The sequence below is a fragment of the Anabrus simplex genome, chromosome 1 (genome assembly GCF_040414725.1).
Source record: "Anabrus simplex isolate iqAnaSimp1 chromosome 1, ASM4041472v1, whole genome shotgun sequence".
Taxonomy (NCBI): domain Eukaryota; kingdom Metazoa; phylum Arthropoda; class Insecta; order Orthoptera; family Tettigoniidae; genus Anabrus; species Anabrus simplex.
Window position 1 is genome coordinate 836,337,575 of NC_090265.1, and position 72,089 is coordinate 836,409,663.

The window sequence follows — 72,089 nt, forward strand, 5'->3', positions numbered from 1 at the left end:
ATGTAGGGTAAAATTGGGTTCTTCATTGAGGGAATTATTAATATCTAAACTAACACTTCCGGGGACGGGTAATATAGAAGATAAGGAGTTAGTCATGGTGTAAGTGTCTTATCTAGTTTGTATTCTGGAGATGGGAGATGAGAATTATACTGCCGGCCACCATGAATGTGGTTTCCCGTGGTTTCCCAGTTTCACACCGAGATAAATTTTGGGACTTTACCTTAATTGATCCCGTACCCGATTTCTTTCGATTCTTTCCCATCCCCTGCCATTTACCATCCTAGTGTCTACGGAAACTCGTGACATTAATCCAATAGAAAATAAATTTAAGTCTAAGTTTAAAAAATGTAGCCTACGTTTAAACGGTAAAGGCGAAAAAGTCAAGAAAATAAATAATTGAATTTCTAAATCACTGCATATGACATGATATTATACATTTTAATCGTTTATTTATGTCATCATCATCATCATCATCATCATCATCATCATCATCATTATCGTACTGATTCTGATTTGTTTTGTCTCCGACCGATGGCAATTATATCAATACGACGGTTACTTCAACCTTCTGCTACACTGTGGACTTCTTCATGAACCTCAAGGCGTATTTCTTTGAGACTGCTCGCTAATAAAGATCTTACGGTGTTATGACACTTAATGCGACTTAACTCTCCCTGAGGTCAGCTCCCGAGCACATGAGGGTAGGGTTATATACTCACTGCAGTGCCTGCGCTCGTAGAACGCCCAGGTAGAGTGCGCACTGGGTTGACCATTGCCGTCTTATCATAAAGAACTAAGGTGGTGTTAAATACGGTGTTTCTCACAAATTTCTAATGGTCCTATTTTGTAGAACTTCCAGTGGTTTGAAAACGTTTTACACCTGTGACCCCAAATGAAAATCATATAAATGATGTGATGTATGAAAGAATAATACAATAATTTCTGTTCAGAAACTGATAGGACTCCTTTAAGTCGCCTGAACTCACCAATAATTAGAACAATCCTATCACACAAACTATAAATACTTAAGTTATTATCTACCGTCAAGCTCAGAAATTTACTTTGTTCTGGGCTGAGTGGCTCAGGCGGTTGAGGCGCTGGCCATTGACCTCAACTTGGCAGGTTTCATCCTGGCTCAGTCTGGTGGGGTATTTGAAGGTGCTCAAATACGTCAGCCTCGTGTTGGTAGGTTTAGTGGCACGTAAAAGAACTCCTGCGGGACTAAATTCCGGCACCTTGGCTTCTCCTTAAACCCTAAAATAGTTAGTGGGACGTAAATCTAATAACATTATTATTGATTTACTTTGTTTACTTGGTTTGTGTTGTTACAGCACGGGACCGTACGGTCTAGCAATCCTACACAGAACATGAGAAACAGGTGATGAGGTCTACTATCGTGTAGTGTTATCATTCACATGCGCTACGCTGCTCATTTCAAGGAACTGTGATAACTGGTGACCACATATACCAGAGAGGTCGCAGGGTTATCGTGGCCTGCCGAGGCTCGCCGCCGACTCGTTCACACACAGCCGAGCTGCCTGACATTTGCAACACTGACTTGGTCGAGAGGTCGATCGATAAGCTTCATGAATGTGTGGGCCGCCAGCCGCGGATGACTTAACTCCACAGCTTTTCCAGCTACGGATGCAGAAATCCCATCTTCTTTTCCTCTTCTTTTCCTGCCGCTTTTCCCACACCTGTGGGGTCGCGGGTGCGAACTGCGTCGCACATGTGGATTTGGCCCTGTGTTTACGGCCGGATGCCCTTCCTGACGCCAACCCTCTATGGAAGGATGTAAGCACTATTGCGTGTTTCTGTGGTGGTTGGTAGTGTAGTGTGTTGTCTGAATATGATGAGGAGAGTGTTGGGACGGACATATACACCCAGTCCCCGAGCCAGAAGAATTAATCAGAAGCGATTAAAATCCCCGACCCGGCCGGGAATCGAACCCGGGACCCTCTGAACCGAAGGCCAGTACGCTGACCATTCAGCCAACGAGTCGGACGGATGCAGAAATCCCATGGTGAAGCAAAATCGAAAAAGTAATAGTACTTTTTTTTATATTTTGTAATAAGTCCCGATCAGTAGCCTGAGTCATCTACTTTTAAGCAATTATACTGATTTATTGAAATTGTTGTTGTTTATGTCATCATTCTATACCTACACTTCCATCATAAACCAACTCAATGACTAAAGATACATCTCATGCATTTCATCTCCTACCGGGCGAGTTGGTCGTGCGGTTATGGGCGCACAGCTGTGAGCTTGCATTCTGGAGATAGTCCCGTTGTCCATAGCCCTGAAAATGGCTTTCCGTGGTTTCCAATTTTCACACGATGCCACAAATACGACCGCTTCCTTTTTTATCTCATCGTCGCCATAAGACCAACCCGTGTCAGTGCGATGTAATGCAAATTGTAAAAAAACGTCATCTCGTTAAATTTCGTAAAATATTTCCCCTACACTAAGTTTACTGTCCGCCTCTGCTGTGCCGTAGTTAGTGTGATTTGCTGCCAACCCCGGAGTCCCGGGTTCGATTCCCAGCTCTGCTACGAAATTTTAAACGTGGTACGAAGACTAGAACGTGGTCGACTCAGCCTCGGGAGGTCAACTGAGTAGACGGGTTCTATTCCCACCTCAGCCATCCTCGAAGTAGTTTCTCGTGGTTTACCACTTCTCCTCCCGGCAGATGCCATATGGTATCCAAATTAAGTCCACGATCGCTTTTCCTATTACCGAGCTCGATAGCTGCAGTTGCTTAAGTGCGGCCAGTATCCAGTAATCGGGAGATAGTGGGTTCTAGCCCCATTGTCGGCAGCCCTGAAGATGGTTTTCCGTGGTTTCCCATTTTTACACCAGGCAAATGCCGGGGCTGTACCTTAATTAAGGCCACGGCCGCTTCCTTCCAATTCCTAGGCCTTTCCTATCACATCGTCGCCGTAAGACATATCTGTGTCGGTGCGACGTAAAGCAAATAGCAAAAAAAAAAAAAAGAAAATTAGCTTTCCCTATTCCTTGTCTATCCCTTCAATTCTTCCCATACCCCCACAAGACCTCTGTTCAGCACAGGAGATGAGGCCGCTTGGGTGAGTTACTGTTCCTTGTCCCCAGTCGTATCCCTAACCCAGTGTCTCACACTCCAAGATACTGCCCTTGAGGCGGTAGAGGTGGATTTCTTGCTGAGACCGAAGGAAAATCCAACCGTGGAGGGTAAACGGATTAAGAAAGAAAGGCTTATTTTATTCAGTATTTCATTACACATTTATTAGCCAAAAAATACAACTAGGAAAGAACAATTTAATATAAGAAAACCCACGATGAATTGGGCAACGTTTAGAAAAACTTTATTTATCCCAACTAGCAAGTATTCATACGCCCGTTAGTTTCATAAATTTTGGGGGGAATCCTTGCTGCATGTTGATTGTTTTCACTTGTGCTTGTGATCTCCTTCCAAACAGTGAAAACGTCTCTCTTTTTTTTCAGTGTGATAGAAAGCAGGAAGTATGGACAAAACCTTATGAAGGCATCAAAAAGAAAAATCTTATTCCAATAGTGAAACGTGGAAGTGGGAAAATTCTTGTTCGGGGTTGAATGTCAGGTGCTGGGGTGGACAATCTAGTGTTTTTTGAAAATAACATGGATGAATGGGAGCATCTGTACAAGTCATATTAGAGGAAAATCTTTGTTGAAAAAGTGGGACTGAATGGTGTTCAACAAGGCAACGATCCCAAATATACCGTTATAATAAATTAGTGAAAAATGGGCTGCTTTAAAAATGTTCCCAAGTAATTACATTCAGCTTCCGACTCCTTACGTTAACCCTTGTTGAAAACCTTTGGGAAGAACTCCATAGGTGGATTAGAAAATATTCCATCAAGAAGGCGGACGATTTGAAATTTGCCATAAGAACAGAATGGGACAAAATTTCACCAGAAGTCACCAACAAGCCTTTAGAATCGATGCTCCTGCGTTTGTAAACTGTGGTAAATGCTAAAGGCGGAAACAAAATATAGTGAACCTAATATGAGAGTGAAAAATTCTGAGTGTACTGTTGGAAGATCAAAAGAATGCATATGCCCGGTGAGGCACCGGGAGAAGGAGTTTTCACTAGCCAGACCTGTGATGTAATCGTTGCCACGGCAATCTCGCTACTATCCAGGTGACTTAATTTTACCCTAAAGTAGCAGCCCTTGACACTGTATTACTGAGAATGCATTGACACGCGATTCTACGCTTGCCCCCTTATATGTTTGAAATCAATACCTTCGAGATGGCCTGGGCCAAAATCAAAAGATCTGTACGAGAGCAATACATTACGGTTAACACTTCAGCAACGAAACTGCAGGAAGGGATGGTAAATGCCATTGCACCTGTGACACCCCCCCGACAGGGAACAATGCGATCAATATGTCATCAAACTGGAAAACGAGTTCTGCAAGAAGGAGGGGGTGTTGGTAGATGCAGTATGGACAGTTTTGTTATACGCTTAGTAGCAGTATATGAATCACCTTAGAGAAAAAATCAGACATATTCGTCCACAATTCATCTTAGTGTTCACATGTTTGATCAGGCGAGACACTGAACTCTGAGTAGTGCGAGTCAATGTTTTTATGTATAAGATAGGAGTTGATAGGTCTGGGTAGAACGTGAAATTCCTGCTTACATCTACTTTCCTCATTCTGGCATTCTTCTGATCTCCCAACAGTACGTTCACGTTTACTTTCGAACATTTGCTTCGTTTCCAAAATGAACGATATATGGCTTTTAGTTCTAAACATAGTAATTACTGCCATGAACATTATCTAGAAGTCTATTATTTCATTTTGTATGTAAAAATAAGTAAAATGATCTGTTTTGGTTGCACTTACATAATATTCTGAGGTGTATGTAGACTTTTGTTTCCGACTGTATTCCAATTGACCTGATGATCAAATCGTAAAATGCAGTCATTTTACCAGTTAAAAACATATGTCCTAGAAACTGTGGCTCTAAAAAAGGCAAGCGCTTTAAAGCTACAATGCAGACAACACTCTATTTATTATTTTATTTAATGTATGTTTTTTAGAACTGTAAGTGCCCGAGGACATGATCGGCTCGCCCAGTGCATCACTTGTAAGGCAGACCCTTCAACGGCGATGGGTGGTATTTCCGGTGTATGGGATGAACTGCGTGTGTTTGTAGTGGAGGATAGTGTTGTGTGTGGTGTGCGAGTTTCAGGAATGTTGGGGATAGTAACAACACCCAGTCCCCGAGCAGGGGAGATAACCATTTAGACCGGGAATCGAACAAGGGACCATTTCATCCAAGGAATCGGAAGTAAGGAGGCTGAGCTGAGGAGTCTTAGGGACAACATTTTAGTGGAGAAACTACGAAAAACACGGGTAATTAATGTTGTAGGTAAAATTGCTATACTAGAATGGCAATGCGTGAGACATGTGCCTAGACAAGATCCCAACAGATGGACTCCTAGGATTGTTCATTGGGGATAGAGTAAATAGAGTGGAGGACCATAAAACAGAAGGCAGCAAGAAGACAATGGTACCAGGTGGCTGAACAGAGTCCTAGATTCGAGAGTAGATGAAGGATTAAATAGTAGTAGTAGTAGTAATAGTAGTAGTAGTAGTAGTAGTAGTAATCGTACACCTGTTATACTCCATACATCCTCTCATCCCACACTTTAACCTATTACAGACTAAACATTCGGGATCTAATTAATGTATTATTATTATTATTATTATTATTATTATTATTATTATTATTATTATTATTATTATTATTATTATTATTATTATTATTATTATTGGTGGCTTTGACAATATGAAAGTGACTGAGGTTCGAGCAGTGCTAATAACACTATTCCTTATATACAACATGTCCCCGTGTTGAATGGTGTAAAAGTCTCACTCGTAGGGCTTGTGTTTCAGTGGACTTGCGCGGACTGATATATTTATAGTAACCCCTTCTGGCTCGATGAGGAAAGCAAAGGCTAACTACCACGTTCATCATTTCTCTAGAAAGCCTCCTCAATTTGACCTAGTCTATCGATGACAGCATATCTATTGAGGATCCAACCACCCTTTGAGCTGAGTACTAACCGTACAGTGAAGACGTAGTCTTAGTTTAAGTTGCAGCCTGTTATGAAATGGGAAACCATCTTCAGGGTTGCCGCCGGTGTGATTCGAACCCACCGACTCCCGAATACAAGCTTAGTGCTACGTGAAGCTAACTTACTGGAGAAGAACTGTAAAAGGATCGGCGTACTAATTTCAGGTAAAATCTGTGAAGAAAGGGTACTTCCAATTTTTGAAATTCTTACCTCAATACTGGATTATAGAGGGAGGTGATTTATTATTACAAACAACAACCTTCAGTGTCCCGAATGTTTGGGTTGCGAGCAGTGGACAAACAGTTTGTTTTTAACGAAAGCTGTTGCATAACTCAAAAAATGTAGCGAGAGATTTGATAAACTTCACACGAGATGTTTTGACGTCGTACCTGCACAGATAGGTCGTATAGCGACGACGGAAGAGGAAATGGCTAGGAGTGGGTAGGAAGTAATCATGGCCTTAATTAAGGTACAGCCCCAGCATTTGCCTGGTGTGGAAATTAGAAAGTATGGAGGGTTGCAGATAGTACTATCTCCCGAATTCAAGCTGACAGCTACGTGACGCACTTCGCGCATCCACTAGCTCGGTAACAGATATCTCATCTAGTTTCCGAATATAACTATTAGATACACATCAGTGCAAGGTTCACTGGGAGTACAGGTGCGCCCTTTTGTGTATGACATCTACCACGATATCTGAGATGTTCTTCTTTGCTAAACTATTTTTTTTCTAGAACTGCACGAAGAAGGACCACTGTACCACGTGCCCCTAGCTATAGTTCAGTAACCTCTATATCCTCCAGAGTGCATTTATTCTGGTAGAAATGCACAGTAGGAGTATTTCCCATTCTCTCTGTTAATTTCTTCAGACTAGCTTCTTCTTCGGATGCTGGGGATAATTCGTATCCTTTCATGTTGTTAAAAGCTATTATACCAATATGCTTTATGCTGCCAGCGGGTGACATACCGTGGACCTCTTCGTACACATTGAAACCCTTCCTCACGGTAGAAGCACTTTCGAACTATCTTAGCGAGCTTTTCTTTCCCTACAGTAGCTCGTATTGGCACCCTAGGATTCTCTATTTACGTATTTATTTATTCATTTATTAATGTGTTAATTAATATATTTAATTATTTTTTTCATTTATTTATATTCTTATTTATTTATTTATTTATTTAATTTATTTTTAGACATCGTTACGGTCTGATTGGACCACGTTTATTTAGGTTCCCAACCCTGTTTACGAATCATTTCCCATATTACCTTCAGTCTCTTAATGCGAGCGTTTCTTCTGTCCTCTGAGCACGGAAGTCGTTTCGCTGATTTGACCTCATCTTCAGGTACCTTCCAATCCTGGAAATTTTGTTTAATTATGCGTCTATATAGGACATATTGTTCCGTTATCCCACTCAGCTTCAAATCATCAGCCACTCCTTGGTACGATCTAAGTTTACCCTTGAGATTTTAAACTTGTGTTAGGATCTGTTTCGTCAGCTTGCTGTCAGACATACGGAACACATGACCGAAGAAAGTCAGCCTCCTTTTCCTGATGACGTCCGTTACTTTGCCCACCTTGTTATGCACTTATTCATTTCTTTACTGAGCGTCCATTTTCTTCCTTTTTCATGAGTCCTAATATCTTTCTCCCTACCATCCATTCTAATTTCTCCACGTCTCATTTTGAGGTTTAATTTCTCAAGCTCAGTGTTTCTGACGCATATAAAATTTATTTATTTATTTATTTATTTATTTATTTATTTATTTGTTTATTTATGTATGTATTTATTTATTTATTTATTTCTATTTATTTATTTATTTATTTAATTTATTTTTTATTTTTTTTATTTATTTATTTATTCTCTACAATTTGCTTTACAACGCACCGAATATAGATAGGTCTTATGGCCACGATAGGGAGGAAAGGGCTAGTATTGGAAAGGAAGAGGTCGTGGCCTTAATTAAGGTACTGCCCTTACCTGGTGTAAAAATGGAAAACCAGATAAAATCATCTTCAGGGGTGCCGATAGAGGGTTTCGAACCCATACCTACGTGACCCAAAGCGCGCAGCCACTTGCAGGGCCACCCGAGAGGATTACCATGGTGGCTGACCATAACCACAAGAACTAATCAACGATAACAACCATAGGAAACGAGCAGTGCAGATGGAATTAAATTCATTTAATTGCATTAAGCTGCTCCAGTTCGTGAACTTTAATAGGAGTTGGATGTCTTATGAGGTCAAGAACTAATCTCTCACAGTCTGGTATTTGAAGCGGTAATATGGTACATGGTAGATGGTGATTGTTTTATCATGTCCAATCACTGGAAATGAGAAGCTACAGCAAAAAGCACTTTAGGAATTATCGGTCGGAAGGCCACCGTCTTAGTGGTTGACCCAGCACTCTGTGGAAATCAATTTCATTAAATGTATTAGAGTTGTTGATGGGTATGTCTTCATTAGACAAGGATTATATTCTAGCATTGAAGCCACTGATATAGACCATCAACTTCACTACAAATGGTACTTTCGTGGAGAATGAAGGAGATGTAATTAAATAAATCCGCCTACTTTTTTATTGTTACAACAATATTTGGGAGACGATAGTCCCATCTCCCATAAGGCCCTTGTTCAGCATAGAAGGTAAGACCGCCTGGATGAGTTACTGGTCCCCCTCCCCATGTACCCACGACCCAAGGTCTCACGTCCACGACACTGCCCTTGAGGCGGTAGAGGTGGTATCCGTCGCTGAGTCCAGGGAAAGCAATCCCAGACAGAAAAATGATTAAATAACAACAGCAACAATAGTAGTTATTTATTCTTTCTTTCTTTCTTTCTTTCTTTCTTTCTTTCTTTCTTTCTTTCTTTCTTTCTCTTTCTCTTTCTTAATCCTTTTACCTTTCAGGGTTGGTTTTCTCTCGGACTCAGCGAGGGTCCCCACCTCTACCACCTCACGGGCAGTGTCCCGGTGCGTGAGACTTTGAGTCGGGGATACAACTGGGAAGGACGACCAGTACCTCACCCAGGCGGCCTTACCTGCTATGCTGAACAGGGGCCTTGTGGAGGAATGGGAATATTGGAAAGGATAGACAAGGAAGAGGGAAAGAAGCGGCCGTGGCCTGAAGTTTGGTACCACCCCGGCATTTGCCTGGAGGAGAAGTGGGAAACCACGGAAAACCACTTCGAGGATAGCTGATGTAGGAATCGAACCTCCTCTACTCAGTTGAGCACCCGTAGCCGAGTGGACCCCGTTCCAGCCCCCGTACCACTTCTAAAATTTCGTGGCAGAACCGGGAATCGAACCTGGGCCTCCGGGGTGGCAGCTAATCACGCTAACCACCACACCACAGAGGCGGACAATAATAATAATAATAATAATAATAATAATAATAATAATAATAATAATCGTACGACCTCAGCTATCGTGTGCAGACATTTCAATTTGACGCCATCCTCTCGGACGTTATTCTTGGCTTCCTAGACCGGGGCCGCCATACCACCGTCAGACAGCTCCTCAATTGTAATCACGTAGGCTGAGGGGACTTCTAACCAGCCCTCAGATCAAGGTAAAAATCCCTGACCTGGCCGGGAATCGAAACCGGGGCCTCTTGGTAACTGACACGCACACTACCACTATACCGTAGGGTCGGCGTCAACAGAGAGTACTGAAGAAATTTCCCGCTCTTCAAAGAATCCACTTCGTCTTCCATGTTTGAAGAAACGATGTCTGGAGGCCGACACTCTCCTACTGACCCACAGGGGGTGCTAATAATTTAATTGAACATGTGATTTGCAATAACTGTGTCAATGTAATAATAATATATTTTCTCATCAGAATGCCCTTTAAACTAGAATTTGAGTTCCCATTAGATCTCCAAGACGACTGCTGCCCAACCAGATTCATCATCCAATTTGCTGGGCTCTATTGATCGAATCCACTGCCTCTAAAATCAGACAATTCCTCAGTGACCTTATGAGACTGTGGGAACCCCGTTTTGACTCCCAGACAAAACAAATTAGGGTTCAAAATCGCGGCCTCCAGTCTAAAGTTGATTGGCTGTCCATATACAACACCACTGGAAAAGAAGTATCCTATTTCTTATGTGTTTTAAATATTGTTACCTTGTGCTCAGACATCGTTGTAGTCACCTAGTTCGTTTCAAACATAGGCGAGTATGGTCTTAATAACAATATTAGTCCTAATTCATTAACAGTAAGACCTACTATTTTAATACAATGCAAACCACTAGGGCGTGACATTTCCATTTTGAAAATCTTGCTTGTATTTGATAAACATTTCAAATTTAGGCGTCTTGGTGAGACACAAGCGGTTGTCAGTTATCATCGCCCCTTCCTCTTATTACAAGTCGATTCACCCCACTGTCGGCAGCCCTGAAGATGGTTTTCCGTAGTTTCCCATTTTCACACCAGGCAATTGCCGGGGCTGTACCTTACTTAAGGCCACGGCCGCTTCCTTCAAATTCCTAGGCCTTTCCTATCCTATCGTCGCCGTAAGACATATCTGTGTCGGTGCGACGTAAAGCAAATAGCAAGTCGATTCACACCCATTTTCTGTCCTATTCTTATCTATGTTGCACCATCACATCTCTGTTACGAAGGTGCTCGCCTACGACAGTACAATAAAGTAATGGGTGTCATTAAATTGTCAATCCATACAGACCAGTAGAACATAGAACATCTCTTTATTGCCCACCCTAGTATACACCATCGGCTTACAGGCAATACAGACAGAAAAATCCAAACAAACAATATATACTACACATACAGACCAGTAGGCAATGCTTTGGGCATTGATCTCTTAGGTCAAACAGAAATATAGCGGTCAAAATACTTCAGCCTGATCCAGGTCCGAAAATTAGTGTGGGTCTCCACCACACCACCAGAATGCTTCAACTGACAATGGATCAGGGGTAAACTAGCAGGTTTTGATCTAACTCGAAAGAACTTGACAGCCATCAGAATTATTCGGTTTCGCCGTGGCAGATTCGCCGACCTAATGCGTTAGTGGGGAATATATTCGTCTGCCAAATGTGAAAGCAAACAGTACAACGCATGTACACGGGGATGGCAGGACATTCACGGTACACCGTGCCTAAGATAAGAGGTTACTAGAGGGGTAAACCCCAAGATTTTCCAAACTAGGAGCCTGAGTATGCAGCCACGAGGCCCCTGCCTAAGGCTAATATTTCTCCCACTTACTTGTGTCAGAGTCCGCATGTTCATCTTTCTAATACACCTCCTTTGGTCAATCCTTGTCCTCTTCTGACCCTGACGGTATTATGTTTGCGAGGCTTGTAGAATCCTTCATTTTCATGCCCTACACGGCCTTTCCTTTTCAGAAAATTTTCTTTTAAAAGATGTTTTACGTCACACCGACACAGACGGATCTTATGGTAACGACGGGATTCCGAAAAGCTAGGAGTGGAAAGTAAGCAGCCATAACCTTAATTAAGGTACATCCCCAGCATTTTCTGGTGTGAAAATGGGAAACCACGGAAAACCATCTTCAGAGCTGCCGACAGAGTTATTCGAACCCACTATCTCCCGAATTCAAGCTCACAGCTGCACGCCCCTAACCGCACGGTCAACTCTCTCGGTCAGATTCGCCGATGTATTGCCCTACCACTTTCTTTTTTCCTCAGATCAGTTTTAAAGGGAGGATGGTTGCCTTATTGTTCTTCCTCTCAAAATGTTAATCACCACCGAGCGAAATGGCCGTGCGCGTAGAGGCGTGCGGCTGTGAGCTTGCATCTGGGAGATCATGGGTTCGAATCCCACTGTCGGCAGCCCTGAAGATGGTTTCCCATTTTCACACCAAGAAAATGCTTGGGCTGTACCTTAATTAAGGCCATGACCACTTCCTTCCAACTCCTAGGCCTTTCCTATTCCATAGTCGCCATATGATCTATCTGTGTCGGTGCGAAGTAAATCCCGTAGCAAAAAATGTTAACCGCCACTATCATCACCAATACAAAGCTTCGTGGGAGAGCTTCCTCTCACAGCTTATCAAGGAAGACTCTGAGATTTTTCGCAGCTAACGGCATCAAGTGTAGAATATATAAATATTTTGTCTTTGCATTTATATATGGTATTAATAGCTCTGCCGGCCCCGCGGTGTAGGGATAGCGTGCCTGCCTCTTATCCGGAGGCATGGATTCGAATTTCGGCCAGGTCAGGAATTTTTATCCTGGATCTGAGGGATGGTTCGAGGTCCACTCAGCTTAGTGATTACAACTGAGGAGTTATCTGACGGTGAGATAACGGCTTCGGTCTAGGAAGCCAAGAATAACACCCGAGAGGATTCGTCGTGCTGACCATACGGCACCTCATAATATGCAGGCCTTCGGGCTGAGCAGCGATCACTTGAGAGGCCATGACCCTTCGGGGCTGTTGTGCCATGGAATTTAGTTTGGTTTTTAAATAGTTCATTAGAGTATAATTCTGCTTAACTTCTCCTTTTTCTTTCACTATACGCTAAATGAACAAACAATAACCCCATAAAAAGTTTCCTTGAGTTTCTGTGAAGTATATTCTGACGCGAATTTAAATTAAGAATGAAGTGTTGTCAGACCAAGGCTCGTAGTGGTCTGTATGTGCCTGGAATTTCTTATTAAAGACGGTGACTTTGCTCAAAAAGAGATGTTTGTACCGAACTTACACCTTTTCGGCCTTAATTACTGTGGTCATGGTGTCTGTGTTACGTCCCTGTATAAATGGGGAAAGATACAATCCTCCGAGTGTGATTGTGGTGCTCCTTTTCAAACAACCGAACACATTGTAAAGGAGTGTAGCAGAAGAGCCCACCCTGGAGATTGGTCTGATTTTCTAGAGGCCAACACAGGGGCTCTACAATGGATAACAACTTTGGACATTATATTTGAATGTACGCTTTCTTGTTTCTGTATATATGTGTGTGTATAAGCCATACGATAAATAAATAAATGACTGTGGCAGAATTTACCTCAATTATACAATTATTACTACTTTTTGTAATATTCGAAGCCATCTCTTTTCAGTTTCTATTTTTAACTGTTAGGTTTTTCAGTCTGCCGTAAAATATTTTCAAAAATAAAGTTATAAACCACCTAAAAATTAAAGATTTTTGGAACCGTATTATAATTGAAATAAAAACTTAATTAAGGGGACAGTCTGGAGATAAAAATCGATATTTTTGTCATTTTGGCGAAAAAAATTATGGGTAAAATTGGAAGATTTAATTTATTATTTCTTATTACGAAGTTATTCCGTTGAATTCAAATGATTTGCCACTTTAATAATACTTTGTTTGCGAGTCTGCACTCAGCAGAAATGGGCGTGGCGTGTGCTTTACTTTCATTTTCCCACCAATTATAATTTTACATATTATTCCCATATTTCTCCCATAATATTCTGCCAAATGTAACAACATTTGTATGGTGTACGTATCACAGCTGTATTAGGAAACCTGTGTATGGAATTTCTGGTTGCAGAATTTCTTCAAGTGGTAGGGATCTTTAAATCCAAAATTTTAGAACATAAAAATTACACAAATTATAGTACTATATATATCCATATTTAAAATTATGTACAGAAAAATCAGTATAAAGTGCTTTTTAAAGAAGCATAATATACCTAATTCCAAATTTTCATTAAAATCTCAATTATATTTCATGAAAAAATTGAGTTAACATTTTTTAAAATGTTTTCCAGAAAACGTTCAGTGTATATGAAATAAATTTTCGTTATATCCCTACTTTTATTTAGGTGAAATTCCCACATCGTTTCGTGAAAATCTATACATTAGGTAAAAATATCTGTTTATCTCCAGACTGTGCCCCTTAAAGTAGAATAAATATTTATGTGTATTCTTTGAACGTTTGTGTATTTCTAAGTATTTGAGTGTGATATGATAGAATCTGATAATGTTCTTTCATGAATGAAACATTTATTTCCAGCCAATTTTAATTTGTTTCTTTTACAAGTATATCACTGTTACCACATGTTTTCTTTTTCATGTACTTTATAAATGTATTACTGGAAATTAGTTTCGGCAGACTAACGAACAGTTTAAGAAGAAACGTAACTATTTCCTTTCCTGTGCAGTCATTTTCCACCGAATTACACCGCTTTAGAAGTACTCAGAGCCATTTCTTAACATTGCACCTGACATCATCGTGAAGGTGCAGTTTCATTTGTAGCTATTTTCCGTCTACTGAAAAGGCCGTTGGCATGCATTCTAATTAAAACTAGCCTTCACGTCTTGTTGACATAGAAATATTTCATTTGCACATTCCCTTTGCAGTGAAGATCGTTTTAAAAGGTACAAAGTACTTACACCTACGTTATATTCTTTGATATTAAACAGTGCACCGTATATAACTGTTACCAGTGCGAAGTCATTTGAACAAATTCCGTTTAATGTCGTTTCCTCAACTATTCAGACTCAATCCAGAAGAAACCGTGATACTTAACTTATTCATTTATTTAGCGAACGGTTTTTAGTGCCTGGATTGTCCTTGTTGAGCACTACGTTGGTTAGCATTTAAATTTTACGTGTGGTAGATCGGTAAAAAAGTAGAATTGCTCGAAAATGGTAGAACTTATTTTTTTTTTACCCTTGACATTTTGGAGTCTTTCAAGATTGATAAATTTGATATTTTGTTTCATTTTCTCGCTCTCCTCAAGTCTAACTTCAACAGAGCAGCAATGTCCACTGAGTGAACCAAACACGTTATTTACAAGGCTATCATTAAGGCAACTCTAAATTAAAACTTTAAATAGCGAAATAATATATTTTACTCAGAACGCTTTACGTATTCCCTCAGAGAAGAAGCTGAGTATCTTAGTTTATTTTCTTTCCCTCCTCCTCGGTCAATGATATATCGGTTGCCATTCAAATGTTACGTGTGATAGATCCATATAACAGAAGTTTTGCTATAACATGGTAGAATTTATTGACAGGGTAGAATTTTGACATTTGAGAGTTTTTCATTGATAACTTTCTTATTTTAGAGCAGTACCAACTCCAAACTCCGGGTGGTTTTGGAGACATTCTGTTGATGAATCTTACTCAGTAAGTCGCTTCAACATTTTGAACGATTCCCTTGCCAGTTGTTTCAGACTCTCAAACCAAAAATCAATTCCTGGACGATCCAGGATTGAGCTTAAGTTGATTAAATCCTACAATAAAACTAGAACTTTGCCCTGGATACCTGATTGTTGTAAAACTCAACCTTAATCATTATCTCTGAATGATCACTTACATACTAACTATTTATTATTCTCTTCCACATATAATAATAATTAATCCTATCAATCATTATAGGTTTGTAACTGTCATAATCAGTGCTTGTAGTTATTTACTGATTGAGTATTAGTTCCATTCATTTTTAAATTTTCTAGTGCTTAATGTATTATTGCATTGCGTAACAGTATTAAAGATTTTTTAAATATTACAGATATTCTAAACTATATATTTCATTATTTGTTTCAGGTAAGAAGTATGTCCAGCATGCGTATTGGATATATCAGTCAATTGTAAGTACCTACTTATTTAAAGCTTATCACGATATGATGTCGGAGAGTAGTATATGTCGGAGGGGTATATTCTGTGACCGCAGAGTTTGCTAGATAAATATGTTTTACCAGCGCGGCCTACGTAAAGTAATTTAATGTCACCTGCTATGAACATATCTCAGATGAAGAAATTCTCCATCTAAGTGGATGCAAGAAGTTAGAGATCATTGTGAGAGACTGATGCATGCATCATTCTGGATACATACTACGATTGACAACAAATAGATGTGCGAAGAATGAACTCGAATGGACACCCTTGTGAGGCAAGAGAAAACATGGGAGACCATGAAGAATGTGGCGTCGAATGCTTCAAGAAGAACTTCGAATCGCTGGCAACATCCAAGTTGCTGCATCAGGCAGGACTCACTGTAGAACTCTTGCTGCTGCGTGAACCCATAGGCGTGAAAGAATTTGATGATGATGATGGTGATGATGATTTTTTATAAAGCGTTCCTATACTAACAATCAAATTTTACATTTTAACATATTATTGTTAAATAAAGTTAACGTTTTACCTTTTAATGAAGGATAATGAAGTATATTACGGTCATATGTTCAGAAATTATACAATTTATAAATTTATTTGTATTTAATACAGCCTAGTTAAACTTAGCTGTAGGGATAACATAGCAGTGAGTGTGTATTCGGAAGACGGTACGTTCTTAGGCCACTTTCAGCTGCTCTGGATATGATTTTCAGTGGTTTCCCATTTCTATGCCATCCAAATGTTATTGCTGTACCTAAATTATGGCCAACAATTAATATAAGAGTTTATCTTCACGCTAGCCGAGCTTCTCACCAAATTGGATGCCGTTAGAATTCTGGTTGAAAGGCGTAAGATTTTGAAATCAGAACTCATGTTCCTGTGATTCAGGTTCGGTATAAAATTGGAAGTTATGTGGCTACCATCGCGATATCAGCACGCATGTAAGACTTCAATCTTCCCTCTTGTAATATAGTTGTCTAAATGTAAAAGACTGCCATAAATGGTGGAATTTATGAAACAAAAACTTCTTCTCTGACAATTTATTTAAAACACAAGATTGACAGCAAGAGATAACGCGTGGAACAACCTCAGTGCACTGCAAACAAATAATGAAATGTAAATAGTAAACAGAAATTGCAGATCTAAGAAAATAATTTAAAAAATTAAGGAATAATTTAAGTTTGTCCGACTCATTGGCTGAATGTTCATTGTTGAAGCCTTCGGTTTAGAGGGTCTCGGGTTCGATTCCCGGCCGGGTCGGTGATTTTAATCAGGTCTGATTAATTTTTGTGACCTGGGGACTGGATGTTGGTGTTTTTCCGAACACTTTCCTCTTCGTATTCAGACAACATACTACACTACCATCCACCACAGAAACACGCAATAGTGATTACATTCCTGCATATTGGGTTGGCGTCAGGAAGAGCATCCGGCCATAAAACTGGTCCAAATACACACACGCGCACGCGCGCGTGCGTGTGTGTGTGTGTGTGTGTGTGTGTGACACAGTACTTACCTACGTCCCCACAGGTATAGGAAAAGTGGTGGAAAAAGAAGAAAAACAAGAATTTAAATTTCCTTATTTTATCACTGTTCCCTTTTGCTCAAACATCAATCATTTAGAAATTCATCCACGAAGAACTATTGGGTCATAAAATTTGCTCTGGCATAAAAAGTTATAGTTTCATAAATGAATGGCAGCATCAATTCAACACAAGTATGAATAAAATAAAAATATAACTTTGTATGAAGAACAAAATTAGCAATTCGTCTACTAAGTTGCTTTCCATAATAAAATTAAAATTCTCACCAACGTAAAAATTTCATTTTTATTTACTCTAGGAAATTCTTACAGTAACTATATAACCTCATAAAGTGTTAAGCGGGGATACGCACAGAGATTTAATACAATCATTAACAATGATCCTCAAAAGAAATTAGCTTCCACAACTTGTGCATATTGTTGGGAAAAGTCTTTGGAACTAAATCATCATCTATATTTAAGGGCTATTATACCTAGGTAGAGTCAACAGCAACAATTTCATCACGATATTGTTATTATCAGTAAATATTGAGAACCATAAAAGTACTTGCAACCCAGGTTGAGGCAGAAAATGTACACAGCTCTGTACTTTTTCTCCAGTCCTAGATAGGATTTTATTATACCATTGTCACCAGTCGATAGAGAACAAATTTCCCGCGCTTGCAGATCGTGGTCCAGTTGTGTTCCTAGCTCTCAAGCTCTAACAGAAAATTATACCAAAGGTGCTCGAGGTTCCGTTATCCTCCGAAGGCCAGTACTGTGCTAAAACTCTGCATGTGCACTTCCAGTTATGACTGTGGTGCTGTGCTTTCTACACAGTTCAGGTTTTGGATGCGCCTCGGGTTTCGGCACGGTTTGGTCTACGGTGGCGGCGAGTGATTAGTTTGGTGTTTCTACTGGGGAACAGTCAAGGAGGAGGACAACCAGACAGCAATCGCTAGCAGCCACAATAGACTAACCAGCGTCACACCTAAAGTAGTCCAGATTGCTTAGAGAACACCACACGAGCGTCGTATGTACTGGGAACGCTCGGTCACACTCTTTAGTTTAGTAGTGGCCTACGGAGAGAACGTATTCTTGAAAATATCAAGCAAAGTTTCTGGGAAATTGTTGGAAAGTATGAACGTGATTAAGTGGCATCACACTATATCAGGAGAATTACTTGATACCCACAGTGAAGCCGGGCGCTTTATACTACTACAGAGAATAAGTTCGTGAAATGGCGCCTCGAGTATAGGCAATACGGCGTACACTACATTCAGTAACCTCTTGGACTAGCGCTTACAGTATAGGCAACAAAAGTGTATACCTTTGTACGTACTACAGTCAATATGTTCGTGGACTGGTGCTGAAAGTTCAAGGAGCATATAGTATTTCAACCTATCTTTTCACGGCATTTTCCCGCCGTGGTGATCCGGGCGATTTTGCCCTAGCAGATTTGCCTAATTTTCGGCAGAAAATTAAATTTGGCCGTTGATCAAACTACGACACTCTCAAGTTCCACTGATGATATTAAACTAATCTTCACAACATAGACCGTAGTTCTGCTTATACTGTATGCCCGCAATTGCCTCTTGCTGGGACTAGCGAAGAACTGTCACAGCAAAATCCTGTGTTGCAAACTTTCCTCTGAGATGCACCACAGTGCGCTAGATGGCCAGTTCACTAAGTTCATGACTCTACTACGTACTATGTTGATTATCAATGGTCTTTCATGGTGGAGATGAAAGACGTACAACTGCGACTTTATCAGCCTTTGGATCAATTTTACTCTTCACGTTCAGTTTCACAGTTCTGTTAGCATTCTCCCGCTCCGCTTTCTCCATCTCCTCCACTCGTCTGGTCAACTCTTCCAGCATCCTGTCCAGTTGTGTATTCTGAGCCACACATTTATCTTGCAGCTCAGTCACCTGGTCCTGTAATGTATCGTAGGATGACTTGACGGTCTCCAGTTCAATACCTAGTGAGTCTAGACTATCGCCTTCCTCGTTTCCCCCGCATTTTCTTCCCATTTGTTTAACTTGATATTCTAGTCTCTCATGCTTCTTCCTGAGCGCCGAGACTTGTATTTGATCCTTATCCGAAATCTCTGGACTTTCCCGAGATGTTAGAAGCCCAAACTTTTCGGTATGATTTCTAACAATTTCATCTAGTCTTTTCACTTGATCATTCAGTTGCTTTACCCTTGACTGTAGATCTTGCAGATCTTTGTCATTGTTACGAAGGTTATCAATATAAATAACGTCAACCTGATCCTTAAGTTCATTAATATTATTGGTCAAGTTAGTGATACGTTTCTCCAATTCTTTATCTTCTAACGTTAGCTTGTTTATTGCTTCTTGGTTAGTTAAGAATACGGAACCATTTTCACCTTCTTTAAGCTCCTCCTCCAAAGCTTTCACACGATTCTTTAATGTGATCTTTTCTTCTCTTAGCTGCTTCAGAGCATTGTCAGCTTTCTTCACGTTGTAACTGAAGCCGGCGATCAATTTTGAATGCTCTTGCAGCTCCGCGTATAAATCACAAGATGTCATAGATTCACAAGCACGTTCTGCCGTCCAGACTGGATGGCAGATGATAGTCACTTCTACAACCAAGACGACGAACGATAATGAGTATTTCACAGCAGCCATTGTCGCCTGGATCCTAGAGAAAAAACATAAAACAGACAATTAGTAAGACTTATTACAGGTGTCACAGGATAAATTTAATATCAACCTATTTTACCAAAGATTAAACATTCATCAGTATTACCATTAAATAATGATAGAAATGTTATTGTTGTAAAATCCCACAAATTATATTTCGGATACACCAAGCTGTGGACAATTTGGTCGCGTAAGACTTCCTTCTCATGCTGGTAATCTACTTGTACGAATCCGCCGTAATTGAGCACTTTCAATCACCACCGAACTGCAGCAAGATCAGCATGATATCCAGGGCTAGTTTTATAAAATATATGAAGATTAGGGTGATAAGAAAAAGAAGGAAAAACTGGACGAAGTCTATTCCTCTCATGTTTTACTGAAGATTCCATTTTTGTTCATTCAACTGCCTTACAAAAAATATTAGGCTTCCAGAAGAAGTGGTTGAAATTGAATTAAACTACATATGCTAGAGACCATTAGCTTTTATTGAGCTGATTACAGTATATAATGAAAGAGGCAAGGTCGTTGGAAGGTTGGTGCCATGTCAGTAGTGTGTCGCACCTCTTCTGTCTGCAATGCATGTATTTATGCAGTTCGGAATGGTTTCAAACAGCTTTTGGATCCTCTCCTGAGGCAAGTTATTTCACAGTTGTTTCAGCTGTCCCTCCAGATCCCACAGGTTGGTACAGGGACGGAGTCCCCTTCCAATGTCATCCCACACGTATTCACTGATAGAGAGTTCCGGGAAACTTGCTGGCCACGCGAGGACCTCAACATGCTTTAGGCAGTCCATAGACACACGTGCTGTGTGTGGACTTGCATTATATTGTTGGAACATTGTCCCAGGGTACTGTGTCATAGTGGGTAGGACGTGCGGACGCAGAAAGACTTACGTGTCGCTGTGCCGTCAAAGTCTGCCGAAGCACTATTAGAGAAGACCTGAATGCATATAGTATGGCTTCCCACATCATTGTGCCAGGGATTACGCCTGTGTGTCTTTATGAGCAGGTCTGCCCTCTGCCCTCGACACCGCTAAACGCGCACATGATGGTCATCGAAGGTCATGGAGAAGCGGGACTCATCACTGAACGTGATGCGATGCCGGTCTTCCTCTGTCCATGCCTCCCGGGCACGGCACCCCTCCAAACGCAGGCATTGGTATTCTGGTGTCAATGGTAACCGACCTATGGGGCGGTAGGACATCAATTCGGCGGATGCGAATCGTCGGGACACTGTGTGGGAACTCACAGTACGTTGTGGACTCTCGAGTACATGTTCGCGAATGGTGGGTGCCGAAGTTATGGGATCCAGCAATGCTTGGCGCAGCATACGACGGTCCTCCCTCAGGGCGGTGTTTCTTGAACGACCCGAACCTGCAAGACGTGACTGGGTGACCTCATGTACCCACTGAGTCAAACATCGGGCCACTGTGACATCTGAATGGCCCACATGCCGGGCAATTGCACGATACTATCGACCAGGCTTATGCAGTCCCATAATGCGACCTCTGTCAAATGCTGTCACTTAGTGGATAGGTTGTCTAACGCGTCTGCGAGGCATCGCGGTTGCTTCGTACTGAACGTAGTCCACTCTGCACGTCTTGGGTAACTGCCTGACTCACAGCAGTAGACGGGTAACAACTTATCAACAACAGGACGGTGCCATCACGAATGCACTTTGGCGAAAATTACAAATCCTTGTAAATCCAATCACTTACTCACACATCAACGGTATGCATGTATATCGAAATGGGACAATATTGGACCACTCCTTCTTGGTGCTTAAATTTTTGTCAGGCAGTGTATATACCTGCTCTTCTTCAGTGAGTACAGAAGATAAACTGTCACATTTTGAATCAGGTAAATAAATAAATAAATAAATAAATAAATAAATAAATAAATAAATGCATCTTAAAACAATGATACGTCACAGTGATGAGATATGCCGCGGACAATATTTGCTTACTGAGGAATCTGCAGACGTCTTCCATATGACGAGGAATTTAGGAAATCAAAGTTATGGTAAACTTATGATCTTGTCTTGAGGTAATGCAGCTCTCTTCAGGAACACCCCTATGGAGGTGAGGTACAATCAAATACCACCCCACTGTCGGCAGCCCTGAAGATGGTTTTCCGTGGTTTCCCATTTCCACACCAGGCAAATGCCGGGGCTGTACATTAATTAAGGCCACGGCCGCTTCCTTCCACTTCCTAAGTCTTTCCTATCCCATCATCGCCATAAGAGATATCTGTGTCGGTGCGACATAAAGCAAATAGCAAAAATAGCAAATACCGCCCCCCTTAAATATGTGTTAGAGCGGGAATCGAACCTGGGCCTACGAGAATGGCAGATAACCGCACTAACCGTTACGCAGATAAAGTGGACAAAGAATGTAATAACCTGTATTTATTTACATACCTTATAAAATGTAGTGTAAAGGGAGACATACAACCAAAAGCATAATCAACAAGACGACACTAGATATTTAAATTGACCAACTACTCTGAAGGCTGTTCAGAGGTTCTCTCATCTTCTGTCGAATCGGAAAACTCTTTTGGTGCATTCAGTGACAGTATTATGAAATTTATTATTCAAGTTCCCTCTACCAGTGGCAGGGGAAGATCCATACCTTACTTACGTCCGTGTTGGTTCCAGCCAGTAGCGTTTCTTGGGCCAGAAATTCATACGTTGTTGTAGATGAAGTTAATGGAGTAAATATAATCCCGTGCATTTCGCACCCATCCCACCCTTATTTCATTTACCAGATTAGTCGGGTCATTAAATTAAATAATGTAATAGAAATTTCATGGAGAGAAAGTGAAAACCTGCAGAGAATTACGATATTATTTCAAAGGTGAAATACGTACTTTGGTCATTTCAGTCACTTCACCATTGTAAAATTTTATATATTGTAATAATATAATATTGTAAAACTAAAGTACAGAAAATTAACTAACATCGTCGACAGCCCTGAAAATGGCTGGGCATGGTCGGCAATTATCAAACACTTGCTTTCCTTTTCACGGTAAGAAAGTGATGAAAACTAATATTTAATAGTTGTTTTAGTATGCTTACGCTACCCGTCCAAACGGCGAGGTGTACGGACGTGAAGTGCTGGTAGCGAGTTAATAGTGCGTGTGTGTGAAATACAAGAATGGGAATATCTGTTGTACAATACAGGAGCGCTGTAGGGAGGTGGCATTGCACGATAAAAGTCAAATACATCCAAGATATCGACAGTCCCCTGAATATGGTGCAAGTGGTGTTGACGGCAGTGGTTGTTATCATGGTGATACTAGTGATTGGTGGTGTTATAATGAACACCGGCATTGGACTATCTTGGGACGACATTGAAAAGCTAAAGGGGGTAATGAAAAAGGCGTGTCAAGACCAGTGAAATGTTATTCGACCACAGCAAAGAGCTTAAGGACATGACGAGTTACATACAGTACAAGCAGAGTTAAGCGATATAGAAATGAGCCTGAATCAAAATAAGTCCAGTCTGGAGGAAATTAAGAATCGACTATTGGACTTAGAAAAAAGGGCCATGAGACTTGAAGTAAAGAAACTACTACGAGATAGGGGAGATAGGAAGAGAAACATAGTAATATATGGCCTGGAAGATTTACATATAGGGAATTTTAATTAGATGATAAACAAATTGGCATTGATTGTTGATCAGGGAAATGTCTACCTTAGGCTGTAGTGAGAGAGATGTTGACAAAGCCTTTAGAAGAGGGGAAAATGTGTGTGGTATGAAGCGCAGTGTTTTGGAAACTGCGAAGAACCAGAAAGGGACTGAAATATATATCAGGAGAGAATTGGGCCCAGAAGAGATAGAGGAACGTTCCTCCGTCACTTGCACAGAGTACGCAATTCAGGTCTTACGACCCATATTAAAACATTTAAACCATCGACTTGTAAGCGCAAGAAAAAACACACTCACGCGGAACTCGAAAGCAAAAATAAACAAAAAGTGTTGGAAACTGAAACAATTCCTTGGTCACGTTTAGAAGGCATGAGGCAAGTGTACTGAGAGCGTATGAGTGCCTGCGTGATTCCATCAGCACTAAGGGTAACGAAAGGAAAACAGACTTTTTTTTTTTTGCTACTTGTTTTACGTCGCACCGACACACATAGGTCTTACGGCGACGATGGGACAGTTAAAGGCTAGGAGTGGAAGGAAGCGGCCGTGGCCTTAATTAAGGCACAGCCCCAGCATTTGCCTGGTGTGAAAATGGGAAACCACGGAAAACCATTTTCAGGGCTGCCGACAGTGGGGTTCGAACCTACTATCTACCGAATACTGGATACTGGTCGCACTTAAGCGACTGCAGCTATCGAGCTCGGTGAAAAACAGACTATAATGAAACATTACATTTAAACAAATGAAATAAAATAATTCATTATCTTTCTCTCGATTTTATTTGGACGTTGACACACAACGTACACACCCTGAGGAAACGCCACTGGTTAAAGCTTTCTTGACGGCAACCCAAGCCTTACGTGACAGTTCAAAGTTGGCTTAAGGATGTTGGATGGTAATTTCTTTTCAGCCCTGCTTTATTTCAATTGCTGCTCGGTTGATTCTTTGCATTTCATTCCTTGATGATGAACTTGCGATCTCGACGAACAATTTGCTGATTCCTAACGTCTAGTTAGAAAATAGACCACAGATTGGGAATGGTACATGCGGGGACACTCTTTAGTTCTGTAGGATCTAACCGTGCAAACTGGAAATCCCTAGGGGGACGAAATTAGGTGCGGGGATGGAATTTGTTCCCCCTACCTTATTCCTCAGCTATAGAACATTTTAGGTCCATGTAAATAATGTGTCCCATTTACCAGTATGTATAGTACCAACAAGGTACCTTGACATATGATGTATTACAATGTGGAGGTTGTTTCTAAAGAACGAATGGTCCTCTCGTAATGCAGTACTACTCAGAAAACTAAACGCAGGAATAAACATTGATATTTTCTACTGATTTGTACTCTCTACCATAAAAGTAAATGTTTGAATTTTTTAGTTTGCGGACCTCTCGTACCTTCCAACGGACAGGATAACCTAGATTCCTAAACTAAATATCATGGAACACTTTACAGATGAACTAGAACTGTGATTTCTCCAAAGACTTTGACGAGCTACATCACCGAACACCTTGTATATAGCTCTCAAAGAAATATGATCAACCATTCCACTGGAGATATTCAGAAATTTTCCCCAGCTGTATACGATAAAAAATTGCCGACATCTGGGAGTGAGCACGTATGTTTAAAATTTCGTGAAGATATCCAGAAAAACTGGATTGGAAGGATAAAAATGTACACCTTACAATAATATCGGCTTCACATTTCCAATGTGCAGTGTTATATCGGTTAACCCCCTCGCCCTTTGCGATCTAGTTTTATGCAACCCACTATGTTTACTACAATTCGGAAAAATCAGTCCCTCTCCCTAATACGGGGTAATATAACGAGATGTGTGGTTACGGGCTGGAAGACGGCAGGATTAATTAATTATTGGTACTCCGTATGAACCCGTGAAACGAGTACAAATGGGCTGCTAGGAACACGTACGTTACAACAGAAGGTGCACACAGACCACGAACACATATTGTACAGCCTGGGAACTCCCCATTGTACGCCAAGCCTCGCAATAGTTCACTTCAAAGGCGTGCGGTAGAGGGTTTGAGAATGGAATGAGCTCAAAGGTACAGAGGTTCGAATCCCATGGCGGCATTGTTCTTTTTACCGCCAATTTCCAGCGAATTTCAATAGATTGATTTGTTTATGTTGACCTGGAAAGGCAGTTTGTATCAGGCATAAGGTATGGAGCTGGGTTGGACGAGCCTAAGAAATATGTAGCTGTATTTCAGTTAACTACATCGTTTATTGAAGAACCTGCTCGAACTGACGATGCAGAATTGCGTGCGATTTTGTAAGGGCCATCTGGCACGTTGCGACATATTCGGCGTAACCATACGTCATGCCTCGGTAATGAGTTGTCTAAGGTAACCACGGTTGGCCAGCTCCTGTACATACAGCAGTTACTTTACAAGGCCCCAGGAAGGAATCAAGGAGTGTAAGATAGGACGATATGACGGGTCAAAGGACACGTCCTCAACTTCTTATTATTGTATGATGGATGCGTCGCATGGAGATGAATCCGAACGACCACCGCCAGGTGCGGTGGAGCCCGGTCATGTTGAAACCACATCCTGCAACGCTCAAGAAGTGGAACATGTCCCAACAACGGTGGGAGTTCATCGTATAGAAATTGCACATAGTGAGATTTTCAGCCACGATGCTACACCATTCGTTCACGCCGCACTGTACCTGAGAACCAGCAAGTAGCAAGCGTGGTTTGGGCCACGTAGCTATGAGCTTCCGTTCTGGAGATAGTGGGTTCGAATCCCACTGTCGGCAGCCCTTAAGATGGTTTTCTGTGGTTACCCGTTTTCACAGCAGGCAAATTCTGGGTCTGTACGTTAATTAAGGCCTTGGTTGCGTCCTTCCCACTCCTAGACCTTTCCTCCAACATCGTCGCCAAATACATATCTGTGTTGATGCAACGTAAAGGAAATCGTAAAAAAGAAACAAATCGCTACCTGAGAAGTTGCCTGTCGTACACAATTCACACTTTAGTAGTACATATTGTGGTTATGACGGTCACTTTGTTGTTGAACCACGATTCCTTCGTAAATAAGATGACCACTAAAGCAGCAGAATCAGTGTCGATACGCTGTAGGGTCCATTGACAGGACGCCTCCCGGGCTTCGATATCACCACCAATGAGCTTCTGATATAAATGCAGGTGATACGGGTGAAACCGATGGGTATGTAATATCCGCACAACGGACGACCTGATGACATTCGTCTCCTGTGCACTGGCCCGTGTGCTAGTGTGATGGTTAAGCCGGATTTAGTCCAATGCAACCTCTTCATTGTGAGCAGAAATAACGGGGTGTTTTCGTACAGGCCGTGATCATCCCAGGGACGTGCACGCAGAAGTCTTTCCTCATTCCGCAAAGTCATGCCTGAATCCTATCATCTAACCGCATAGCGTTCTTGATAAAGCCATTGTGCCTGGTATGCACTCTGTCTAGTTTCTCCATAGATGAGCAACATATCCTCATACTCGTCGCTGGAATATATCGCGAGGGAGTTAATAAGCTTTGTGTTGTGTTGCGTTGTGTTATGTTGCGTTGTGTTGCGTTGTGTTGTGTTGTGTTGTGTTGTGTTGTGTTGTGTTGTGTTGTGTTGCGTTGTGTTGTGTTGTGTTGTGTTGTGTTGTGTTGTGTTGTGTTGTGTTGTGTTGTGTTGTGTTGTGTTGTGTTGTGTTGTGTTGTGTTGTGTTGTGACCTTTCTCGAAGGAGGGGAGATCTTGAATCTACATACCTATTGTACCTGGCGTCGCATGTTGTTATCGTTGCAGTGGGGCATACTCTGCCCTACCTGTGTCCTATGAAGCTTGGAACACGTACGACGTAGCTAAATAGAATATTGGTTGCCTTTGTCCTACCCACAGACTATCACCTCCACGTCTTCTTCTAACCCTGTGTCACGAAAACAACGGCACATTCCAGAACCACGCAAATCGGTCTGTGAAAACTATTAAGTATGCAACCTAGCCCCATCCCAGGAAATTAGCGTTAAAAATAAATATTATTTGCGTGGGATTCGAAACTGCGTACCAGAGTCCTGCAGCCAGGCCCACCGCGCAACACTTCAAACCCACGGGCTCCGGCAGCACAGCACGTGCAGTGCCGTTCTGTTCTGACGCGGCCGCGTACTGGCCCACAGCACTGGTCCCATACAACCCACAGCAGTCCACCGCACTGGGCGGGCTCAGTGGAATAACCTTGAGTACTTCTCCACAATAACATGTGCGCCGTGCACAATGTAATGTTCACGTCACACTACTATTCACATCACTCACTACGAATTCCCGTACGCTAATAAAATATTTCAAAGTAGGCTAATCGCATTTTGAAATTAAACGGTAGAGATTTCTGCTGCACTGTAATAATAATAATAATAATAATAATATTAATTGGAAACAAACCGAAACTTTATTATACACTAATATTCGTCTGCAATTGACATCAAGTTAACTGAAAATAAATCTAAATAACACGAAGCATATTTAGAGGACTTCATTCGCGTTAACCTCAAAATAAAATACAAGCTTAAATGACGTGAAATATGCCAACAACAAAAACAAACCTGAACATGGCTTTTACTTCGTGTGCGTAGTTTATTGGTCATTGCTAATGGTGGTGGAATGGAATTACTGTGAATGTAAGGAATAGCATCAACATTGTATGTTTGTCTGTTTGTAGAAGAGACCGTCGTGCCTTGAGAATGAAGCCCGCCGAACTGAAATTTCTCTCTGAAGCTGAACTTGATGCTTGCTTACATAATCCTTTCTTAGCGAACTGGTGAAATTTTGGATAGTTTTGTCCATTTGTTCTCCAATAGGACGCTATATCTATCTTCTTCCATTCCACAATTTTGCTTTAAGTATCTCTCCAGCTCATCTGTTGGAATAGGAGCATCATGAACGTCAGTTCACGAAGAAAATTTCATTACTTTGACACAGTCGTGGAGTCTGATGACAAGGAAACATTAGAATGTTCGCCATTCAACCACACCTCGTTCATCATAAGTTTCTTATCTATCATAAAAAGACAAAATCAGCCCGACTCCTTTAATCTATACTAATATAAAAGAGAGAGAGTGCGAATCTTGTTAGTTCTGGAGGGTAAACTCGGAAACTACTGGACCGATTCTAAAAATCCTTTTACTAATGTAAATAAAAGTTATCCCTGAGGGACATTGGCTATATTATATTTTCAAAACAATTCGAGGTGGGGGGCGATGGGGGAGATATAAAAATAATAGGCTAATATAGGCGAAATATAGAATTTGTCGTTTAAGGACGAGACGAAGCTCACTTTAAGCCCCTTGGCTCAAAGAACAAAACTCGATAAGCCCTATGGGCCCGAAAACCATGCTTCAAGGCCCTAAAATCAATCGTTATTGAGATATTGGCACCACACTACCCCTGCTCTCGGAATCGCATAAAGAAATGAACTGCCGTAACCATGGCAACGTCAGCTCCAGGATTCTACAGCAGCGAGATTATGCGTGTACGTTTGGGCATAGCTGCCAATCAAAATTTGTACACATAATCCCTGAGTACATCTACAATATATCTCAAAACTTAACATGTTGCAGACGTGAAGTGGTATTTATAATCTCTTTTAAAAATAAAGAGACATGTATTATTTTGTTTCTGAAAAACACTTAGGGTGGGGGGGAAAGGACTGAAATGTGGGTTGGCGTGAATTTTTAAGATGAGCATATCTACAGTATGTCTCACACACTTAACATGTTACAGATGTGAAAATTGATATTTTTAATATTTTAAAAATACAGAAAGGTTTTATTTTGTTTTTAGAACAACCACTTAACCTGCGGGGGTAAAAGGGACTGAAAAGAGGGTTGAATTATTTTTATTAGGGTACTGATATCTCAAAAACTGAAGTTGTTACAGACGTAGAAATTGGTATTTAGAGTCTCTTTTAAAAACAAAGAAATACGTATTATTTGGTTTCGGAAAATCCACTTAAGGGGGGTGGATGAAAGGACTGAAATATTAGTTGAATTATTTATATGAGTATACTTATATCTAAAAAACCTAAAGACGTTTCAGACGTGAAAATGGGTATTTTAAATCACCTTTAAAAATTAAAAAAACTCATTTTGTGGGGGAGGGTAAAATCAACTTGGGGGGGGGGAGGTTGAAATAGGTGTTGAATTCTTTTGATGGGGATACAAATATGTCAAAAACTGAAGATGTTACAGTCGTGATAATTGTATTTGGCCGCTCCTTTATCAATAAACACTTTTTGTTTTCGGTAAACCATTTAAGGGACTGAAAAGAATTGAAAAAAGCAGGTGAATTTTTAAAATGAGTACCGGAATATCTGCAGTGTATGTCAAAAACTTTACATGCTACAGACATGGAACTTGTTAATTTGAATGTCGTTTAAAAATGAAGAAACATATATTCTTTGTTTTCGGTAAATCCGCTTAGGTGGGGGTGGAGGTAGGACTGTTAAATGGGTTGAATTATTTTTATGCGTATACTTATATCTGAAAACCTGAAGATGTTACAGATGTGAAAATATGTATTTGGAATCTCCTTTAAAAATAAAGAAACTGTTTTTTACTCGAGAGAAGACGTTGTCACGTGTACAGTTCTATGTCACCTGGTCATCTTAGCCCCAAAAAGGCAATACCACAAACGTGGTTGACAAAGAGTTTCTGGGGTAAATGAAACTCAATTTTTGAGTGAGGTTTTATACTTTATGGATTTTCAGACAAAGTCTTACTACAGTACCGAAGGACGGTTATTTTTATCAAATTACGAAATCCACGCGAGAAGCCGCGGTTAATTGCTAGTGTGTGCATTAAGTTCACAGCAGATCGTACAGCAAACAAAATTAACGTCTTTCCCATCACCGTCAACTGCAGGCTTGAATACCAACCAAATACGACTTTTAAGTTTAGGATCCGGTTCAGAAATCTTGTATTGTACGATTTTTAATTCGTTTGTTTCTTCTTTTACTTCACGTTTTTTGCCACGGTTTCTTTTCTTTTGGAACTACAGTCCACATTCATTTCCGATAACAGGATAGGCGGAGAAGTCAAACTGAAAACCACAGCAAACTTAATCGTCTCCACTCGACCATAATACAACGCACTCCACTGACACGCAGTGCACTGTACACACTGAAGCAGTCAGTCCATATAACTACCACAGCGCTGTCCTTGGCTCAGCGCGTACGAATGACATAGCGCTGCCCAGACCGGCCCGTGCGATGATGTCACGGGCTTCGTATGTTTGAGCCTTTGAAAGCCCATTGCAGCTCATGGGCTGGGCCGCTCTGCAGGACTCTGCTGCGTACTCTTGAGCGCTGTCGGCTATCATATCTCCGACCTCGACCCTGCCAAGCGTGGCCTTGCATGCAGCGGGCAGGCCGTACAATACCTTTTCCTGGTCTCTTTGTTTACCTCATTTTGTAACGTACATGTTCTTAGCATATTCGCTCGTTTCACAGGTTCATTATTGGTACCCATAATTAATAATTAATTAATAGTGGCTGATGTCTACTAACCCTTAACCACATATCTCGTTAGATTAACCCGGATAGGGAGAGATACCGTTGTTTTTCAGAATCGTTGTATTAAAGGCGACGGGGTGCAGAAAACTAGATCGCAAGGGGAGGGCGAGCCATGCACTATGTAAAATGAACTTAAATCATTATTGCATCAGTCAGGATCTAATGTGAAGGTTGGAATAATTTTATGTCTTCTAGTTTCAATTATTAATTTTCTCAGCAAGTGTCACGATCGATGACACTATGTAATTCAAAATGCCATTCGACTTACTATGTAGGTACTCAGTAATACGTAAGCTATAACAAGAACAGAATAAATCAGCCAATACTTGCATTTAACGAATCTCAGTCTTCACATTCATATTTCTTTCATTTCACACTATATTCTTAATTTTAAACTTCCAAATATTATTTGGTGAATAAGGACATTATTGAGATTTATTTGAAAACTGTACCTTCAAATAATTATTTATAAATTCTTGACCAACATCTAACAATGATACTGTACATAATTTCTCATCATATTGTATATTTGAACCCTATGACCTAAATATATTATCCCCTACCGGAAGAAGCATCATCAGTTATTGTTACTTGCCCACGTTTCCAGTGGTAATTAACTCACTCATCCTAGAAAAATTACCATCAAGCACACACACACATACTGATCGCAGAGAACCCCATCACAGCATATTCTATTCTTCTAGTTAAGAAAATAATTTCGCTGTAAAACACCCACCGCGCGAATGGCTGCGTGGTTTGGGGTACATTGCTGTCAGCTTGCATTCGGGAGATAGTGGGATCGAACCCCACTGCTGGCAGCCTTGAGGATTCTCCATGTTTTTCCATTCACCAACTAAGGCTACGGTCGCTTCCTTCACACTCTTAGCCCTTTCCTATCCTATCGTCTCCATAAAACCGATCTGTATCGGGGCGACAAAAAATAACTCTAACGATTCAAGGGCAATGCCCTGGACCATGAGATATTTGGTAGGGGATGAAACTGGGAAAGAGGACCAGCGATCACCTGCCACGCCAAACAGGGTCCTTGGGCCTTGTGGAGGGATGGAAATATTGGAAGGGATAGACAAGGGATAGGCAAGGAAACGACCGTTGCCTTAAGTTAGGTACCATCCCGGCATTTCCTTGGAGAAGGTGAAACCACGGAAAACCACTCCAAGGATGCCTGAGGGAGGATTCGAATTCTCTCCACTCAGTTGTCCTTCCGAGGCTGAGTGGACCCCGTTTCACTCCTCGTATCACTTTTCAAATTTCGTGGCAGAGCCGGGAATCGAACCCGGACCTCCAGGGAGTGATTGCTAATCACATAATCACTACACCACAAAGGCGGACATGAATATATTAATAATAATAAAATAATAATTAATAATAATTAATAATAATAACAATAATACATTATAATGTGGCCTCCTATTAATTATACGAGGGGCAATCAAAAAGTAATTGAATTAAAATTTACAACCAAACGGAAAATGTTTCATACACCTGAAATATTTGGGACGTTGTCTATTACTACACTTCTCAATACAGCACACACTCGCATTCACATCCACCGTAATACCAATTGTTCGATGCCCGTACGGTAGAAATCGTTGAGTTGTGTGATGTTATATGCACTGCCATATGAAATGCCCATTACATCCGCTATTGTTTTGATTGTTGACTGCCGGTCCTCCCAATTCAGTACCTCCACAGTGACAACATTACTCTATGTTTAGGAACGTTACACGTTATTCGTTGAACATTCCACACCACTTATGGATATTTTTGAATTTCATGTACGTTTTACCATATACTGCACATAACATAGATTTCACATTGTTTCTGTCCCCTAGACCACAGAAACCATATCGCACACCAGAGTTCAACACTATGGAACGTCTCCAGCATAACTGTCACTTTTAAAACAACTGCCTCTCGGCATGCGTGTGGTACATACATGTGCAATCTCGTGCACAGGTGTTCAGATTTTGTAAGAAAAGCCTTCGTGACTCAGATGGTAGCGCGCCGTCTCTCATCCTGGGTTCTGTAGATTAAATCACGGTCACTCCATGTGAGATTTGTGCTGGTCCAAGTGGAGGCGGGACAGGTTTTTCTCCGCATACTCCGGTTTTTCACGTCATCCTTCATGAAAAAGGCACAAATGTCTATGGATGGGGGCTTCATTCAGTTTATTCCTGGCTCAGTCAAAGGAATGGAAACAGGTTGTGGATTATCATTTCAGTTTTAGTGAATATATTTCCATTTTTCTATAAATATTTACTCAGGAACGGTTATATTTTCACTCGTAATAATGAAAACTTCATCAGATAGTTTTTCACACAAAGCGATCCCCACGAACACTCAACTTAAATGACTGAGCGGCGATCACGGGTTCTTTGCTGAACCTAACATTTGTTCATCCTACTGACATCAAACTCATAGGTTTTCGTTCTTTCCCCTCTGCGAACCACCTTTGGTTAAATCATTTCCTCTTCCAACCTCAATGGTGTTTAGTTATTCAAACTTAAAGAATCATTTATTTTCGCAGCCATAACAACCCTTTCCTTTCCTTCATCGGTAGGTTATTCAAGGCATCGAACCTATTTCTTTTACTAATCCGTTTTAAGAGGGGATGGTCATATCACTGTAATTTCTTAAACAATTAATCACCACCACCACTACAACATACGCATTTCTTCCTACTCAATAACAATTAAAGAAAATAAGAAGAATACAGTATTTTTATTTTATTTACAATTTGCTTTACGCCGCACCGACACAGATAGGACTTATGGCGACGATGGCATAGGAAATGCCGCGACCTTAATTAAGATAAAGCCCCTGACTTTGCCTGGTGTGAAAATGGGAAACCTCAGAAAACCATCTCTAGGCCTACCGACAGTGGGGTTCGATCACATTATCACCCGAATGCAAGCTCACAGTTGCGCGTCCCTAATCCCACGGCCAACTCGCTAGGTTATACAGTCAATTTAAAATCCTGATAATTTATTTCTACTTTACAAGTTTGTTTGGATCGGTAGCGCAATTCATTAAAGCTTACGTTGCTCTGCTTTACAAGGAGGAATTTTAGAACTGTATTGAAATCGACATTTGATTTGTTCGTAATAATTTTCATGATATAATTCAAAATGCAATATTGTAATTAATTATGCATACATTTGTGAGCTTTAATTAGTAATTTTACTATATATACTGGAATATATACCAGATAAGCTGATTAACAAGTATTAAATGTACACTCTTTTTAAAATTAAAATTCACAGAATGTTAAAAAATTCATTAAATACTTTAGGATATATTATTACAACTGTATTTATATATATTTATAATATTGCTCACAACGTTCATTTTTCATGAAATGGTTTTATCTTTAACGACTTACTCTTCACTTGGTACGAAATAATTGGATGTTAAAACACATGAACCATTATCACTCAATAGGAATAATAATGCCTAATAACAATCACAAAGTTCTTTAATATTACATAACAATTTGAATACGTCAGAATGTTTCCCAGCAAGATGTGAAGAAGCAAAAGAAGAAGAAATAGACTATTATTATTATTATTATTATTATTATTATTATTACGATTATTATTATTATTATTATTATTATTATTATTATTATTATTATTATTATTATTATTATTATTATTATTATTATTATTATTATTACTGGAAATAAGATGTTTTCCAAACGTGAAAAAATACTCATATTTTCATTAACGTTGTGTGCAATTTTAAGTAGCCGCTCAAAATATTACGTTCAGGAAAGTATGCATAGGCTGCCTATAGAGTAGCCTGCATGTAATCCTAATGATTATCAAAGTGGAAATGTGTAATATTGTTGTATATGTATAGGAAATGTACCGTTATTTTAGGTAAAATGAAACGGCGAAATCGCGTATGGCTTTTAGTGCCAAGAGATCCCAGGACGGGTTCGGCTCGCCGGGTGCAGCTTTTGATTTGACTCCCGTAGATGACCTGCGCGACGTGATGAGGATGAAATGATTAAGGCGACACATACACCCAGCCCCCGTGCCAGGGAAATTAACCAATGATTGTTAAAATTGCTGACCCTGCCGGGAATCGAACCCGGGACCCCTGTGACCAAAGGTCAGTACGCTAACCATTTAGTCATGGAGCCGGACGTTATTTTAGGTTGATTTAATTAGACATTTGAAAGTTTATTTCGAGTGCAATGCGGTCATGAAAATTCAATATTCATTAAAATGGCACAGGGGCTGCCTGGCCGAGGCGGTAAAGGCGTGCTCGGTTCGCCCGTAAGGACGTGGGTTCGAATCCACGTCAGGAAGTCGTACAATTTAAGAAACTAGATTTCCACTTCCGGAGGTGCATATGGCCCTGAGGTCCATTCAGCTTACACCAACAAATGAGTACCAGGTTAATTCCTGGGGGCAAAGGCGGCCGGGCGTAGAGCTAACCATTCTACCCCATCACGTGCCGAGGTTAACAATGGTTCAAGCCTTTACCTTCCACTCCTCCAAGGGCCTTCATGGCCTGCTTATTAAAATGGCACACAGCGGGCAACTTGCAGGCACTCTGCGGTTGTGATGGCAGTTATGAAGTTTAGATCTTTTCCAACAGAACAAATGTTACCTAAGCAACCATAGTTCAATTGGATTAAGCATTCGGCGTGAAATCGAATGTTGTGTATTAGGACCCACTGTTGTATGACTGGCCACGTTTGTTTTGTACTTAACATCACATCGATATGTACTATACCGGTATATCGGTGGCCTACTTCTAATACCACGTGTCTTCCAATGCTCTTTCTATCCATTTTTCTCCTTATGACTCCCAGCCACCTATAGATACGCAACCCATCAGAACAATTTTCGTTGTGGTGCTTTTCCTATGCTTTTGTGTAAAGTAAAATGAACTTCAAGTACATTATACTGTAGGAGTGGGTGAATACGTCAATTAAACATACATTCCTACGGTACGGTAGAGTGAGGTTCATTTTCCTTCACACATGGTCATAAAAATAATTTCTGATCGACTGCAGATTCATACATGTGGCTGAGAGTATTAAGGAGAATAATGTATAGGAAGAGGATTTTCAGATATGTGTTATTAGAACTAGGCCATTGATATACTAAACATGACCTAATAGGTTGAGAACTTGCTTTGAGTAAAATGTGGCCGATGTACTTATTTACCATATCTGTTTAATTATGAAAATATAGTTTGGAATTTTAAGACATATTCAGATGAGCTACCTTACCTGGGATGGTTTAAAGTTGCCGTCTCCTTTCCTAGATAAGATTCATGGACAAAGAAACATGTTCAGTACTGTGATGCAGTTTTTAACTTCTGATACTGAAACTAAGCATTTATTCACTGTTTCTACCAAACACTCCAAATCTTCTCGTAGGAAACCTAACTACTATACGTGCGTCCCTTTTCCTCCGCATAAGCTCGTATCTCAGGTTCATATAAATGTTGTCGTAAAGAACACATATATTACTGCTAGCCTGTGATTCAGAGCACACCGACAGCTGATACAGATGGCTCAGCACGAACTGAGGTTTGCTGAACTCAGTTGATCTTTTGATCTCCTTCGCAGCGAGATACGATTGTGATTACACATACTGCCTGCCCACAGAGTTGCCAACTTACTGATTATCAAGCTTGCATTCCAGAAAATGCTAGGAAGAAGGCAAAGCAGAAAAGAATCTGATGGAGAACTGCATAAGGTAACTCGCGATGGTGGGAAAATGTGGAATGGGGAAATTTAAATGCATACAGGGGTACAAAAGCTTGAAAATAAGTCGTTGGTCAGACAACGAAAGTTCTTTGAGGACATGATGTTGTATTTTGTAGTCTTGAAGCTGTTATATAAGTCATTGTTGGGTTAGTAGTTAACTGTAGAATCACTATCATCAAGCGAATAGTCCGGCTCCTTGGGTGGATGGTCAGCTTAGTGCTCATTGGTTCGTAGGGCCCCGGCTTCGATTACCGGCCGAGTCGGAGATTTTAACCTTAAAATTGTTAATTCTATTGGCCCGGGGACTGGGTGCTTGTACTGTTCCCAACATCCCTGAAACTCAGACACCATATGCAGCACTATCCTCCACTACAATAACAATCAGTAGCCTACACACCGCAGATGCCGTACCCCTCATCGGAGGGTCTGCCTTACAAGGGTTGCACCAGGCTAGAAACAACCGCCCGAAATTACTATAATTATTTCAAAATTCTCCACAGTGAGTTATTACAGGCTGTTACCTCACTCCTTCCTTATTAATCTGCCTGTCTCATTCTTAGCTTTGAGTATTTGAAAGTATCAGAGGTATTAAGGAGTGGAAAGTTACGGTTTCGAGTATCGGTAAACGTGGCACTGAGTATGAGATAGAGTCGTTAGCTCTAAGCCCGGCAAAGTTTGTCCCCAAAAATGAATGTGGTACTCTTTTTACTTACTGGAAATCGAACACACGTCCTTACATTTGAAATTATCTATTTTTAATTGGGTTATTTCCCAGTATCGGTAGCTCGGAAAATCTACTAAGTGAGTGCTGGGATTTTCCGTACATGTCAGAAAGTGGTGGTACGACCCCGTACTCATGAATACTGTACTGACTATTCAGTTCATGGCTCTAATGACCAATCTCGTATAATAATATAAGGAACTTAACCAATCAACAGCTGTTTGTTGTCAACGTATTATCGTCTTCGTATATCACACCTACCTGCACTTGATTTTACAGCCAGGTTCAGTAGCTGGGACAGTAGAGAGTTGGACTTCTGAGCCCAACTTGGCAGGTTCGACTGTGGCTCAGTCTGGTGGTATTTGAAAGTGCTCAAATACGTCAGCTTCGTGTCGGTAGATTTACTGGCACGTTAAAGAACTCCTGAGAGACACAATTCCGGCACCTCGTCGTCTCCAAAAACCATGAAATTAGTATGACAAAAAACCAATAACATTATGGTAGATTTTATACCAGTTTCTCCGAATAGTGCACTATAACTTACTCGTAGCTGCTTTGCTCTCATATCGTGCAGCTGCAATTGACTTAAATAATACATATACGTCACTGTGTTATTCCGATATAAGTCGATAGCGGACCTATTTGAGACTGCGGCCCAAGGAGTTTGGATGCAAAAGTAAAACACTGTATCTCCATGCTATACGTTTGATTTTCTGTATACGTTATGAATGCCTATATATTTCTTTCTGGATTATCCGCTTTAATTTTAATTAATTCTGTAGTTAATCGTAAAATATTTGTAAAAATCTACAATCGGAGACCTTTATTCTCTCTGTATAAACACGTTTTTGTAGCTCCAAAACCGCATGGGTGTAGCGGGAAACGATTTAGCTGATAGGGCCGCTTGGCGGGGGGGGGGTCACATTGTCCCCGTTGCCTTCCAAGATTCCAGCCAGCGATATACGTTCTCTGCTGAGACAATAGGCTATGTGTCATTGAGAGACGGAGTGGCAGGCAACGCCACTTTCAAATAAGCGGAGAACGATTAAAGGACCTATGAAGGTACGGCGGACAACCCTTCTGGTTTCTCGGAGAGAGGCAATGGTATTATGTCATCATTAATCGGCCATGACATAGCAACGCACTCCTAGTTACTGAAGGAAAAGCCCCTGCCCCACTACTGGCGTACTTCCGGCAGTCATGTGACCAAAGTACACATCCTTACGGAATGCGTGGTCGTGGTGATCTGCGCCATAGTCAAAACCATCCGAGTAGCATCTCCCTTATTCTACGAGATTATAAGCGGTCAGCAGACCTCGTCTTCCGTTTTATTAGGGATAGTTGCCAGTTTTGTAGTGTTTAAATATGAAGTTACTACCTTTTATTTATTTTTTTTATTCTTAACGATTTTATTCTCTTAACGCTGTGTTTATCTATATTCGTGTATTTTAATTTCTTTAACTTCTTAATTTGAATTAATTACATAGATTTCACTTTGAAGCCAATGCCTTATTTAATTTTATTTCGTTTTAATGCTATTTTAAATCATTTTGTAAGAAAATAAGGCATTGTGGAATCTATGAACTGATTAATATTTTTTTAAACAATTTAGTCAGCAGTTAATTTTAAATTTTAAAGTTTTATTCCACGTCGTCTTATTTTGTAGTATTAGGGCCAGTTTGACCTTTATATTAGTACTTATAAATATTTAGTTTCCTCTCAACTTTTTGGTTCAGACATTATCTCCACGGTCCTGGTTACCCCAGTCATTTTGTGTTTTCCGTTTTAGTAGTATTCTTACTTACGCCAGAATTCAAATAAAATAAATAGAACTAACAGACAGTACAAGGAAAACAAAAATGAAGACAGAAAATCCACACCGAGAAAATTGCCTATGTGGTTTGGGGGACGTCGCTATCAGCTTTCATTCGGTAGTTAATAGGTCTGAGTCGCACTGTCCGCTGCCCTGAACAAGATTTTCCGTCGATTCCCATTTTTCACACCGGGAAAGTGCTGTACCTAATTTGGGGTAAGTCACAGCCGCTTCTTTCCCAGTCTAATTCTTGTCCCTTCCAATCCTCAACACAAGACCTGTTTGGGCCGCAGAAAGGTAAAACTAATAACAAGGAAGCATGAATATTTTACGATATCCTTCCCCTTTTATCATCAGTAGACACCGGATATTTTGTGCGGTACTAGGTTAGAATGAAAATGAATTTGGTTATTACAAAGCGTCGTCTAATCCACCCTTCCGTTATGTAGCAGGAGTAACATAAATTCTAGGGGTTCTTCCGGCCCGTACCCTTCATGTTTATGCAATTCACATAGCAGAAGCGTTGTGCAGGATAAATTATATTCAGAAGGTTCGCATTCTATCCTGTTAGTACCTAGAAATTTGGTCTGTAGTCATCAGTCAACGCTGTTGCAGTATCTATAATACAGTGTGGACAAGCCTTCAACATAACAAAATGAAAGTGTGAATTTCGTTAGAATGTGATCGTTTACAGAAACACGAAGCAGACTTAACCCTCAAACGCACGCGTTGGAGGTTAGTCATAATCCATCTCGGGTGATTATATTTATATTCGCAATGATACATATTTTTCTACGTTGATCTCAGCTTCTCGATGTCTATATGTCTACATCCTCGTCACTACTGAAGACTCTACGCCATAAAATTTTGACTCGGGTGTATTGCACACCTTGCATGTATTTGTGTAACATAATCCGGTAGGGAGATTTTTGTGATTGGTTTGTATTTTGTGTATTATTTACACCTTGTCTTATCTTTAAAAATGTTTTTGGTCTTAAGAATAATTTGGATTGCATGTTTTACTAAGTGAGTTGAACTTCGGCGTGTTTGAAATTAGTAATTGTACAAATAGGACCTAGTAAGCAGAGAACCGTAATGAAAGAAATAATATCGGCCATAGTGTACATATCCTCAGAAAGGGAAAGGTGTGATCCTGTACAAGGAGTTCACTCCTGCAAACAGCTGGGCTCATCGACCGGAACGGCTTAATAGCAGTGAATGGAAAGAAGTACTGAAAATAACAGCAAATGTAAACCCAGTAAGTGCTGTGCCATGCAGGTCTCTGGACAGAGATCACTACCACCGTTATGGCAGTGAAATTGAAACACTTCTTCATGTCCTTGGGGTCTTTCTATTCGGCTATACCTTGAGAAACTGCAGGTATCATGCAGTGTTTTATATGGTAGTTGAATCTTTTATTGATAAAAGGTATCAGGTTCACGATGAGGTACACGGTATTTCTGATAACGGACGTCACGCTAGAATGCATACATCCTGGCTCAGCGTCTGGTACTGTTATGCTACTACAATCAATAAGTTCGTGAACTGGCGCCTACAGTCCAGGCAACACGGCGTACACACATGTACTAAAGTCAATGCCTTCTTGGACTGGCGCTTACAGTGTAGGCAACACTGTGTACACCTATGTACGAACTACAGTCAATATGCTCTTGGACTGGCGTTAACAGTTCAACGATCCCATAGCTTTTGGTGATCCTGGCAATATGGACTTTATTACCTAAAACATTTCGCTAGCGGATTTGTCTACTTCTTGTCGAAACCTGAAATGTTTCCGTTGCTCAAAATACGACATTGTCAAGTTCCGCCGCAAGCATTCAACTACCCTTCACGACGAAGATCATAGATCTGTTTATATTGTATGCACGAAACTCCATCTGGGACTTGCGAATAAATGTACGGCAGCACCATGTGTCGCAAACTCTCCGCTATAGTGCACCACAGCGACACTACAACGGCCAGTCCACGAACGTAATGACTCTTCTACGTAGCTCCAACTATTAGATGGGAAAATAGTTGCGAACAGCCGATCGAACTCCACAATGAAAAGCGCTGTATTTACGAATAGACTGTTTTCTATTAGCAAGAGAAGTATCGTTTAACAAATATAGAGGAAAAAGGACTCACGATCGGATCCCGAGGAGCAATATTCCTGGTTTGTTTGTGAAATTCTTCACGAAGTACAAATTAGACAATGAATACATCAAGGGAGTTGTGCCGTGTATTTTGGAAATAAAACGAATTCTAAATAAGCCTTTATATACCACTCAGTAGGAAATGGTTAAATTTATGTTTAGAAAGGATATTATTTTTAATAAATATACATTTGTCCTTCATATCTATATCCCTGCTTTTTGGTATGCTCCAGGTGGAGGAAGAAGAATTTAGAAATAAATTATTCCTTTCCCTTACACTTTTCCCACACACATAGGTTCGCGCATGTCACTGTGTAGCTCATGTGGACTTGTTCCTCCTTTACATTCGGATGTCCTTCCTGACGCCAACTCTATGTGGAAAGATGCAATCACTATTGCGTATTTCCATGGTGGTTCGTAGATTGGTGCGCAAATATGAGGATAAAGGTCTTGAGACAATCTCAAACCTCCGGTCTGCAACCCACAAGAACTAATTGAATGCGATTAAAATCCCCAGTCCAGCCGTAAATCGAACCCGTGAACCCGGGATACTCTGAATCGAAGGACTCAACGCTGTCCAGGTAGTGAAACTGAATATTGTTCCCCACGAACATGGGAATAGTGCTTTTCGGGTGTCACTACCTGCCGTAAGAGGCAACTGAAGGAGTAACCGCTAAGGGCTGTTAAGTTTTGAGAGTGGGTTGACGACAATGCGGCCACAAGCTGAGTCTGGCTTTGTTTCCAATTATTTGTCAGACTCAATTTTCTCCACATAAACGGTATTTTTAAGAGGCCTGGGAAGAAATCCTTCATTTTAAAGCCCGTCATCGGCCTTCTATGTTATTTGTTGGTACTTTAATCCTGAAGGATTGGACCTCATAGGTTTATCCGTTTCAATAAATGGTAAGTGAGGAGTTTTGTTTACTTACACTCCCCCGTGAAACAATGAGCACCTTCACTACCACTTCCACCTCCCTTGAACTTCTGAAGACTATTCGAATGCAATGCATTTGCTCTCTAACATCAAAGGCGTTTAGAAATATTCATTTACGCTAACACTTTTCTCTCCTTTTCCACGCAGTGAGCCTTCGTAATTTTTCAGAGCAGACCGCATGCTGCCCTTGTTACCTCTTAATTCATTCAAATGAAAAGCACCACAGAACTACATAACAGTGCATGAGAGAGAAAGCAGCGTGCGTGTTCTGCAGCAGATGTTGGCGTGGCAGAGAAACATGAACCATGCGAGTGCTAATGGGATTTGTTTGCGCAAGGATATTATGATATTACAGCATAACAGCAAACCACAGGGTGAACAGGATTAATCAACTAAACTATAGCTTCCAAACTGTTAATATAATAGAAAATTTGTTGACGATTTTAGAAATGGTATTGAAGTGTTCATTACTTAACGTGCAAGTACTACTGAGATGAAAGTAGCAGTATTGCCAAATAGATTCAAAATTCGCCTAGATACTTTCCTTTCCACACCATCTTCCTTATTTATGTGCGGTTAATGTAGCACTCGTTAATTTGGAACTTGCTGGAAATTTAAGGCCAGATCCTACTGCCACATCTCCAATATTCCTACCCAGCACTTTCAAGTTGGAAGACGGGCAGCTAGCATTATACCAGCACGCGTTACCCGACTAAAACCGACGATAACCCAAATTATAAGTTCCATAAACCTTCAAATTGTTAATTATTTCAAAATATGCCACAAAACACAAACGCGACGTTCATTTTGAAATGAGTAATGCAGTCGGATTTAATGATTGGTTTAACTCAGACAGCCAAAGAACATAAGTTCGTGAAGTATAAATACATAGTAGAGAGTTCATGGACTGACCGTCTAGTGTCGCTGTGGCGCCCCACAGCGAAGAGTTTGAACCACAGGGTGTTTTCGTGACAGTTCTTCGCTAGTTACAACAAGAGGCAGTTGCGTGCTTACAGTAGAATCAAAACCATGGTCTCTGTTGTGAAGGGTGTTGAATGTCAGCGGCGGGACTTTAGAATGTCGCAGTTCGAGCAAAGGACAACTTTGAAGTTGTATCAAACATTAGACTAATCCGCTAGCGAAACGTTTGAGATAATCAAGTCGAAATCGCCCGGATCAACACGACAGAAAAATGACGCGAAAGGACAGGTCAAAAAAAAAGTATGTGATTCTTGAACTGTTAGCGCCAGTCCACGAACATATTGATTCCAGTATGTACATAGGTGTATACTGTGTTATCCACACTGTACGTGATAATCCACGAACTTATTGACTGTAGTAGTATCCGCAAGCTTACGGTACTAAACATTTTAAGGTAAGGCACGCACTGAAAATGTTCTTGATCAAAGAGGAGGGGCGATAATAAAGGAATGATCAGCGACAGAAAGATAGTTTACTCATAGATACAAAATGCAAGCTAAAATAATGTGCGTAAGGTTTATTGGCAATTAGTTTTCTTCTCCCGAAAAATTGATTGCCGTGCGTGCGTCACGACCGCAATAGCTTTTGTCATGTTTGACCATATATGAGTAACATGTTAGCACACTCGTAATTGGAATACTTCAGTAGGGTGGATTAGTAACAAAAGTGTTTGACACCAATAAATGAAAACGGTTTGTGTGGTAAACTTTTCTTCCAAGCTCCCGAGTTCAGGCAGCATACAATGTACTACTGCCATCAATGATTCGTGGACTGGTGCCTACAATGTAGCCAACACAGTATACACTTACCTTCTGCAGTCAATAAGTTCGTGGACTAGCGCCTACTGTTCAGGCAACACAGAGTACAATTACGTACTACTGTCGATCAGTTCTTGGACTGGCGCCTAGAGTTCAACTACCACCTAGTCATTTGACGTGACCTTTCGCGACTCTTTCCCGTCTTGGTGATACGGTCGATTTCGCCTCCATCATCTCAAACTTTTCGCTAGCTGATTTGCATAATTTTTGGCAGAAGTTGAAATTTGTCCATTACTTAAACTAGGACATTCTCTAGTTCTGCCGCTCACACTGAACTGCCCTTCATAACGGAGCCCACAGTTACGCTTACTCTGTATATACGCAGCTACCTCCTCCTGGGACTAGCAGCACTACTTTGTGGTGCGACCAATAGCTGCAGTGCACCACAGGGACCTAGGTGGCCGGTCCAAGGGTTTTATATCTGTACTACATGTGTTTATTAAGACATTGTTTTATCTTTTCAGAGAAGACGCAGTGCCAAACATAGGTAAAATAAACTTGTTAATTCCTTCAAGAAACTATGAATTGAATGGAGATAGAATCTTGCACCATGTTCAGATCTAAAAGATGACGGTAGCATACTGAGACATCCACAATCACGACGTACACTGTGCTTGCAGGAAATGCCCTCCTGATGAATGTTTCATATACAGTACCAAGATATTTAATTTATATTTCATATCTCTAATCCTTTAGACAGCGTTAATTTAGAATTCTACCACAACGGGTCACTTCCGAAAACCTGTTAACTAGTACACATAATGAATAGTTGTTGAGAGTGTGAAGGCTGATTGGATCTCCAACAGCTCCACAACCAGCTACCTAGTCACTGAAGAAGTATTCGCGGGAAAGGGTAAGTGACGTAGTTTCCCGTTGCTTTCTTCATCGAGCCATAAGTTGCTATTATATCCCTGTCTGCCAGTCCCACCGAAATGCACGCACCGATCGACCCTATTAATGGCATTTCCAAGCCATTCACAGAAGGGACAGGCTGCATAAGAAATACTGTTATTGACAGCGCTCAGACCTCAGTCGCCTTCACATTATTAATGGAAAGCGAGGGATGAGACTGAGACAGGTCAATGAATGTAAATGAATATTTTAGCCCACATCCGAAGACACAGTGCAGTGTACACTTGAGTCCTTGCCAGTAAAGACATCAATAAACAGTTTGTTTATGAAATGGTCCTCTTATTTTGACGACAACAATGCTTTTTTTTTCGTGATAATCTGGATCCGTTTCGCATTGGTGACATAAAGGTAGCAAGCTTATCAATACATCAGTGCTATATGGGTTGCATATCTTCTGGTGTTATAAGGGGCTGGTGGACAATTCTGTATAGCCCATGGTGGCTCACAACCGACTGCGATTCTTTTTTGTGGCAGATATCTCTTAAAATCGAAGCGGAAGTATGAAAACGATGGCAAAAATTAACTAAAAACCTCAAGACAGATCGTCGTGAGCCTCTGCAATTATTTACATGTGATTTGACATATGTGAGGATGTCCACTTGATTGTACAAAACTTCTTGTTTAATCCTGTTTATTTCTTATTTCAATCTTTATTATTAACCTTTTCTTTACTTAAATTTTTGACTGGATGGATTACGCAAATTATTCACATTATTCCAGTTCATTGATCTACGTACATTCATCAAGAAATATGTTATGTAAAACACGTTCCAGCCTTAGTTATCACTGTCATTGATATATAAATTCCTCCAATCATATTAGAGTGCCTATTTTGGAGGAGGTACACGTGATAGAATGATAAAGCATTTATACTATTAATTTAATTGTCATCACTCACATTATCTAGAAAAATTTGAATCCATTTCTTTTTTCCATTCCCTGTTGAAATTAAATTTCCTCACCTCCACCGTTAATAAAACGGCACTTGCTGGCTGGAGGAGGGAAGGGTCTAGGAGGGCTGTGAGTGAAAAGAGAATGAGATAACAGACGGAAGCTCCATTTACACTCGATCCTGTCGGCTTCTATCTCTACCTCCGAACTGGAATAGACTAGTGTACACAACGAACCAGAAACAACTGATAAATTCCGTAATCCTGTGGCAAATGCTATTTAATCTGCAACAAGTCAACCTCACACCAGATACGAAATTCTGCACGATAAAGGCATTCTTGGAGTGTCCGTGATAATGTTACAAACTTTCGCGGTGACAGAGGACGGCAAGTGGATCAATTTGAGATAATAATAATAATTTCGTGTGGCTATTTCTAGCCGAGTGCAGCCCTTGTAAGGCAGACCCCCGAATGAGAGTGGGCAGCATCTGCCATGTGTAGGTAACTGCGTGTTATTGTGGTGGAGGATAGTGTTATGTGTGGTGTGTGATTTGCAGGGATTTTGGGGATAGCACAAACACCCAGCCCCCGGGCCATTGGAATTAACCAGTGAAGGTTAAAATCCACGACCCGGCCGGGAATCGAACCCGGGACCCTCTGAATCGAAGGCCAGTACGCTGACCATTCAGCCAACGAGTCGGACATCAATTTGAGGTAAGGAACGATATTCCGGAAACGATCGAGTCAAAAGTTAAGCAAAATTCTACTCGTTTAAGTCCGTCGTCATCCTGGGTCATTGTACTGTGGTACCAATTGCACTGCTTCACTTAATCGTTGGAACAGTCGTGGAAACATGGTGTGAGCCGGATGTCTCCTACGTGGATATTGGTCCTTGCAACCGTTCGGCTTCTCTGCTGCTTCCATTTGCTTGCCCATACACGAACACCATAAATATCTGAAAGTTCCGTAACCGGTACAATTCCATTTGGATAGGGCTGATCAACTTACCGCTTCAACCCGCAAACACAGACTGAAGCCTACAGTACAAACATCGCACACCGATCACGTCAGTACACAACACGCCATCTGCATTGTTGTCGTTGATTCATTTTCCAAGCCTCCTCTGCTCGTCGGGATTGTCTCCCTTATTGTACTCTTATCACATGTAGTGCACCGTACAGTCTGAGGTATCAGAACGATTCTTGTTTTAACATTTGACTGCCGGCCGCAGTGGCGTAGGTGGATACGGCGTTGCTCTACTAATCCAAAGTTAACGCGTTTAAAGGCGACTGAGGTCGGTGGCTTTTAAGGGTGTTTAAAGGTGACGTGGCTTCCGGCACGTTAAAGAACTACTGCAGGACGAAATTCCGACACTACGGCGTCATTTAAGGACGGGAGGACGTTATAAAACTGGGATTACTAATAACTTTGACTCGAATGTTTCCAGAATATGATTCCTTATCTCAAATTGATACATTTGTCGCCTTCCATCATCCCTGAAAGTTTGTAATATCACGGTTACATTCTGTATACGCCAGCCCCGTGTCGGTAGATTTACTGGTACGTAAAAGAACTCCTGCGGAACTAAATTCCGGCACCTCGGCGTCTCCGAAGTCCTTAAAAAGTAGTTGGTGGGACGTAAAGCAAATAACATTATTATTATTACATTCTGTATAGTAGCATTTACTTCTGCCCACCACTAAGGTCTTGGGCTGTCACTCCGAAATGTTTCACTCTTGATTGCCATAATTAAATAGATTTCTATAAATCCTGTCCCTTGTTGACCTAAATAAGTCTTGTGGCTGGAGGTCATCTCAAAATTTGCGTCATGAAATTAGAAATACAATATTTGTGTCGTGATGTTACGTAGCAAACGTTCAGGCTGTGATGTGAAGTACTGAGGGATGGCCATGATTGAGAGACATATAGAAGGCTTTTAATCCCAAAGTCCTCATCTCACTTTAAAATTATTTCATTCGCGGTAGTTTCATAGGCCCTCAGTCAGTTTTCACCCTTTGATGCACTCAATCTTGCACTTGTCGACTCCAAATTTCACATACATTTCTCCCGAAAACGATTCGTTAGATGCAAATTAATTAATCGTTATCGATATTTGAGTTTCATTTCTTGGAAGACATATATATGGTCATTTTATTTCCCAAAGGGGAAATTTGTTGCATTTTTAAATCGTTCAGAGACTACTTCAGCGTAAAGTGATAAAAATGACTTAACTTGTTGGGAAAGGAACATCCCAACGCTAAAAGTAAAAATCAGATTGAATTTTACAATATTTACAATATTTTACCACACAGCACAAAAAGAGTATAGATTGATATTGAATTATTTAACAAAATTTTGTAACTAAGCAGCAATGAATATTCGTTCGTTCGTAATCTGTTTACCCTCCAGGGTTGGTTATTCCCCTGGACTGAGTGAGGGATCCCATCTCCACCGCCTTAAGGGCAGTGTCCTGGAACTTCAGACTCTGGGTCGGGAATACAACTGGGGACGATGACCAGTACCTCTCCCAAGTGGCCTCACTTGCTATGCTGAACAGGGGCCTTGTGGGGGGACGGGAAGTTTGGAAGGGATAGACAAGGAAGAGGGAAGGAAGCGGCGGTGGCCTTAAGTTAGATACCATCCCGTCATTTGTCTGGAGGAGAATTGGGAAACCTCGGAAAAACACTTCCAGAATGGCTGAGGTTGGAATCGAACCCAACTCTACTCAGTTGACTTCCCGAGGCTGAGTGGACTCCGTTCCAGCCCTCGTACCAGTTTTCAAATTTCGTGGCGGAGCCGGGAGTCGAACCCGGGCCTCCGGGGGTGGCAGCTAATCACACTAACCACTACACCACAGAGGTGGACGCAATGAATATAATTGCTCCAAAATAAACCATTTAATATGTTTAGGAAACCTCTTGCGATGCCTCTACTTATTCAATTTTCTAATGGTACCTGAGGTGAAAATCCTAGGAAAGCAGGAAGCTCAGATTTGACGCTGTCAGCTCCTGGACTAGAGCCTTGCCGATAAGGTAGCTTCTCCATTTGATACACATGTATGTCTGTAGATTTGAAAGGTTTGCGTTGTCCCGTATCTTTGAAGTATTCCACATCCTTTAATCCAGCATACATCCATTGTGACACTGAATTATTGATGTGTGCGCTGGTGATTATTTCAACCAGCTGGGAAACCGAACGGCCAAATGATTCCAGTTAGCTCCAACATCAATGTTCTACATCATGGGGTCTGCTCCTTCCATGTTCTGTCTCATTAACATGACAGATGAAGGGGTCGTGACATCTATAATAACAGTTCAATACCACTGTCAAGCGCGTAACATGTCTAGCTAATGGGGCCCGCGGATCGGGAAGCGGGAAGGATGAAATCATTCATATCTAACTATAGATGACATCTTTGACATTAACGGAGTGTAACTTTATCTTACATGTTAACCGATAAAAGAAAAGTTAGTCTATTTATGAATATACAAACACTTCAGTTTCTAAGAAACCTAAGGTGAACCTGACTCAAGAGGTGAATGATTATTTGTTTAAATAAATACTTTTTAAGTGGTTGAGGAAGCATAGATTTAAAAGACGTAGGTTTTTAAAATGTTTAAGTTTCGTTTTAATTCTGAATACCTATTCGAACGCAAAATATATGGCTTGTGTATCTGTTTGTAAACATCTTCCATGCATACTTTATACATTCTAATAGGTTAATGCATGGCAATGAGGGAATTATGCGGAAAAGTTAGGAAAACGTCAACAATCCCAAGATGTCAAAAACAATACATATGGTAAAGGACAGTTATCTCGTACCTACTTGTTGGTTAGTTACAAACAAAACTACCTGACTTGAAACAAGCAGCAGTGTTGATAAAACCAACTATAGGATCACTTAGCACCTATCTATTTTAAACAAGCCGGGCTGAGTGGCGCAGACGGTTGAGGCGCTGGCCTTCTGAACCCAACTTGGCAGGTTCGATCCTGGCTCAGTCCGGTGGTATTTGAAGGTGTTCAAATACGTCAGCCTCGTGTCGGCAGCTTTACTGGCACTTAAAGGAACTCCTGCGGGACTAAATTCTGGCACCTCGGCGTCTACGAAAACCGTAAAAGTAGTTAGTGGGACGTAAAACAAATAACATTATTATTATTATTATTATTATTATTATTATTATTATTATTATTATTATTATTATTATTATTATTATTATTATTATTATTTTACAAATGGGATTAGATCGCATTTGACACTCTGAAATGAAAATCCTCAGCCAGTTTCCAGTCATTAGACCGGGTCAGGAATGGATTGAATGAAGCACCATCTAGCGGCGAGGATAGGAATTGTGCCGGCTTCCGAGGCCCGTCACACTCCTCTGGAGCAGTGATAAATGACTTAAAGATGAAATTAAATGTTAATGGAGAGTGTTACTGGAATGAAAGATGATGGGGAAAACCGGAGTACCCGGAGGAAAACCTGTACCGCCTCCGCTTTGTCCAGCGGATCAGAATTTTGTGACCTTTGGACTTTTCATAATTTATACCACTTGCTAATCTACTTTCACGAAACGTCATTTGTTTATCGCCGTGAAGTTCTTAAACTCTTAAAATATTCAGGTGTGTAATGCTGGTTTTGGAAAGACTTCCATTGGTGAGGATAGAAGCTACTCTCCGACCTTCACAAAATAATTTGTGCCTTATGTAAGCAAGTGAATAAATACAGAAGTGTACACAAAATCTACGCAAGATTTCTGCAGGCCTGTCATCTTCACGTTTTAAAAACGGGAAAAGTGTATTTTGCACAACATACACTTGCACACTTTCTATTAATTCCTCATGACAACACTATTGTTTTCTTGTTCTCTATTAGGTTCGTGCTTTCTGCTACCAAATTTAGTAACGGTTCAGTCTCTTAGGCTTCTTTCCTTGTTTCTGTTCGATAGCGGACATATATTCTGCCAAATTATCTCCAACTCCGAATGTAATAAAAACCTGTTTACATTTCGATAATGCTAATGTTATTGGCCTTAGATAGATAGATAGGTAGACATGATTTATTTCAACTGGCAAAGTTAGGGACACGTGTCCCTGTCTTACACTTAACCAGTGAAATACATAATTAACATAAAAATATACAACATACTGAATAAATGAAAAAAGAGACTGAAACAAATTACTATGGTATTATGCTATCCTGCTGGACATAAAAATAACTATTATAATACACCATATAAATTAACAATTTGCTTCCTGCGAAGAAATTAACATACAACAAAGAACGAATTACAATTTCAATAATAATAATTATATTATTAATAATAATATAGATAAACCTACTAATATTTACAATTAATTTGTCCAATTCCAGAAGTATATTGTAACGGTTCAAATCCCGTTACAAGATGATATCTGTATTTTTATTATTGGATGATTTTATCTGTATTATTATTATTATTATTATTATTATTATTATTATGTCAGTATTATTATTATGTTATCTGTGATATTGTTACTATTATTGTAATTATCAGTCTTATTCAATTCGATTTTGCAATGCCTGTTGCTTGCAAGATTGTACTTAGATGTATGCATATATACGTATGTGTAGAATAACACTCAATACCTGTACAGTGAGAATTGTTGTATATATCAGAGATTGGATGTGAATTTGGTACATTGTGCAAGATTGGTGGCGATTCTGCCAAGTCATTGCCAAGTCATGGCTACGTCATCGTATTTATTTAGATATGCGCTCAGAGAGTCAGCCGCCCCGGGCTATTTCACCACTGTATGTAATATCTGTCGCGTAGGTGGGAGTATGTCATTGTTATTTCTGGAGATTACGTAGCTGTGTCAACCAACGTCTATAAAAGGTGGGTGCATATTGTAGCGTCAGTCATTATTTAAACGGAAGCAGTACAGTGAAGATGTCTACTAGATGAAGAGGTCTCAGTCGGTCAGTCAACGAGTGTGAACGAGAGATGGAGAAGACTCAGTGAGTCATTAATCATTGGTCATTGAGAGAGTGAGGCCAAAGGTTGGTCCGTCACTTAGTGGAAGACACGGACGCAAGGGCTTACCATGGAGTCAGAGAGGGCAACCCTGGACCTGCCAAGAGGTAATACCATATTGACTTACAAAGAAGTCAGATGATATGGAGAAGAAGCAGTCACAAGCATGTATCACCAAGTTAGGCGTGACACATCTACAGTAAACACCAGATCAAAGGATAACGTCGTAATTACACTCAAAGTGTTGAAGGTACAGTCAAGTGAATCAGTGAGGGAAATATTTCGTATAAATTATTAAATGTCCGGTCAAGAAGAATTCAAATTCATGCCTAGTTTCTTTCAGTTGCAATGTCATAATTTCATATTCTCATCTGTTTTATCGCAACAAGACTCACTATTTTTTGATATATTATTTAAAGAATATATATTGTTCTATCAAACGAATTCATAGTTTCATTTCTTTGACAGTAAAATATCTTAACCTCAAAATTAATGGGGAAACCGAACGCCAATCTCCTTTTCCCAGAACTTATATGGTATGTTGTCAAAAGTAAGCTTATTATCCCACACCCTAGAGATAGTCAAGAGTCTCATTCTCTTATTGCTGCACTGTGTGGCAGCTGGCGCCCTTCAAATAACGTATGTGTAAGTAAGCAGGTAACAAGTGAGTGTGAGTACAAGGTCCGACGAGTGTGTATTTTATTTAATGAATATTAATTTTCAGAATTTCCATTCTAAATGTAAATATTCAGATTTTTCAAGTAAAATACAGATTTATATAATATGTTTCAAAAGTTAGTAAGAGATATAGGAAAGTAACAATATCACATTGACGAATGTTCAGTTTTCATGTGTTTACTGTGGGTGAAAAACATTGCAAAATGGGGATAGGGATGGCCTTACGTCCCACTAACTACTTTTACGGTTTTCGGAGACGTCGAGGTTCCGCAATTTTGTCCCGAAGGAGTTCATTTACACACCAGTATAGCTACCGACACGAGGCTGGCGTATTTGAGCACCTTCAAATACCACCGGACTGAGCCAGGATCGAAACTACCAAATTGGGATCAGAAGGCCAGCGCCTCAGCCTTCTGAACCACTCAGCTCGGCATATTGCTATAATGATGGCAGTACGTAGTCGTTTGTTTTACGTGCATCAGCATTAAAATTATAAGTTTCAAATTCTTATTTAAACTAAAACAGTTTTGGTAAACTGAGGTAAATCATGTGGTGAACACAGAAGTGTTATCTGAGTGCAAAGATAAATGGCCTTGGAGAATACGGGCTTTAGAGTTATTCAATGCGCATGCACCAAGCAAATAAAAAACCTCATTGTTTCGCAGACTCTAGTGTACCAAGGGAGGGTAAAAGCCACGACGGCCACCTTCCCAGCCATATCCCAATCCTATCCTATTAAGGTAAAGGGGTAGAAGGTAAAGGCATCCACTATCCTTAACCTCACCACTCGGTGGGGTTGAGTGGTTTGCTCTACGCCCGGCCACCTTTGCTCCCAGGAATTAACCTGGCACTCACTTTTTGGTGTAGGCTGAGTTAACCTCAGGGCCATGTTTACCTCCGGAAGCGGAAATCTCGTTTCTGAAATTTGTCAAATTCCTGACAGCGAATCGAACCCACGTCCTTCTGGGTGAATCGTGCACGCCTTTACAGCCTTGGCCAGGCGGCCCCTCGTTGTTTACTCAGTATTCTTAAACAATTGCAAAGAATTTACAAATTTGTTGATCATCTCCCTTAGTCAATTATTCCAATCCCTAACTCCTCTTCCTACAAACGAATATTTGCCCCAGTAGTTTCCCTTGAATTTCAACTTTATCTTTGTGATCCTCCTTGCTGTTAAAAATATCACTCAGACTTATTCGTCTCCTAATGTCACTTCATGCCGTCTCTCCACTGACAGTTCGGAACATACCACTTAGTCGAGCAGCTCGTCTATTTTCTCCCAAGTCTTTCCAGTCCAAACTTTGCAATATTTTCGTAACGCTACTCATTTGTTGGAAATCACCCAGAAAATATCGAGCTGCTTTTCTTTGGATTTCGTCCAGTTCTCGAATCGAGTAATCCTGGTAATGGTCCCATACACCGAAACCATATTGTAGTTCTGGACTCACCAGAGATGTTTATGCCCTTTTCTTTATATCCTTACTACAGACACTAAATGAAAAGAATAACAGTTAAGTCCCCGCACTGGTCCAAAATTGAAGCCGCGGGTTCTGAATAAGAGACCGGCACGCTATCACTATACCACTAACAACCAGTCTATATGAATGTACAGCTTTTCGTATAGGGAGTTATTATATCCTTCTTGCGTCGATTACACCTATCAGATGGAAACATACCCCTGCGAAAGAGGGACGCACTAGGTTGAAAACAATAGTTGCCACATTTTAATGTTAAAATTCTGTCACGTTGTCGTGTTCTACAAACTAGTCGGACAAGCTATTTCATTTTGTTTTCTGGTTTTTGTTTATTTTATCAGTTTACTCATAAACGTCCGTTCCACACGAACACTCGTACAAAAAAGAGTGGGCGCTGTACATGGGAACAGCACTTATGTAAATGGACATGTAAATCATCTCTCGCAGAGTTCCGGCCCAGCAAATGACGGACTATCAGCGCTGGGTGTTGTGGACGTGGGACTCCTATAACGCTAATGGACCGTGACAAGTATGGATTTTGAAAGGGAGATTTTAATGCAAGGATTTGTTTATCAAAATATCTATGAATATTGATATGTATACTTAGGGGCTGTCATTTAAATAATATGTATACAGGGTGGTCTAAACAAGGTGAACCGAGTATAAGAGCGTTAGACCGTTGGTCATAGCGATAAGTAATTCAAAAAAATACGTCGATATTTCGCGCTGTTGTCACTTTATCAGCTACTAAAGTTAGCCAATCAGATCGCTTCGCAGGCGAATTCAAATGGGCATTATAAGACGGTAAATCGGCGTGTAATTTGAGATACATGCAGCGAAATTAGCATCAAACCCTAACACATCATGGGTTTCAGACAATTCCACCCTAGCGTGCTTGCTGTTTACTGAGCCTATCAGGAGGGAGGTCCTTGTTCAAGTCCCTTCCCTGGAGAAGTTTATTTCTTATATTGGCCTTTCATAAGCCACGCATAGATTTAGCAACATCACCTTGTAAAACCCACCTGAATTCGCCCGCGAAATTTCTGACCACCCTGTACATACCGGATTGTTCACCAGCCCCTTATTTTTTCGGAGACAGGCAACACAAATAACTCTTATAACCTAAAGATATTTATAATTTAGTTTTATGAAAACCAAATAACTTCAAATTTCTCCTTCTGGTCAATAAGGCTCTTCCCTAGATGTGTGTCATCACTGTAAAATGATCCATGTATTAGCAAAAGAAAAACTACTATGCACATTTCCGCGCCAAATAGTAAGGACCATTATGCAAACATGTTATTTATTGCGCCTTGAAATAACACAGATACTCGTAGTACAATCAAATGAATGGGTTTTGCCACGCGCTCTGTGACGTAAGGAAGTTTTTTTTCTAAAAATCATTATATTTGTTCGGGGCATCGACCTTTGTGGATCTATTCCCCTACTGGCAAAATATTGTATGAACCAGCGTGTAATTGGAATTGCGGTAGTGTGGAATGTTCTGCATGAGGAAAGGAAGATTAAGGACGTCACAAACACCCAGTCCCCGGGCCAGGGATATACATCATTACAATTAAAAGCCCCTGACCAGGCCTAGAATCGAACTCGGGGCAGCCGGGTGACAGGCGGACGCGTTGCTCCCTACACCGCGGGCCGGACACGTAAGAAAGTTATATGAACACAGTAAACCTTAATTGAAGACTTTGACACGTATGTTAAATTTCGAGGTAGAACGGCTGTACTTAAGAACTACACCATCATGTACGTTGACTTCGTGGCTGAGTCGGTTATCGAGTATCGGCAGCGTAGTAGTTCGAATCCTGCATAAGGCAATTATTTTGAACGATAAAGGTGCTCAATTTTAGTGGGGATACAATAACAATCAGTAGTTTTTTGGTATTGGTTTTAAGGGGTGCGCTGTGATTTGGCGGCTTTACCCTAAGGATGTTTTGGGGGGAGGTGAATTGGGAAGGAAATTGACATTCGTCTTTTTATTGAGGTACCGTTCCGGCATACGCCTAGTGGTGAAGATCGGAAACCAAGGAAAACCGTTTCTAGGACGGCCAGCATTGGATTCGAATCCACAACCTACCGATTACAACGCACAAAAATAATAATCGACACCTACCAGGTCACATCACAACATTTACTCATTTCTGACGATGTTTTCCCACGAAGAGTACATTCAATTGTTGCTGATTTATGGAGAAAGTACGGTCGAATAAAAATGTGTACCACGTGCTCCGTTATGGTGAAAAGTTAATGAACACAGTAAAGTGGTCAACATTTCGAATACTTGTTACTATGCACGGTACACCACTTCCTACCTAAAGGCCATCACGTCGTAGTTTAACCTGGTTACTTAAAACCGGGTAAAAACGGTCCTTTTCAGGACCAAATAAATATACTCACTTTGGAACAGGATGATATGCGGCCATATTACAGTCACTGTAAACGGCGTTAATCGAGAGAAAGTGCACCAGCCTATGATTCGAACTTACTACCATACAGCTAGGCTGATTCACCAGCATTAATGTGTGATTTATCCACCTTCGCTACAGCTTTCCTCGCTGCATTGCTAGCACGTTGTGGTCCTTACAGACACTTCCTGTCCAAACGTAAGATAGTGTTTTTCGCAGCTGTGATCGTTTTCCATATTCATTATAGCTTAAGTAATAGAAATAATACTGCCGCTAATGATTTCTACCATATTAAAAAGCATTATATAAACGGAATGGTTGTACAAAGGTCATAAAAGAGCAAGTACTACTGTGTTTCGGATGACTATGATACACGCGTTAGTTGGGTTAACTACCTCCGAAAAAAAATAAGCGGCTGGTGAACCACGCGGTATATATACAAGATGTCCTTGAAAAAGTTTCCATTATTTATAGAGGATGCAGCACACGGCAAACCCAAAATATTCGGAGTTATGGTCCCCCTAAATGATGTTGATACACCAGTAGGCGTGTTCAGTGCATTGCCTGTGATGCAATCCGGCAACAGCCAGGGTTGTTCCAACGAATGTATGATTCCATGAGACGTAGGATGGAAGGCTGCATTGCAAATCATGGCAGTCACATGTTGTGATGAGTTCATCAAAGACATGGTGATCACTGATGGTAGTGGTAGCGGACCAAAACTCCGAAGATATTGGCTTTGTGACCAATGTTTATAGGGCATTTTTCCGTCGTCTGTTGCTTGCTGCATCCTCTGTGAATATTGGAACATTTTTCAAGGACACTCTGTATACATAACAATTTACAATTTGCTTTACGTCGAACCGACACAGACAGGTCATACGGCGACGATGGGATAGGAAAGTGCTAGAAGTGGAACGGAAGCGGCTTTGGCCTTGAACTCCCGCCCCACTACTTGCCTGGTGTGAAAATTGGAAACCAAAGAAAACAATCTTTAGGATTGCCGACAGTGTGGTTTGAACAATCTCCGGAATGCAAGCTCATAGCTGCTCGCCCCTAACCGCACGGCCATCTTTCTCAGGTAATAAAATATTCTTGTGACCTCTTATACTGTACATAGTCATCAACACAGAGTAACCAACCTAAGTTTTTCACCTCAAATATCTTCTGAATACTTCAAAATAGCGACAGGGGATTTACACCTAAGCGGATAATAAGGAGCACATAAAAAATGAACGTGACCTGGGCTGAGTATCCTAGACGGTAGATATTTGGCCTTCTGAGCCCAACTTGGTAGGTTCGATTCTGGCTCAGTCCGGTGGTATTTGAAGGTGCTTAAATACGTCAACCTTGTGTCGGTAGATTTAGTGGCACGTAAAACAACTCCTGCGTGACAAAATTCTGACAACTCGGTGTCTGCGAGAACTCTAAAACAGCAGTTCGAGGGATGTAAAACCAATAACATTGTACTAATAAAAACGTGCAATTGTGCCCCGTACATTAATAAACTCGAGTCAGTGTTACAGTAGCATATTACACAACGAACTTGTAATTTATTAAGACGTGAGTTTCACAATTTCCATAAGACCATCTTAATTGACATGATAGGCAAGGTGCATCCGACACCTTTTCTTGGACTATAGCGTATAGAAGAGAATGTGCAATCACTTCTCCACGCTCCCGTACACGCAAGCTCAGAAATGGCGTCCCGATATTAACAAATCTTGGCGTCTGCGCATCTCCTCGCATAACGCATTGCTGGACGTAGACAGCCCGCTACAACACTCTTGTAATTGAAATGGCCACAGTGGCGGATGTATAACAATACACACGGTGTGTCTTCAGCACTACCTGGTCACTCCTATCCCCTATTTTTCAGTACTGGAGTGGCCATTAACACTACCCCTTTACTTTCCTCCTCCTTTTTAATAATGGAGTGGCCTTCAACACTACCTCTTCACTCCCTCCCCTCCTTTTTAGTAATGGAGTGGCCTTCAACATTAACCCTTTAATCTCTCCACTCCTTTTAAGAAATGGCGTGGTCTTCAACACTACCCCTTCACTCCTTCCCCTCCTTTGTAGATACGAAGTAGCCTCCAACACTACCCCGTCACTCTCTCCCCTACGTTTAGTACTGGAGTGGGTCAGTGTTGATTATTTTAATCGGGGCACCATTCCTGTGCATGCATGTACATTTGCAACTGCCTGCGACAGGTAAAAACGACGGGCGTCTGGCCGAAACTGTGGCGAGGCGGTCGCTAGCTGGTTTAGTTGCTAATGCAGTACCTCGTGTTGCGTTCAGAATTTCAGTTTACTTTTTTAACATTCGCGGTTCTATGAATGTCCATGTGAAATTCGCTTGATGAAAAGTAATTATTCAGACGTCCACATAAAATAAAACACAGAGCAAGTGGCTAAGAAGTTTTGAGTCTTGTAGCTATCTGCTTGCATTTGGGAGGTAGTGGGTTCGAACCCAAATGTCTGCAGCCCTGAAGATGGTTTTTCGTGATTTCCCAGTTTCACACCGGGCAAATGCGGGGTCTGTACCTTAATATTAAGGCCACGGCCGCTTCGTTCACACTCTTAGCCCTTTCCTATTCCATCGTCGCCATAAAACCTATCTGAGTCGGTGCGGCGTAAAGTAACTTGAATAAAATAACCTAAGATAAAACGAAGATAATCTGAATGTCATTTGTTGTACTGTTTGTGCTTTTGAACAGTTGAATCTATTACAAACGCCAACTCACCGTTCAATTCTTATCAGAACTAATGGTGATGATTTATACCTCTACGATCCTTTCAAAAAATCCAGAATTGACGTGATATCACTTACGTTGACAACAATAGGTATGCGCTTCGGCGGCATAATGATTAAGTATTTCATCTAGTTTGTTCTTTTCATTATTAGTCAACACGGCATTTTAATGTTTCTACAGAATATTATTTGAGCACATTCTCATTGCTGCCTTGCTGCTTTGTAATGGCCTGTATGCCGAGTTATAAAGGGAATAATGCATTAAGACGTTTTTAATGCCACCTAAAAAGAGCGACATGTTTTCGAAGTGGACAAATCCTATTCTAGAAAAGACAGAAATCTCTATGCAAAGTTCTTTGTTTGTGGTATTCTTTTTCGTGACTAGTACATTATTAAGACTGATAAAAATTTTATTAACTTCGATGAGACGACTAGTTTCTTGTGAGGGTGAATACTGAGAATGAATCCTTGTTATCTATGCATTGGTGTAGAAGTACGACTGAAACAGAAGTTCGTGGACTGAAGTGAATATCTGTGAAGTGAAACACAGCTTATTTTAATGTATAATTATCCATTTCTTGGGTCATAATTACTCTCAATTTGATTTGGAGACATTGCTATAACTGCTCCTTTTTTCGTCTAATTTATATAATCATTCTTTGTATGTATAGATGGCATCAGTGTCCCATCCCATGGCGGAGAACGTTTCTTTTCCTTTTTAAACTTTATTATTCCTTGTTGTAATTTCACCCCATTCCCAAGGAAAAAAATTGAGGCAATCATTTACCGCTATGTGTTCCTCTGTTATAATTAGTTTATCAACCAATTTAAATGTGATTTGAATTGGTGGATCACCCTGATGTCCTAAGGTCTAAAACATTTTTCTTTGTGTGCTCCTGAATGTGAGTCTTGCAAGTTTGGTCCTTTTTAACTTGGTTATGATGATGAATTTCTTTATGAGGTTATGGAAGTCGGTCGACTTTGTACTTAGTATGACTTTGCCCTTACTTTAAAACGTATTATTGCGTCGTTTATGTTTGTTTAGTTTTACATTTCGTTTTCTTTCTCTCTCGTTTAATTCCGCCTTCGTTGAGTGATTAATGCACAATCTATCTCTAGGAGATTTCACGCTTGTTATGTTACCGGGCGAGTTGGCCGTGCGGTTAGGAGCGCGCAGCTGTGAGCTCGCATCCGGGAGATAGTGGGTACGAACCCCACTGTCGGCAGCCCTGAAAATGGTTTTCCGTTGTTTCCCATTTCCACACAAGGCAAATGCTGGGGATGTACCTGAATTAAGGCCACTGCCGCTTCCTTCCCATTCCTAGGCCTTTCCTCTCCCATCGTTGCCATACGACCTGTCTGTGTCGGCGCGACGTAAAGCAAATAGCTTGTTATGTTTTGATATGTGTCCTTGTTATTATGATTCTTGATCGCATCGTCGGGGACTTTAATATCGAGCTGAACTTTGTCCTATTGAATGAAGGTCTCCAGCCTTGGTTCGGGAATGAATCTGCATGGAATTTCAACGACGAGACTCGTTGCCAGACACTTACATATGTTCCATTTGTATAGCTACGTGTTCAATTTATGGAAAACGAAGATGTCTTTTTTATAGGACACATTGGCACGGTAAGTGTTTTGGAAAACCGATTGCTCGTATCCCTGGAAACACGTATGCGTCTTAGTTGCATTTGAAGGAGAGTTTTTAAGGTACGGCACATACAGTACGTATGGTGGACTGTGGACTCTGTGGCTTCATTGGGTGTATGTGAGAAAGAGGTCGTGTTTCTTAGTGGTTTTAATATCTGCTTTGATTTTATGCATTTTCCTCATTTTCTGGTTTCATTTCTCGCCTGGGTCCACCCTTTGGGATTGTAATGTTTATACTTTCGACCGACTCTGCAGTAACCATGTTTCATCACCGTTATATTTTTAATCTCGTGGCGGCTGCTGTGTTGCTTTAGCCTTCTGCGCGAGTCACTGAATTTCCTCTCTTGCGTCTGAGACTTTATGTGTCGTCAGTTTTTTCCATTCATTCACAAATTATTTATGATTGTAATTATTAGATGTAGGAGTGTGGGCCTCTATTGTTCTTTTGTCGTGGACATAGTTTTCGGTCTGGCCTTTTCAAAACATATTAACTTTAAATTCTTGGATACAAATCATAATTTCGGTAGAACTGAAATATTATTATTGTTATTATTTGTCTCTGGAAACGAGGTGGAATGTTGAATTAATGCCCTGTGTCTGCAAGGTTGTAATATTTCATCACAAAAAGGAATTGTTGTACGACATGTTGATGCACTTGTTGGAAGAAAATTAATATATGCCTGTGAGTAGATTACATTTGTCCTAGTAATACCTTATAGATTTCCTACTCTGAATCATTTGTATTTTTTCCTTGAATGTATCTCAATAAACCTGATTTTCTCTCTTTATTATTTCCCTTTCTTTTAGCTAGTCGAGTAATTGTTACCCGTTTACTGGTCCGTGTCTTCATTTAAGGGAAAGGGTTCGACCTCAAACTTTTCTCGTTTGCTCTGGTCGGGGTCCATTAACCTGTGTTGTATCACATACCCCTACTACGCTCATAACCCTGGTGATACGGTTACTTTTCTACCACTGTATATCATGCAATATTCTGTCAACTAATTGTTTACAAGGGATTCCGTTATTGTGCGCTTTGGGCTGGCTCAGAAGGTTTCCTCAACACGTTCACTGGGCTGCACCTTAAAAGGTAATTTAGACTTGAAGGAACCATTAAAGCCCACTAAAACTCTGGGTCATCGTTTTGGAAAAAACAGTTTCCCATTGTGTAAAAATTGCTTGAGCTTGTCGGCCCTCCTAGCTCGTTGCGGAGATAATATAATGTACGCCGTATTCTTACTTTCTCTATGTCTAGAGATGAATTTAACGTCTTGGAATGTGTTTATGTGTATATAGAGTGGTCGGAAATAACTCGAAGCGGGTGTATCATCGTTAGAGCGTTGGCCATACTGATAAGTTAAGTAATTTGGACAAATTACGTCGATATCTCGCTCCGTTGTCATTTTATCAACTGTTGAAGTTAGCCAATCAGATCGCTCCGAGGGCGACCTCAGTTGGGCTTTGCGAGGCAGTGTTGCTAAATCTCCAGGTGGCTTATCACCGGCTTGAGAGCGCCGACAGAAGAAATAGACTCCTCCAGGGGAGGGACTTGAACAAGGAGCTCCCAGCTGATAGGTTCAACCCATAGCAAGCACGCTATGGTGGCATTGGCTGAAATCCACGGCGTGTTGGTGTTTGATGCTCATTTCTCGGCATGGCTCTCAAGCCCGACGTGGAGATTTAGCAACACCGCCTGGCAAAGCACAACTGAAATCGCCCTCGGAGTGGTCTGATTGGTTAACTTCAACAGCTGGTATAATGGCAACGGTGCGAGATATCGACGTACTTTTTTTCAAATTTCTAATCAGTATGACCGACGCTGTAAGACTCATATACTCAGTTCACCTTTTTCCCGACCATCCTGTAAATTACATTGGTAAGGGAATTATCTAGCAAGCTGCATAACAAAATCCGCTTTCTTATACAAAAATTATTGGCAAACGTAACTTATTTTACAAAGCAGCTTACATTGCAGAGCGCACTACTCTAATAGGCTAACATAGCTAGTACCCCTCCACGGCGCAACCACTGGAAAAAAAAGTGAAGTGAACACATTTTCTCTTTTTACGCTATGATTTGACGATAATTAATTGTCCCTCAGGCCGGTGAGTTTTGTATCGATGATGTGATTTGTTGAGAAGGTGAGCTGGTTGCGGCCGTAGCCTTTATTAGGAATTTACTTACAATTTGTCTTAGTGCAGGAGAATGGAAAACAACAGAAAACATCCCCAGCCCTCGTATCTGCCCCAATTTGTCCTCCTGAATCCTAAATATACAGTATCTTCCTATTATGACCATTCCTACATACAAATGCTCCATTCAAGCTTATTCATTTTCTAATGACATTCCACGCCACCTCTCCACTGACAGTTCGAAACATACCGCTAAGTCGAGCTGCTCGTCTCGTTACTCCCAACTCTTCCCAACCCAAAGTTTGTAACATGTTCGCAACACTACTCATTTGTCGGAAATCACCCATAACAAATCTTGCTGCTTTCCTTTGGATCTTTTTCACTTCTCGTATAAAGTAATCCTGGAACTGTACTGTTACTGAGGTCTTACTATAGATATGTATGCCCTCCCTTTCACACCCTTACTACAACCCCTATAGCTCATTCCATGTTAAGAAAATAGTATTGTTGTTATGTACCCACAAGGAGGGAACACACCGCCTCTGAGACAAGCGTAATTCCTCGTGATTAAGGGATATTATACTGAACTTTGTAATACATTATGATAGATAAAAATGAGGATTTTTTTGCTAGGGGTTTTACGTCGCACCGACACAGATAGGTCTTATGGCGACGATGGGATAGGAAATGCCTAGGAGTTGGAAGGAAGCGGCCGTGGCCTTAATTAAGGTACAGCCCCAGCATTTGCCTGGTGTGAAAATGGGAAACCACGGAAAACCATTTTCAGGGCTGCCGGGATTCGAACCTACTATCTCCCGGATGCAAGCTCACAGCCGCGCGCCTCTACGCTCACGGCCAACTCGCCCGGTGTGAGGAATTTTTGGTCGTGAGTTATTAAAATAACTACATAATATTTCCTTTCTCATAAATACATTTATAGGGAGGAAACACAATGGCGGGAGCAGCCATCGCTCCGTTGTCTTCTTTCGTTTTCGTTCTTCTGTGTTGCTCTGGTAGCCTACAAGCCTCGTGTAGTCCCTCACCCTGTGAACCGCCCGGAGTTCTCTTCTGTCATCTACAGTATTTATTTGTTGCTTGTGTGGTTTTAGGCTTTAAATCAGTGCGTAAAAATCTTATCTTGTGTTGGTTGAGAGTTATGCGATGAGCCTACGTGTATGATTTGTTTTTTGTTTTTTTACATTAACGTTGTAATCATTTGTAGAGTCTTCTAGAGTATTTATTTATTGCGCCGATTTTCTAGCCTTTATTGCCTGGAGAAATATATTAAATGTAATTGCATGTATCTCTTACCCCTCGAGCCCAATTTTTTTTTCTATTTTCTCCCCAATTTTTCTTTTACTTCAATGCTGAGATTTGTTATGTGCCATAGTTTACCTCTGGTTCCGTAGAAACCAAAAGTGGCCCCTGATAAATCCCCGTCCCCTTTAGTTCATAAAATAATTTGTAGTTTAGATTCTTCCTTTTTTGTCTTGAATTTAAATACTGAATTTCACAAATTCATATCCCTCCTTTTTCCCGTGATAGTGTTGAGCAATCTTGATGAGGTACTTTCACCTTCCCAACACAGAAAATGTTCACAACAATAACAGCCAATAAAATCATACATAATTTTAATTTACTGTCCTCAGCATGGAACATGGAAAACTTTAAGTGACCATGAATAAGCTGTGATTACACTGCTCTAAAATGGTGCATTTTCTTCGATGAAAATATGTAATTCTAAAGGTATTTACATTTCTAAATTCAAATCTGAATTCAGAATTGCGCTATCAGGGATAGTTTTCCATTAATCTGAACATATTTTCCATATTTTCAATATTTCATAAACATTCCTGTGAATAACTGTTAAAAAGTGAGAACATCATGTGAGCACTTCAGCTATCACCTTCTGTTATTATTCTAATCTTTGAATGTGGTGTCATTGTTTGCGGCAAATATGGTACTTTTATAACAAAAAGGTATAGTTGGCAGCACTAACTTTACTACTTCTGAATCTTTCTAGACACTGGTGTTATTGTTGAGATAGTGTGGCATGTTAACCTCAAAATCACAGTGAAAATGCAACGATTTCTACCAATTTGAAATGTAATTATTTGGCTTCTTCTGATATACCAAGTGAATATATCCGCGAATATTCTCTTCTTTTGTATTTCTATTCGATATGTCTGACAAAGTAAACCTATCCTGTTTGTGTTTCAGTAAAGTAACGCTAAACTTCCTTGTAACTAGAAGAGACCCTAAATATAGTTTGTGAAAGAAATTACCATATCTTATAAAGATTTAGGATGAAGTATGTTTTTCAAAGTATATTGCATAGACTCGCATCTAGACTTCTTTCCAGAGAGATGTAGTGAGTATCAGATGAGCATGGAGAGACAGTATGAAGGGAAATAGATGCCCACAATGTTAGTCGATTATTGCTGGAGTATAATTCGGGACAAGAAGGATGCTCAATTTGAAAGGAAGAAATAAGACATGAAACTTTGTGATGGAAAATTTCTGTCCTTATTATCCAATTTTTATAAACATTTATGCACATTCCTGTGAATGACTGTAAAAAATGAGAACATCATATGAGCACTTCAACTATTACCTCCTGTTATTCTCCCAATGTCCATAGCCCCCTTAATGAAATTCCCATCAGTACCCTTAGACTATAAATGATATGAAACTATTAAAATATGAAAATGATATGAAAATATTAAATTTAAAATCTGATTACTCTTATACTTTCCATGATGTATGAAAACTAAAACCAGATTTGAACTCAGCGTTAACATTTCCATAAAAATCACACATGTTTTCTCTAGAAATAGATTTTTTTCTGGAACGGTTTTGTTTGTCATGGGGCTTCAAGTCTCTAGTCTGACATAAAAGATGAATATTGCTTACACAGGCAACTTTCTCTGTTTACAGCTATGATAAGGCGCTTCCTGACATTTTATTTTCATATTATGCGTCGTTTATGGTGGACGTTAATTTAAAATTTAGCCTCTAATTTTGAGAAAGAAAAAGAATCATAAAGTTTTTACGACAATTGTAAATGGAGCCGTTTTCCGCTAGGGCATTGTCGCCACTGTCGCTCGCCTTGGAACAATATGAGCACGAGGCAGTTTTATATTCAGCCGAGCGTGGAATTTTAATAACAGCGCGTAGATGTGTAACATTGCAACGCGTCAAACTGACCCACGCCATTGTGAGTGGTATGCAGAGACTCCGGCTTGTAAAATTGCAAGAGAACCGTCGTTTTATAAAGATTTTTTTCCTTCCCTTTGAAAATTCAAGGAGATTACAGACCGAATATCCAAAGCTGGTCGCTATTCGTCGTTAAAAAATAACTTGAGTTATCACATATTAAGAAAGGAACGAGAATACATGAAAGTAATGTTTGCATATTTTCAGGAAAATTTTGCAGTGGAGATCCAATATTTAGCGTATTACGATTTCATCCATTTGTCTAGGTTTTAATTACCTTTTATTTCAATCCCCGTATGACGCTTAGGAGAGGGTATAATGAGCGTTGTTCCTAGCCAGTACAACAAATAGACATGGCCATTTCCTCCTCATTCTCTCATATTCAAATACAGGGTGGTCAGAGACAATGCAGTCTGGGTATATGAGCGTTAGAGGATTTGTCATACCGACAAATAATTTGAAAAAATCGATATCTCGTTGTCATTTTTATCAACTGCTGAGTTAGACAATCAGATCGCTTCGAGAGCGAATTCAAACGGGCTCTGCGAGGAAACGTTGCTAAGTGTCGCTGAGACTGAGCATAAGAACGCCAGAGACTCCCAGCTGATAAATTAGATTGTGACTTGCAGAACGGTACTTTCTCCAAGTTGACTGTGGATGTAAATTACGAGTCAGAAAGTTGGTATCCATCTCACTTAAATTGCCTCCATCCCCTTTATTACCGCCACTGATCACTGGATAGCGTTTTCACTACACCCAGTATACTGATAAAGTCATGCCATTGCATTCTCGGAAGTGGTCCAAAGTATCTTCTGCCCGATCTTCATACCCATCAAACACATACCAGCCGTCTTGTTAATACTGAATCTCTGATAGGATCATTTATACTTTAAAGGATGACAGCTAACAGCTATTACAATTATATTACGAAGCCACAGTTCGTATTATAAGAATGATCGTTCCCTCCTGAAACTACACCAACATGTGTAAAATATAGTTTAGCCCTTTTAGAACAGGGGCGCATTTAACAAGTGTGCGAATCATGAACACGTGATATAGTGCAAAGAACCAAGACCAAATTTACAGTTATCTTTCATTAGATCAATAGCATCCTTCTTATTTCCCTGCTGTTGGTTTCTCTTCACAGAAGGTTTTCGACCATCAAGGATTAAGTCGTCGTCTATTGCGATTCCTGAATCAGAGCTTCCGTGACGCGGACGTCGAACTGCTGTGGATAAGTTTGAGTCTGGGATGATCTCCGCCCACGTCCTGTCTTCACTTATACAGTTAAAAGTCCACAGCCTGTTTCCACTCATTCGACCGGGTCAGGAATAGAATAAATGAAGACCCTATCTAACGGCCAAAATAGGAATTGTGGTGGCTGGGAAGCCTGTCGCACTCCTCTCGAGCAATGATTAATTACTGACAGATGAAATGAAATGAAATGAAACAATATTGGAGAGTGTTGCTGAAATAAAAGATTACAGGGAGGAAATGCTGTCTCGCCTGCGCTTTGTCCAGTACAATTCTCAAATGGAATGACTGGGATTTGAACCACGGAACCCAGCGAGCGGCGAGACGCCCGAGCTACAAACTTTTCAGAGACATTACATAGCGGGAGAGTGAGAGTTGGTCGTGCGGTTAGGGGCACGCAGCCATGAGCTTGCATTCGGGAGATAGTGGGTTCGAACCCCACTGCCGGCGGCCCTGGAAATGGTTTTCCGTGGTATCCCATTTTCACATCGGGGAAACGCTAGGGATGTACCTTAATTAAGGGCACGGCTGCTTCCTTCCCACTCATAGCCCCTTCCTATCCCATCATTGCCATAAGACGTATCTGTGTCGATGAGACATAAAACAAATTATAAAAAGGAGGAATTATAGTATATGGATTACATTTTGAACAAAGTAACTTTTTTCTAAAAAGTTGTATATTCATTTCATGGACGAAATATAACCAGCTGGTCCTTTTAGCTAGTGGGGCCATTAGCGCGAAATCGTCATATGGCCCATTTAGCTAGTACGGCGATTGCTAATACATTGTCAGTCAGTCGGTGTAGCTAGTGTAGCCATTGGCGATATATCATCAGTCGGTTCTTTTAGCTAGTGCGACCATTGCTATCAGTCGGTCTTCTCCGCTTATGTGGCCATTGGCGATAAATCGTCAGATGATCCTTTCAGCTAGTGCGGCCATTGGCGATATATCATCAGTCAGTCCTGTCAGCTAGTGCGGCCATTGGCGATATACATCGTCAGTCAGTCCCTAGAGCTAGTGCGGCCATTGGCAATATATCGTCACTCTATCCTGATAGCTAGGGGATGCCTGGCCGAGGCGGTAAAGGCGTGCTCGGTTCTCCCGGAAGGACGTGGGTTCCAATCCCCGTCAGGAAGTCGTAAAATTTAAGAAACGAGATTTCCACTTCTGGAGGTGCATATGGCCCTGAGGTTCACTCAGCGTACACCAAAAATGAGTACCAGGTTAATTCCTGGGGGCAAAGGCGGCCGGGTGTAGAGCTAACCACTCTACCCTATCACGTGCCGCCCTTAACAATGGTGGAAGCCTTTACCTTCCACTCCTCCAAGGGCCTCCTTCATGGTCTGTACGGAGGTGACTTTGTCTTGCAAGCAAGCACGCAAGCAAGCATTACACAAATAAATAAATAAATAAATAAATAAATAAATCAAGCAAACACGCAAGCAAGCATTCAAGCAAGCAAGCAACTAATACAAATACGAATGTCCTTGTATACCTACATTCAGTCGTCTCCTTAGCTAATATACTGTTGATAAACCGACCTGCAGTCCTTTTAGCTGCTAGTTCGGCCATTAGCGATATTTTGTCAGCCGGTCTTTTTTGGGATTGCGGTCATTGCTGACATCGCCAATCAGTTTCTATTGCGAGAGTGAACATTGGAGATATATCGTCAATTAATTCTGTATGAAATAGTGAAGATAATACGAAAAATTTCCGCTGGTAAGTTGTAGCAAGCTGCACTATAACTGTATATTAAAGCTATTAATTATCTACTTGATTTAATTGACTCTTGATTTATTAATAGTCGAAGCGATTTAAATATTTAAAGGATATTTTTAATTCGCACGTGTAAATTTATTTCCCTCGAGCCATTTTCTAAACACCTACTCGCTCCCTGATTCAGAGAGAATTAACGAGCATCACTGTCAAGAATAATTCTGTACAAACACAAACTTTAGCGACTGCACTTTCCGTCCCGCTTCGGGCTGTATTACAATGGCTTACTTTAAACATTTCAATGCATTCAACTCCACGCCACCTACACACACTTTCTAAACTTTGCACCTCCAGGCAGTGTTGCCGGAAAATAATAAAGAAAGAAAGAACTAATTCCCACTAAAGTACTGCTTGAATAGACTAGAAATACAGTTAGGTGAAGGTAGAGGCTGTAGATTAGAACCGTGACATGGTATGGTCATCTCATTTCCCAAGAAACGAAGAAGGTAGGTCATATTTGTTAGAACACTGAGTTCTCCTACAAAGATTATTAATATTTGCAGTACCTTGAGTTTATCGTTTCCCGTACACAGAACCAAAGCCTACACTAAACCATCCACCGTTATTGCAACCCGCCAGTGGAATCCCCTGCCAGTGGACGTCAGAGGCACGTTTATCAAATCAGGTCTTAAAAGTGCATATGTGGAAATACTAGGAAAAATTAATGAATCATCTGGTTGTATCCCTGTAACTCCTCCACACGGAGCGAATTAGCCGTACAGCTAGGATCGCGTAGCTGTCAGCTTGCATTATGGGGATGATGGCTTCAAATTCTACTGTCGACAGCCGGGAAGATAGTTTCTGCGGGTTCCATTTTCACACAGGCAAATACTTCGGCCGTACCTTACGTAAATTCTTGGACGCTTCCTACCCAATCCTAGCCTTTATTGCGTCGCAGAAAACTTTCAATTTTTTTTCCTACAACTTTAAGCCACTAGCAAAGAAAGAAAGAAAGAAAGGAGAAGAAAGAAAGAAAGAAAGAAAGAAAGAAAGAAAGAAAGAAAGAAAGAAAGAAAGAAAGAAAGAAAGAAGGAAAGAAAGGAGCTCCTCCGCTACTTTTTACCACTTCACCAACATTATTTCCTTCTTCCTTTCAAGGATCGGTTTCTTCCACTCCTTCATAATTTTTCTCCTCTTCGCCTTTATATTCAAGGCGATATTTTGAAATGTTTTTCAAATTTGTACATTTTTTGGTATGTTTCTATCTTCTTCGTAAATTTACTTCTATTTAGCCTTAATATTTTAGCCTAATTACTATTTATTTATTTATTTACTAGCGAATGTACCCGTGCTTCGCTACGGTATTCTACATTGTATTCGAATATCGAAGTAAATAGTGTGCATGCAGTAAATAAGATTGTTTTAAAATTGCATGTCTCTTAGCGTTATCCGAGAAAGAGCATGGGGAGGTCCCGTACGTTGTTTCCAATGTAAAGTGTTTGTTATGGATTTGTGATATGACGGCAGGCTCACTTGCCTACTGCCATTCACAATCGAGTTGGGAAGTTTACATTATAATTGCAGGCCCCATTGCCTACTATGCGGACAGAATCGATTTGGGGAGTTTTCGTTAAAATAGCAGCCCCCTTCCTACTTCCAGACAGATTACAGTTGAGGAGTTTCTATTATAGTGGCAGGCAATTACCCTACTATCACTCGAAATTGAGTTGTGCAGTTATCATTATAATGCCAGGCCCATTTTCCTACTTCCAGCCAGCTTACTGCCAGTCACACCAAGTTGGTGAGTTTCCATCAAAATAGCAGGCCACTATGCCAAATGCCAGTCACATTTTAGATGAGGACATTTTATTTATAATGGCGGGCACCCTTGCATACTGCCAAACACAATCGGGTAGGGGAGTTTTAAACAAAACTGCATGCTCACTTGCCTTCTGCAAGTCAAATCGAGAAGTGAACTATTCATTACAATTGTAGACCTTCCTTACTAATGACAGTTACACAGGAGTTGGAGAAGGAACCCTTTCATACTGCCAGTCAAAGTCGGTGTGGGGAGTACTGATTACAATAGCAGACCCACCCTTTCTCGATCGCTACAAATCGACATCAGTGAATATATATAGATCGACATACGAAAGTATATGCGTGTTTACAATATTGAAGACCTTCATTTACAGATTAACTGCTACTAAACGTACGTCATATCGACAAAGGATTATACCATAAGACACGCCGGATTTAGTGGCCTAAATGGCTGGTCCTATGATATGTCATCTATTCTTGGGTCAGATTGAGTTAGAAACGTGGAACAGGGTAACGTTCTTGTAAGATTATCTCACATTACATTACTTTTCGGATAATTATGTGACAGCTATATACATAGCATTTGGCTCATATATGGCTACTGGGTGGGCCAATTTTCGTGAAGAGTTTGATGATTCTGTATTTCATATAAGTAATCGAAGGTATGAATTATGCATGTGAAAATTCCAAATTGACTTAACATCGATTAATAGAGAAAAATCAAACGTAAAAGGGATACAGATACGGCAAAAAGTCATAAGACCAAGGTTGTAGATCATTCCAAATTGAACGGAGATTGTGCAATCTGTTATGTGATAGGAATTTCCGATGGTCTGCACCATCATTAAAATTGCCTGCATATTTCGATATTCTTCGGGGATAAAAAATGAAAAATTTAATGATCTTGGATGTTTTCCGTTCGTTACAGGC

At 40.6% G+C, this 72,089-nt stretch overlaps 1 protein-coding gene across 1 annotated transcript; it reads right to left on the reverse strand.

Moving 5' to 3' along the window:
• Positions 1 to 17,251: 17,251 nt before the first annotated feature.
• Positions 17,252 to 36,604, reverse strand: LOC136873962 (uncharacterized protein MCAP_0864). The gene is made up of 2 exons (XM_067147364.2): positions 36,323 to 36,604; positions 17,252 to 19,856 (listed from the first exon to the last, which is right to left on the reverse strand). Exon 2 carries the CDS (start codon positions 19,841 to 19,843, stop codon positions 18,923 to 18,925), a length of 921 nt encoding a protein of 306 aa, XP_067003465.2. The 5' UTR covers positions 19,844 to 19,856; positions 36,323 to 36,604; the 3' UTR covers positions 17,252 to 18,922.
• Positions 36,605 to 72,089: the final 35,485 nt, after the last annotated feature.

Excerpts from the sequence above, each read along its gene's own strand:
- LOC136873962 (XM_067147364.2), bottom strand. The coding sequence starts at position 19,843 with ATGGCTGCTGTGAAATACTCATTATCGTTCGTCGTCTTGGTTGTAGAA.